This window comes from Nothoprocta perdicaria, unplaced genomic scaffold (genome assembly GCF_003342845.1).
Source record: "Nothoprocta perdicaria isolate Ctin4 unplaced genomic scaffold, notPer1 scaffold_21, whole genome shotgun sequence".
NCBI classification, from domain to species: Eukaryota; Metazoa; Chordata; class Aves; order Tinamiformes; family Tinamidae; genus Nothoprocta; species Nothoprocta perdicaria.
In genome coordinates, this window is record NW_020455316.1 from 4,668,192 (window position 1) to 4,740,280 (window position 72,089).

Below are 72,089 nucleotides of genomic sequence, written 5' to 3' on the forward strand. Positions count from 1 at the left end.
TCTGTCTTCATATGTGTATTCAGTGGAGATTTTTAAAAGCAGCAAGCTCATAAGACTGTATTTCAGAAGTAACCCCATGTTGTTCTGGAAGCAATTTACTGCTGATCAGACTCTCAGATACCTACAGTTAGGGAGGATGTATGCACAGTAATAGAGATTCTTAAAAATGAAGAATGGATGCCTTTGCGTAGTAGCACCTTTTTGAATCTGACATACCACAGCTTTTATTTCATATTTTGAAGATTTGAACATTCACTGAACTGTAACATACAGATTTTGAGCACAAGCCCTTTTATTTCCCTTCCAAATGATTCCAAATTGAAATACTATTATGTTTACTTAAAAATGGAATCATAATTATACCAACCAGTATTTCTGCCTCTCAGCCAGCCCTTCAGGTCATCCTCCTGGCTTTGCTAGCCTTATTGAATCTGGAAATGATCTCAGTGCCTCTAACATGTCTCTACTTTATTGAGACCTGAGTAATATTCAGCATAAGGATAGCTCTTTGGATAACCATTAAATGAAACAAGCACGTGAATATGACACATGGTGTTTCAGAAGAAATTCTAACTTGACTGAGGGCTAATTTCAGCCCTCAGGGCTAGAAGTAGGACTGCTAATTTGCTGTAGTCCCCATCCAATAGCTGGGTGTCTTCCTCCTCCACATTGCCATCAGCACAGGCAGAGAATTGCTGTTTTCTTTTCTATTGGAAAAAGAAGGGTCCAATTGATGGGTTTCTTTCTTTTTTCTCCTGTGCTTTGGTTATCAGATCTCTCTTCCGTGAGGAGGAAAGGAGTGGTCTCACTTACACAGGGGAAGCCTGTATTCCCAGGCGAGGGGATCTTGGCAAAACTAGGAAAGAACTGATAGCCCAGAACAGTCCAAAATAAACAGACATCTCATACGTAACTTTATTTTCCTAATTTTGAATTTAYGGTTTTTGAAAAGGCTTGAGATTAGGTATAACTAATTCACTCTACTTCTAAGTGGCATCATAATTATTTAGAAAGGCTGAATGAGAAATTCATTTCCACTCAGTGGTCTGAGAATTATTTCCCCTGGTTCTCCCTCAGGGCACTGTACTCTTTCACAGTCCCATTTGAAGAATAACACTTGCTAAAATTTTACCAACACGAAATAGTCTGCCGTTCGGGATATAGGTTTCCTGAATCTCCTTGAAGGAGATGGAAGGAAAAGGAGCGTGTCTCGGCAGTGTCATCTAGTGGCAAAACACAAGCGAGASCATCGAGAGCTTTGGCGAGGAGCTCATGGAAGTGGCCCTCCCGCACCGCCTATGTGCTCTGCTTGATGACAGACCCACAAATTCGGTATTTGTGCAACTGGGAGCTCAGGCTGCACCAACCAGCGCCGGTGGAGGAGACGGGAGTCCACCTCAGTACTGACAGCTGGAAGTAAAAAAATAAAAAATAAAAAAATAAAAAAAAAAATATTACATCAAACTTGGGATTGCTTTATAAAAAGTTATAAACTATTTGAGTCTATGGAACCCATCAAAAGTTATGCATGCTCTCGTGAAACCAGGATAAATCATACAAGGAATCATTTCCAACATGGCTGTTCTGCAACCATTTCATCTTATTTAATTTCAACAAAGTTTTAATAGCATGTGGAAATGCATTTTTTTTTAATAGTGCAAACATGCTCATCCTAAATAACCTTAAAAATAAAAAGTTTATTTTTCCTCTCAGGTAACTTCAACCTATCTAGCTATCACCTATGCCCACTTTAAAGAAGTCCTGCATATGCACATTTTATTTCAGACAGCATAATGTATCAGGAAATGTTTAGCTTTTTTAAATAAAATATTTCAGGATATTTCTCATGAATAGCTTTCAGTTTTAATTGTAGCAACTTCAGCACATCTGTCCTTGTTTCTGCTGAGGGTCCTAATAGGAAAACCCAAGTAGTAACATATCTGTGAACTACCATTCTACTGTGTGTAACTACATGCTATATTTTTATATGACCTGTCATGGATCAATGGATCCATGGATCAAAGTTATCTAGGATCAAACATGGATCAAAGTTATTAGGGTAAGCGTGTTTGCATCATGAAAAAAATTGCATTTCCACATGCTATTAAAACTTTGTTGAAATTAAATGAGATGAAATGGTTACAGAACAACCATGTTGGAAACTTTCATGCTGGAAATGTTTTTTTCCCCCCTACAATTTGGCAGAATTTTGTTTTAGAACGTGAAGACAGAAGCTCTATGCTACTCTACTTTTATACTTACACTTGTATTTTCACTTGTAATTTCCTCATACTCCTCACTCTCTAAAAAGTGAATCTCAAATTGCGAGGACCGAAATACTTGGCCTTTCTGGTACAAACATTCACCCAAGGGTCTCAGGRCGCTTTATACAGCCACAGCCACAATTCAGAGAGCAGGGAATGGTGAGAGAYGGGCTCGTGCAAGTGGCCATTTAGAGCAAGTCAGTTAAACTCCTGTTTCAAGCAGCCATGTGAGAGCTGCCCATTCTCACTGATTCTACATGTAGACGGATCTGTGACCTTACATACCCAAAGGGAGGAAGCGTTCCTGGGATATAGTCRTTTTCCCAAGCTGATAGTCAGTGCGTTGCTGGCTCTGCTGAAGCTACATCAGCAGAATAACCCTCAGCTCCTGGCCTGCACGCAACATCTTCTCCCATCATGATCATGGCATACCCAACCCTTAATGAGGTAAGCTAGATGAAAAGCTCAGAAAATGATGAAAACAGTGGCCCTGTAAAGTTTTCTTTACAGAAAGCATCTGCTAAGCGTGTGAGCTGCTCACCAAATAAAACTGCCTGAGTGTCAGCAGAGCTTTTGGGCTGTAGATGGCACTGCAAGGTAAGTGGAAAGGTGAGTCTACAAGCTGTGCAGGTCTTATCCTCTTAAACTTTGTAATCTCCCAAGGACTCTTTAGCCACTGGGAAGACTGAGTAAACCAAAGCCAGAGGAGTCCTGTCCAGAGGCGATGTCAAGGCCAAGGCCAAGCTCCCTATGCCAACCTACCATTTAGTGCTGTTCTGTCCAGTTTTATTTTTCTTTTCATCATCAGAATGTGACAAGAGAGGCAGCATCAGACGGTTCCTACCTCCCAGCCCCATTGTCCGGCCTCTCTCGCGCCTGTGGGATTGCCACAGGAAAAGAGCCATGTTTGTGTCAGCCAGGAGGGGGAGATCTCTGCTGGAGAGCTGGGGAACCTCTGGAGGCCACCTCTGGTGGGACTCCCCCTTTGGACATCTTGCTTGGAGAGCAGGGCAATGCCCTGAGGTCCTCTGCAGTCCTGCACCTTCCGCTCAGGCCGGGCTGTGAGGAGGGTACACGGGAAAGGCAGCACAGGCCACAGCTGGGTTTCCTGGCAGCACAGGCCACAGCTGGGTTTCCTTGCTGTGCCCGTATGTGTAAGTTCCTCCCAGTGAAACACTGTGTTTTTAACCAGAGTGTTCCACAAAGTACTTAAGGTCATGACTGGTAATGTCCATTTCATGTGTATTAGAGTTTCTGATTGCATTGAAAAAAAAAATAGGYACCAAAAGCAACTGTCTCTTGAACAGTTCCCACAAATAATTCCTTTTACTTTATAGGGCATGGAAGTAACATTTCTTTTTATGTGCATTGTGCCATTTTCCACAGGGCACCAAAAAGTTTTGCAAAACCTTTTTTTTTTTCCCCTTGCAAATATGGCACTTCTGTACAGCTGCAGGACGGTGCTTTCCTACCACRCACAGCTCATATCACTCACGGCAAACTCTCCTATCTGCCTATCTTGTCTTAACGTAAACCAGGAAAATCTACTTTGGATCAGAAGAGAGCATCATAAGTGCCCTTGAGGCCCAACTAGGCAAGATGGAAATCTTATGAATTCAAGAAGAGAGCTCAGCATGTGACATGTCATGGATATAAGGAAGCTCTGGCTTTTGTGGGAGGAAGAACCTGCTTTGCTGGAGCCACGGCTGTTGAGTGATGGGCGCCAGGTCAGCTCCTGGGCGCTCTCCGCATCTTCAGTGCCCGCTCTTCCCGCACAGGGGAATGCAGTAGACTTCCAGGATTCCCTGCACTTCCTTTCTGTAGCTCCTTTCCATGCTGTTTTATGATCACATTTCTTCCCCACTTTTTTTCTCAGTATGAATACATGAAATTTATTAGCCCTTTCTCTTTGGGTAAGAGGATAGACTTACACACACAAGACACACACAAATTCACTATAAATTTGGTGATGCTTTACTGGCACAAGAAGGCTACATTTGAGTATGTGGCTATTGGAGAAATAAATAGTAGGAAAGAGTCTTTTTTTTTTCATGGAAAAGCACAAGCCTTCTCTGTGAGAGCTGTTATACTAATCCTCCTCTGTTAGTTCTGTAATAAGAATTTCATGGTATTTTATATACCTTTGCTCTCTTCAAGTCCATTAAACAGAAAGATCATCTGGACTCWTGAGGAATTTATTCAATATCAGCAGAAGGTAAGCCTAGAGTTGATTAATTTTTTCTTCAGCAGAGAATATTACTCCTGCCAGTAAGAATTATTACTCAAGGCTCCAGAGGACACTGGTAATAATTAGGCCAGCTAAGGCACATAAATAAAAATGTGAAGGGAGAAATCCCTCACTAGACACTTTAGTTGAAAAGAATCACAGCATCACAGAGTGGTTGAGGTTGGAAAGGACCTGTAGAGATCATCTAGTCCAACCCCCCTGCTCGAGCAGGAACATCCAGAGCACGGGGCACAGGGTGGCATCCAGGMAGGTTTGAATATTTCCAAAGAAGGAAATATTGGTGATGTTATGTGATTGTCACCACAGCAATATAAAGTGCAGGGCCCATTTATTCTTTGCTGTGACTTACACCATCTCTTTTAATTGCAGCATTTTCTGATGCCTGGTGCAGAAGACAAGCCGCACAACTTTACCTCAGTATTTGTACAAAATATTCTGGATGGATAGATAGGATTCATCAATTAGAAGTCATCTGACTGGGTAATGTCCTCCCTACAACCTATTTTCATCTCTCCAATCTTAAATGAGCATGTTGAGCATAGTCCAGTTCCCAGCCCTCAGCAGTCAATGGAAGAGACACCTACTAATACAAAGCATATATTCTGGAAGCTAGTAAAGCCCCTTGGAATTGAACTTTCTTCTAAAACCCTTTTTTTTTTTTTTTTCCTTTAAAGTCTAAGACTGCTATAACAGGTAAAAATTGTGGTGAGAGATACATTTTCCCCTGTAAGCTAATTAGATACTTATTATTGGTAAATCGGACCTTTCCACTACTAACTGAAAGAAAGAGACAGCTCCTAATTGGTAGGTACTTAACTACATGATTCAAGCATTCACAAATCTGTCGGCAGTACCCAATTCTTCTCACTGAAGAAAGCCTTCTCACTGACTTATTAATAACTTTTCATCTTCATTGTTTTTAATTTCTTCTGAAAGRCTTAACGTAGTGTATTTTTTCCACTAGAACACTGTCATTTTCCTTAGGTTAAAAATATCCAGTAACTTAAAGAGAGGCTCAGCTTATCCCATTTGAGCTATTTTTGTGTTATGAGTTACCTTATCATCTCAAAATATCTTGGCAAATCAAACTCTATCATCCTGATTCTACTAATGACATTCACCAGTTAGCTGTTTTTGCAAGACTTTGCAGGGACTTTGATTTTTGACCTGTGAGATGGAGACATCAAAAAAAAATCTCAAGAATAAACAATAGATAAAGTAGTTAATATTTTTCCATCAATATATTTAAACTCCTGCAAAGAAGATTAAAAYTCTTACATATAAACTCATTGGTAAAAGGTTGTTGGTTATTCTGCTGAGTTTTTGGTTCACGCAGAAGGACTCCATCTCCATCCAGGAACTCCATCCATTCATCAAATAATGTTATTTTTCAAATTTTCCATTTTCAAATTACCATACCATTCTTTGTGACAGTCTTTTGTCACAAAGGCTGTGTCAAAGAGTAGGCACTAGTGTACAGTTCAGCTTAGCAATTTTCCCATGTATAATCTTCTACTGTTTTTTAGGGTCTTGATGTATTTTAAAACCTCTTGATCTTGCTACTCCACTATTCATCTTTCCAAAGGATGCATGTTTCAGCTATTTGCTGAAATTCATTACTATACAACAAATGCTTTTTTTTTTTTGTCTGACTTCAGCTGTATTTGGATCTCCTCATAACCCCATGTGGTCAGCATTTATGTGTCAGCAGGCCTGCTGGCAACATACTTGTAAAAAGGTCATTTCTGAGATGTGCCTATAGTTGAAGCAGAAAGCAGCTGCTGATCACTAGAAAAATAAAACACAAATAAATTCCACATTGCATGCAGTTACAGGGCTCAACAACTGTTAGCAAGCGGAACCTTTGCATCGTTCATGTTAACAGGGTCAGATGACACAGGTAAAATTGCCTGTGAGTCACCTATGTACAACTTCTACTCTTGATTTTTTCCCCCAGATTGGTCTGCTGCTGCAGAACACAGATAACTTCTTGAAGCCCTGAATGTTTTGTGGTTAAAAATTAACGAGGTTATTTTTAACTTTGCACCACTTTTAACTTGCACCACTCAAGGGAAGAATGTGGCTTTCACAGAAACGCAGAGAAAATGTGGACATTAATATTGCCTGTGTGCACTACTTTGGAAAAAACAGTATGTGATTGATATATATATATAAATATATTTTTACTCTGCTATTTTACATATACATATACTGTCGGTCTTTCTTCCTAGCCTGGCGCTCTGAGAASTTAAACCCTAATTATGCCCCAGCTTAACCTGTAATCAGTACCTCCCATTACATCATTCCAGTGATTAATGCAAAAGCTGAATCATGTGGAGCCCTCACAGAGTTTATTTGAGGAGCCTACCGAGGGAACCACGGACAGTTACTTTGCAAGGACAATTTTTCAAGTCTTCAAGCACGTATCATGCCACGGAGACTGCCTCCTGGGCTAGTGTCAAGGGCCTCGCTAAATCCAGGCCGAATCATATAAATTAGGTCACTGGCCCTGTCTTTGGTGTCATCGTGGAGGCCGGGCGAGGTGCTGACTTGTCTAGAAACCCCCTCTCCTTGCGCGCAGCTCGGCTCCTGCCAAAGCCATGGATTTTCCTGAGGTAACCACACTTCAGAGATACCTTTTGCCTTTTTTTTTTTTTTTTTTTTAATTATTCGCCTGCTTCATTTGATTAGGTCTTAAGATATGCCAGACACTACTTCTAGCTACATATTAAAAAGAATCTAAGGAAGCAGTTGGCCACAACCCTGTCCTTTCTTTCTTCAGTGAAGCCTGAGAGGAAGGGAGCATGGAAATACCTCAGCTGTCTCCCCCCGGGCACTATTTCTCCTTGGACAAAAATGGGACCTCACTGCCCATGGTGGTTGTGCGGTTTCTTGTGGTTGTGGGTTTTTGTCTTATTTTTTTCCTGTGGTTTGTGGTGTTTTTTTCCCCGCCCCGCCCGTTGCCGTTTGAAGCCTCGCGCACCGCCGGGGCAGCCATGACGTCACCGCTCCGCTCCCCCCCCCCGCCCGCCTGACTGGCCCTGTCAGTTAATCCGGGCTTCGCGCAGGGGGGCGGGGCAAGACGGCGGCCACAGCCAATAGGTCCGCGAGGTGCGGCAGCGCTCTGGCCAATCCGCTGCTCGCTTCTTCAGGGGTGCGGCGGTTGCTCTGTTTGCGCCCGGCTGTGTGCTGTCGCTCCGTTGCTGCCGTTTCTGCCGTTGCTGCCGTGTGAGGGTCCGCGCTCGTAGTCGCCGCCGCCGCCGCCGCMGCMGCAGCAGCCTGTCCCTGTCCCGGTGTCACTGAGGATGAACCGCCGCGCGGCCCAGCGCGCCTCCCGCCCTGCCCGTCTCAGCCCGTTCATCTAGCGACTGGTGAGGGCGGGCCGCGTCCTGCTGATGTGTCCGGGCGGGGAGGCTGGCGCAGGGAGCGGGGACGCGGCCGGGGCCGGCGGCCACGTAGTCCGGCCGGCGGCCACGTAGTCCGGGCGGGGACCCGCTGCGAGGCGGAAGCAGAGCGGCCCGGCCGCTCGCTTTGCTCGGACACCCGTGTCGCGGCCCAGGCTACGTGGAAAGGCGTAACGAGAGTCAAAACGGGCACCTTCCTGCCCCCCGGCCGCCCAGTTTACTTCGCTGCAGATTCCCAGGAGGTCGCTCATGTTGCCAGAGTTCTTGGCGGTGTTCGTGTGCAGCCGTTAGTTAGAARCCCGCAGCGGTGCTGGACTTGGGCAGCAGCGTAGGCAGCAGAGAGCTCAAATCCTGCAGTTGTTTTTAAGGGATGTTTCCATGCTCTTGTCTTAGGGACCAAYTGCTAGGTATTTATTTATTGGTTGATGCGGTTACTCTTCGCTAAATATTCTGAGGTCCACACCTCCTCTAGAGGCTTGATATATAGTTTTAAAAGCAGTAAAGTGCTAGAAAACAGATTATTTTTGTTTGTTTGTTTTGATTTGTGTTTTATTGATGCACAGATAAATTACAGACCTAGAGCAAGGYCCCGGTGGATTGTGTAAATGCGTGCTGTAGCACTTGCTATACTTTTGTTCATCCCTCTTTTTCTGTTTTAACTGGTAGTGTTAAATTATTAAYCAGCACTAATTCTGTTTGTTTCTAGCTGTGCAAAACACCATGTTTTGKTTTACAGTTTATTTACTGCTAGCATGGGTGCCTTGTTATATCTGACTGCTGTGAGAGAATTTAGTAGTTGAATTTATGTACTGGTAGTATTTGATTCTTAAAGAAAGAAGAAATAAAGGCAGAGGAGCTGAATCGCTGAACATCTCATCCAGATATGGGTTATATTGTCATTGTTATGACAGCAGAAGCCAGAAAGCATCTAGAGAACCTCTAAAGGTCATCTACGAGGGGGTACCCGGTGGTGATAAAARGGCTTGTGGCCCTGTAATCAAGGCAGTTGACATCCCTCAAGGTCCAGAGGTTGCAGCAGATGTGGTGGAACTCGGTATTTTTTAAAATTAAGTTGGATATTGTGAGACTCTTTACCTTTAGTCAAGCCACATCTATTTAAAACATGCCATGCTATTTGTCTAATCCTTTCTGAGAAACATTCTGACAATTCTGCAGTACTTGTGGGTAGCCTTGTTAGCATTCAACTACAATTTTAAATAAAGCCTGGCATATAACCTTAATCTTCTATGCAGAACAGATGACTACTTATACCACTGTCAGCAATAAYAGCATTATTCTTTAGTCCTTTTGTAACAGCCTTTGAAAATGTAGACTCTAGAAAACACTGCTGAGGGGAGAAAATAGATCCAGTTTAAGCCTGTATTGAGAGATTTTCTTTTGGTTACTCTTTCCAAGATTTTCTGCTTGTCTGCTTTTCTTAAAACTTGATGTTAAACTGCTGGTTGCTTGGTGTTTCCCCTATTCGGTATATTTGATCAGTATTTATATATGAAATATATTGTGCATTACAGTATATTTTTCAGGGGAATTGGCAATGTAGATTTATGCCCAGACTTCTGACAAACATGCAAATAAATTCATAATAGGTTAGACTATCTGTGAATATGTAGTCTTCCAAGTAGAAATTAGTAATGTGACTGTTCTTTAAAACTTTAGAATTAGCTGTGCTTGTAGCTGGAGGGTCCTTACACTGTTATTTATCTGGTGGTTCATCTATGTTTAATGGTTTCTTGGAATGTATTCTTGAGGATATATTGCTTCAAATTAATACTGTGTATATTAATTCCCAATTTCATTTCATTAGTCATTGTTGTCAGATTCTCAACTTTAGTATTAGTGCAAGTTGCCTTTAGGTAAGAATATAGTCAACAGGAAACCCTGGAAAATGGATAACAAATTATCTTGTCTTTGATTCTGTAAGCTTTAGACTTGTTTTCTGATAAGTAACCTGCACTGTGAATTTTTTCACAATGCAGTAACCTGAATTGTGAATTTTTTGTATACAAATATTTTTTGTGACTTCAGTGCTGTTACAGTTGCAGGTCTTGTGTGATGTTACGGAACAAATGTGAATGGACCTGCTTGATGAATATTGTTAAACATCACCGCACTAGTTAAAACAAGAAAGTGTTAACACTCCTCCTGTCTTACTCTGCCTACCCCTCCGTCCCCCGTACCCCTATAATGATKGCCTCATCTGCCTAAGTAGTAAAATGTTGCTGGTCGTAACTGTCTAAGTTCAAGTGTCTAGCCAAGAATGGATTTTTCCTTTCTAAAAGCCATAATGTGAGCACTATTTGAAAGAAGAAGAGGGAGGAAAAAAAAAAAGAGAGGTTGTCGACATTTTACTTTTTTTTTTTTTTTTAAGTGACAGCTATGCTAAATATCTAAGGAAATTCTACGGCATGTCTCAAGGCCACAGTAGTTATTAAAAATCTACAGACTTTGAAATTATGCAAAATAGAGGCTGATACTTAATTGTGTTGAAGGAGAAACAAATGCTAGATAACTTCACTGAAGTTAATTCCAGATGTTACTGGTATTTAGAAAAAGCAATACCACTAAAACTAATATTTCAGTGAATGACAAGAGGACAGGTTAAGACAGTTTTATGGCTGAAAAATATCCCCAAGAAATATTTTCTTAGTGAAGCTGCCTAAAATTGAATTTCAAAGCATTGCCAGTTATCTAACAATAGAATTACTTAATGCAGTTGCAAAACCAACTGTTTTTCTTTAAATAACACTGGGTTCCAAATATCTGAATCTCCACTACTACTTCTGATTCTGTTGCCTTATGGAGATCCTTGTCTCTTGAGTTCAATCTCTTTGGAAATCTGTGTTCTGAGCCTCACAAGAAGTGGTGCTGAATGTCACCTATCTTCGTTGGGCCTGACTTCTGAAAGACAGTAACTTAAAAACAGATTAATTGTAGGATGTCTTAAGGATGCTGCTACATCAGCATCTATTTGTTTTAGCTTAATTTTTATGTTACCAAAATAGAATTGGTGATACATGACTACTGGGATACTTTGAATCGAGCTTATGAGCGAGCATCTTGGATAAGAGAAAACAAGTAAGCAGAACCCTTGGAGTAAAATGATCACTAAGACACCAAAAGTCCTGTGTAAACAGCTTTAGAAACACAGATTTCTAGAACTACACATCAGCCAACTTTTTTTTTCTTTTTCTTCCCCTTGTTTCAATAGAAAATCCCAAGGTTACATCTTTTCTTTTATCTTCTCTCCTGTTGCAGAAAGTGAAGACTATCATGATCATCCTTAGTTTTTGAGAAATGACTTATTCTAATGTTTAGAATTTTAGTTATTTTCACACTAGGTGGGACAGCTTTGATTTTTAGATTTCTTTAAAAAAGGCAGAGATGCCAAATATTATGAGCCCCTTGAGGGGAAGAGCTGAGTAAGAGGGCTCTACCTCTCGCACAGCAGCGAGAGGCAGCAAGAGTCCACACACACTTTGCTGCTATGTAGGAGTTGCCTCCAGGTTGGTTGTGACCTTTTATCTTTTCTTGGGCTGTGAAGTAAATAGCTCATGCCTCTAGGAGGCTGTGATAAGGAAAATATTGAAATCTCCTTGTAGAAATAAAGACTGTGTATTTTTCTAATATCTCCATTTGCATGCTTTTTTTTCCATCTTCCCTGAATGTTTTCTTTAATGAAATTATCTGTGTGTGTGTATATAGATAGATACAGATATTTGGGAAGAGTTTGAATTCCAATAGATAAAAATGCTAAATAGGATTATTTCAATCTATCTATTTCTGTCAATAATTATAACATTAGAAGGAGATTGGTTTTGCAACACATATTAGTCAKTAGTAGTAAAAAACCCACAGAAGTATCTGTAAATAAAAGCAGACACACATAGTTGATGGTGACATATTCTAGATGTTCAAAGCTTAAAAAGTGCTGTTTCATGATTTTGTGCTTGTTTCATGATTTTGTTTATTCACCGGGGACCCAGTTTGCTCCAGAGCTGAGCATTTCGACAGTAGTCACAAAGACTTAACACAGTCACAAAGATTTAGTCACAAAGATTTAAAGATTTTTGTGACAAAAGTCACAAAGATTTAACACAGATTTATAGTTTTTATAGTCCTGAGGTCTTTCTCTTAAAAACCTGTTTTGTTTCTGAAAATAGTTAGCTCTGATTATTGGTCCTTTTGCAGATGGTAGATTTTAATAATATAACTGCTACTAGTGTGCCCATAGTCATGGAAGGACATAAGCTTGATCTAATGCCTTTTGTCACAACTTAAGGTATATATGAATTTGTCTACTATTGTAATTTTATAGGAGAGCTGAGCTACAATGACTTACAAAGAAATAATTTAAGAGCGTCAGATTCCAAATAATKGCAATAAATAAAATCACAGAAGAGTTAGTATGAAGTAGGCAGGATTTTATTTCTTTCTAATTGCGGACTTTTTACTGTTGGGGCATGTTTGGTGCAAGAGCAGGAGTTCAAGTGCTTTAAGTATTTTTTTTAATTATTTTGTGGTTTTGTTCTATTTTGTTCACTCTATCTTGTGATTTTGTTCTGTTTATTTTCACTGTTTTCTGTAGTACCAAATAGGCATGTCTTAACAAAAGATGATATTTAAGATGGTCTTATGGAATAATTTTCCCACRTGGGCTAAAATATGAAACCTGGTAGTACAGACATTGGTAACACTGATTATGATCTGTTAAGGGCTTTCTAGAGTGTAGAGTTGAAGGGAAGAACATAGCTTCCATATCATGATGGAGATCTAACACAAAATTTATGCCTTTTCCACATAGTAATTTTGTTGCCTACTGGAGTATATAATAGTACTTTTGATGTTTTTCCTATATATTCTCAAATATTATAAAGAATTATTACTATTTAGAAAAATAATGCATTGGAGATTTTGGGCTGCTAATATCAATTACTTGAGTTACTTCATTTCTTTAGGCTACTTTTTTAATTTATTTTTTGTGTTGTTTTGTTGGTTTGATTTTAATTTTCCAGCAGTGTTTCTTTCCTTTTTTAGGAGAGCGGGTAACCTCACGCTTTTTTTTAACCTCTTCTCCCTTCAAGTGACTTTTTTTGATCCAGTTCACCAGGTAGCCTCAAAGATTGATGTCAAAGTAAGGGAGGGAGATGACTTTACAGAGCGGTATGGAAAATAGTCATGACTGTTTAAACAAGCTGAATGCCTGAGTATGACATCAGATGGGCAGAGACAAAGTCAGTTAACTCTTACTGCATTGCTCCTCTGTACGTGCAGGTTTAGGCTGATATATGTTAATTTGGCAGAGTTGCTGTACAAAAGACTGTTTGTTGATCAATCTGTTCTGTTTTGTTCTCTTTCAGGTCTCCCTTGCAATTATGGAGTTTTAGAAGAATAAGATAGTGTGGAGGGGGAATCTCCCTCTCCACACTTGAGGTAGTTTGCTTTTGGAATTTTCTATGGACAAGAGTATTTCTTATATGTAATGGTGAAATAAGACTTCTGAAAATATATATTTATAAATATTTATTTTGATCAAGTGCCAAACATAACAGTACAAAGATTTCTAATGGCAGCTCAATAAAACTGTATATAAATTTTTTGGAATTACAAATTTCTGAAGGCACTGTATCATGTACTGAATTGGAGTGCCTTGATACAGTCAATGATYGTTCCCCTGAAGAAGAGCAGCTTCAGAAGGGAAGATGAGTTCTCTCATGCCAGACTGCACTCTGAAATGCCGTTCTCTGCAGCATGCCTTGGATGTTATTTCTGTAGTTACCAGAGGAAGTGAAAGCCAGATTAAAGCTTTTCTCTCATCTTACTGCTACAATGCTGCAACTATAAAGGATGCCTTTGGTAGAAATGTTCTGCATCTTGCTTCATCTTGTGGCAAAAAAGGTGTGGTTGACTGGCTGGCTGAAACCAAAGGAGTTGATCTTGTGGCTAAAGACAAAGAATCTGGATGGACAGCTTTGCACCGGAGTATATTTTATGGATACATTGACTGTGTTCTGTCATTACTAAAGGTGAGTGTCCAGCTCTCATCTTCCTGATGAACAATTTGCAGTATTTTAGTTTTCCTCAGTATCTGCAATTTTAGAATTTTATTGATTAGTTCAAAATTTTATTTAACTTGTCTCAAAAGTTCCTGAGGATTACAGTAATACTATGTTTAGATCAAAATTCACTAATATACTAAAAGCTTGTTGTTGTATTCATCAAAAGTCTCTTTGCACACAGAAAACAACACTAAGTAACTAAGCCCTGATAAATTGTGGGATTCTTCAAAAGACTGATTTGTGTAGACAGCAGTAGAGCAGGATCCTAAAGTACAGTATGAACTTGACATCAATTTGACGATATGGTAAAAATAGGCTCTTCAATAATTACACCGAATAGCTGCACCAACTAGTGTTGTTAGAAAACTTTAGATATATATATATATATATATATAGCTATATATATATATATAGTTAATGATGAATCTTATGTTTGAGCGATAAGCTCTTCAAGATGTGCAACTTTTCTTATTTCCAAATGCATTCTTGTATTAACCTGCGTTTTTGGTCAACCCCTCTCATGCCTTTCTGACAATTGCTATTTATTCCTTACCTTTTAACACTTTGTATTGCTCTTCTCTCTGTTCATCCCACCCTGTAACAGGAAGAGCTACATGTGATTGAAGCATCTGAAGTCTTTATAAATGCATGAGAAAATGAAATATTTGCAGTTCGGGGTTACTTAAAGGCAAACCTGAGGAGAATAACTGAGGCTTTTGAAATCCAACCCTTTTGTTTTAAAGCCTGCTGGGACTAGGCATATATAGGCATTGAATTCTGCTCTCAACCAGTGTGTTAAGCAAAAAAGCTTAACGCCCCCCAAAAAAGTATCCAATAGTTCTTAATTCCTGAAAGTTTAAGTGTTAAATTTATTGTTCACATTCTGCACTCTCTCACAAGAAAGGAGCTTTTTTTCTTAAAATTGCCCCAAAGTAGGTATTTGTTTCTTGTAGATTGTGTGGGTCTCCTCTCTAGAACTTGAMGCTTCTGTTTTGGTTACAATTCAGATTATTAATAAAGTTGTTATAGTACTGTTTTGTTTTTCTTATGTAGTGAATTAGCCCCAAACCTTAGTTAGTAGCTTTCCTTTAAAATTTGAACAATGTATGGTCTTATTCTCTTGGTTGATGTATTTCCAAGGGAGTTACAGATTAAATTCCTAGAGAAATGACTGAATGTCCTTCTCTCATTTCTGAGTGGAGTGTGCTCTTAATTCTAGTATTTCATGCCTTGATCTCTCTCTGACATGAACTTCTCACATGAAACTGTGGATTTCTTTTGTATTAGCTGCGAACTGTGGTACATAAGTACAGTCCTGTTGCCTATCTAATTCTACTTAGGGACATCTGCAGTTCTTTCCTTCAGGGATCTTACTGATATCTGGCTTTCTTAAAACCTGTGCTGTTAGCAGCGCTTTCTTTTGTGCTGAGGACACTGTATACAGAGGAGAGGTCTGTTCCTGTAGGAGCTCTGTAGCAATGCTAGTGAGTCGCACTTGAAGCTTCAGAAGCAGAGTGCTGGTGTCTTGTGTGGCAGCTAGTGTTCTTGTGCCTTTTCTCAGTAACTGTGAACCACCGTTCCCTGCTTGTCTTCAAAGGAACAGTAGGTCTCTCTGATCTTCTCACTTTTTTAGCTTGTAAAAAAATAATTCTGTAAGCTTGCTAGTATGAGAAAATTGATTTTTGAAAGCTGGTAAATGCCTTTTGAATAAGTACTTGCCCCTTCTAGGTGTCAGTGCCTTGACTTCAAATRTTTTCTGTGTCTTTTCCTGGTTACACCTTATTACACAAGTGTTCCTACAATAATATCACAGTTCATAGATCAACATAACATATAGCTGAACAGAACTGCCCTGCTTTTTCAGATATACTTATAATCAACTGGAAATAATCAGAACATTTTTTTCTTAATTAATACTAACATTCAACTAAAGATTTGTTTATCTGACTTGCTGCAAGCTCTGGATTTCGGTGTAACTTTTATGRTTCCCTCTTTTCCCCTTCTCTCCTTTTTCAGCATGGTGTTAGTCTGTATCTTCAGGATAAAGAAGGCTTATCAGCTTTGGATCTTGTGATGAAAGACAGGCCAGCATATGTGGTGTTCAAGAAAACTGGTAGGAAATCAAATACGTTGTATTTTAGGAGGTCTGTTTCAGCAGMATATAAATATGTGTACCTGTTTAGACAAATGTTATGTTTCTAAATAGGATTTTATTGTGMGAAAACAGAAGTTGTGGGGTCACTAATATAAGACTACAGAAACAGCATCTTAGCAACAGATGCAGAATGTCTTTGCATAAAGAAAAGGAAGACGTGACAACAGATTATGATAGAGGGAAATCGAATATCTATCATATGAAGAAAGACTAAGTGAGCTGAGCCGCCCTTTAGCCTGGAGAAGACTGAGGGGGGATCTTATCAATATGTACAAATATCTGAGGCGAGAATGTAGAGAGGATGGGGCCAAACTCATCTTGGTGTTGGCCAATGGTAGGACAAGGGGCAATGGGTGTAAGTTGCAACACAGGAAATTCCATCTGCCTATGAGGAAGAACTTCTTCCCTGTGAGGGTGACAGAGCCSTGGAACAGGCTGCCCAGGGAGGCTGTGAGGTCTCCTTCTCTGGAGGCCTTTCGAAACCTGTCTAGATGCCACTCTGTGCCCCATGCTCTGGGTGTCCCTGCTGGAGCAGGGAGGTTGGACTAGAGGACCCTTCCAACCTCAACCCTTATGTGAAATAAAAATGCCAAGTGATGGTCTGTTTATTTGATTTCAAATTATTGGAGGAATTTCAGTCTCTTTGGTAGAGCAGCTTATACTGCTTCTTTGGTTTTTGTAAAAGATTTTCAAGTTGCAGATGCTGTCTCTAAAATGCCTATCTGTAAAGTTCCTTTTTAGGTAAAACAGCTTTTGTCCTCAAATTTTAAAGATGAAATTAAAAGTTAACTTTCAAATTCTGTATGCATGAGACTGTTAAAATTGGCAATCTGCAGGTGTATATGTATGTGTGTATTTTTTTTTCGACTGCAGATCCCACAGAAGTCTACACTTGGGGAAACAATATTAATTTTACTTTGGGTCATGGTGGTCAACAGAGTAAACATCATCCTGAATTGGTGGACCTTTTCCCTCGCAATGGCGTGTATATCAAACAGGTATTCTGAAAGAAGTACATGGGCTCTCTTTTCAATGAACCTAGGAGGTTTCATGTCAAACTTTAGAAAATTCCTTYGGAAAATGTAACTTTGAGTCCGATTACTCCTAATTCTGCCTTGTAAGGAGTTCCTGTTTTTATGGTAAATCTAATTAGAGGGCTGAGAAGCGTTAGACTGTTAGGTTACCTTTACTCCCTCCCATGAAAACACKGTTTTCTGATGTGGGAGGTTGATAGCTGGTTAAGTATTTCCCACATAAATCAGACCTGAATATCACTAAATAATTCAGAAGCATGATACCTCTGTAAGTGATTTGAATTTCTAACCTTCTCTCGAACTCATAGTGAATCGACTGGAACAGTTGATGTGTTGTATACAAAAGCCTTTTTTTTTTTACAGATGTTAGTGCTTGCTGTAGCAATGGCTTTTCTCTAATAATTTATTGTGGCTTTAAAAATACTTTCAATTAATCTCAACCTTAATACAATTTGAATGCAAATGATTTGTGCCACAGTCTTGTTTGCCTCAGCTCTTCTGAGTGTTCTTGCTCTTAACACTGAATCTTTTGGACTCTTATTTTGGACTCTTATCAGGGCCATATCAGATTGTATTTTAATAAATACAAACTGCAAATATTTTCAAGTATGTTAATAAAACATAATGAATTTAAAGTTGAATGTTGGTGTTCTTTGCAGGTTGATTTTGTATCACCTGTGCTTTAATGCTAGTATCCTGCTCACATAGTCACGAACAGCTAAGGAAATCATTACTTTGGAGACTGCTGGTAGTTTTGTTTAAATCTTAGCTTTTAAAAAAGATACRGGCTAAGATCTAACTTCTGTTACGTTCTATAACCATACCCCAAAGTCAGGGGAATTCTTGTCTAAATGGTTTATTTTCTAGACCATGGTCTACAATCTGGACTAGTCTAGTAATTACATCAGGGCAAGACATGCAGTAGATGTATCTGACTTTCAGGTTACTTCTCTTTTCCCTTAAGAAGGTAGGGGAGGTTGTGATGATACTTTGTAGTGGGAAAGTCTCTTGGTAGCTAATTTGTATTAGCTTTAGGGCAGGCTTTTTGTTACAGTTAAGAGGATTAACAGCGTAGGCCACTATGTAAATTGGCAATCATACCCTTTTGCTTTGTTTTACTTTTGTGTAGTTGRCATCCTTTTCCATTTGCTCATATTAATGAGCTTTTATGATTATCATTCAGAAGRGTTGCTCACCCTTTGGTCAGTTATCTTCTTTCAGGAATGCTGTTTAAGTTGTTTAAATCTTAGAATGACAATTCTGTATTGCAGCATTTTTTACTGTTTCATGTTTACAATTCTGTATTGTAATATGTATCAAYTTTCTTAAAGCTGAACTTCATAAAATATTAGTGGCCTATAATTAAAGATTATTCAAGAAAACTAATTATTTTTATGCTTCCTTCCCTACTTGTTTTACCTCAGGTCGTACTCTGCAAATTCCATTCCGTGTTCCTTTCTCAGAAAGGACAGATTTATACATGTGGACATGGACAAGGAGGACGTTTGGGTCATGGTGATGAACAAACATGCTTGGTATCGTATCACTACTATTTTTTATTTCAAACATGAGGTTTAAAAGCTGAATTAGAGTTTTGTGTTTGAGTACTTTCAATGATTTTCAGATCAATTTGGTGATTTAAGCAACAAAAACATCTCCAGTACTACTGCTGTGGAAGAGAAAGGCAGCATGTACATTTAAATATACCTTCAGTTAGCTGGTTGCAAAGTCAAACTTAGGTGTTAAGGCTCTTTTGATCTGAAGGCTAGCTGATATCAGGTGAAAAAAAGTAACTCCTGCTTAGCTACTGTCCTAGATAAGTTTGATGCAGCCAAATGAGTGTTGGGGCTGATGCAAAGGAAACAGTAGTATTGTGGGCCAGAAGTGAAATGGAAGTGATGGTAGTTTCTGTTGGTGTAACGTTAGTTACATATATGGCCTTTGATTATTGTCATTTTTCCCCCCCCTTCATGTTTAGGTTCCAAGACTTGTGGAAGGTTTGACTGGTCATCAGTGTACCCAGATAGCAGCAGCTAAAGATCATACTGTTGTCTTAACAGAAGATGGATGTGTCTACACATTTGGTCTAAATACTTTCCACCAATTGGGTATTCTTCCTCCTCCTGCTAATTGCAGTGTTCCCAGACAGGTAAAAAAATAAAATAAAATTAAAATAAAAAAGTTAAGTGTTGCTGTTTTCTGTAACAAAGGGAAATGTGGTGCTAGCCCTAAAAACTTTTAAACTTTTTTTTCAGAACAGTAGAGTAGAACATGAATTCAGATAAAATCTTGATTCTGTGTTACTGTACATGCCARTCTCAATGCTTGCCTGTGCCCCATTTAGATTTTTTGTAAACTGAACTGTACTAAACTTTATACTGCTAAATATGACAAGATGCAGTTGCCAAAAACTTCCTTCCTTTTTTCTGAGATGTTCCTGAAACCAAGAGTAAGAAATAAAGTTATTATTTGAGATTCATGTTTGTAACCTATTTGGGATCTCTGGACAAGGGATCTAAGATTTGGGTGGTTTCATCTTTGCTGGAAGTGCTTATGGTCCTGTAGTTGTAATGCTTTGGGAAAAATAGCAACAGGGAAGAGAAACAAACAAAGAGAATCAGCAATGCATCAGGGCATGGTCATCAGAATCTTGACTACATTTATTTGGTCAAACTGTAAAACTGTATAGAGGATTTTTTTTTTTTTTTGACGATAAGAATGATTTTGCCTTTTATTGAAAGAAAGATTCATCTGAAATAGAATAACACTATGCATTAAACCAGTAGAGTATTAGAAAGGTAGGAAACAATTGGCCAAGAGAACTATGGAGATCAAGTATTTTGGTCTCTGCATAATGATAGTTGTGTATCCACAGTGTTTGCTCTGATTTGGATCATCAAGACTGCTTTGGAAAAATCAAGTTAAATTTGAAAAGCAGTAATGTTAGCATTCTGCAATGTCTGTGGAGGAGTGAGATTTATAAGCTAAAACTTTGTAAATAAAACTTTTGCAGGACCTGAATCCTATATGGCTGTCACTTATTCTTGTGCTGTGCCATTCTGTTCAGCATCTTGCATATGAAGACRGCCTAAAGATTGACTTCTAGGCTTGACGTGATAGGCAACAACACTCTTGCAAGAGTGTCCCACTTGACAGACTTCTGAAATCCTGACTCTTTATCCTCATTGACACCAATACTGCATCCTTAGTGACTTTAGGAGTTAACTGTTGTCAGAAGTTTGTACATGTGAAATTCACCTGTTGCTGCTTGATATTAAGATGTGCTTTGGATTTGTACTTAGGTTCAGGCAAAAAACCTGAAAGGTAGAATGGTGATTGGAGTGGCTGCAGGCAGATTCCATACAGTGCTATGGACTAAGGAAGCAGTGTATACCATGGGTCTGAATGGCGGCCAACTAGGTAAGGTAGAAGTGTTCTAAAAATAAACCCCAGCCATTAAAAGCTGTTACTCATAATGAAGCTGTTACTGCTTCTTTCAGTGGAAGCCTTGTTTAAACTTTCTCTTATTTTTTCCCCAGTCTGAGGACATCATCCTGCCACCCTTTTTCTCTAAGAATATTTTTCGTTGCTGCCAGTCACTTTCATGTTTGGGGATGATAGGACATAGTCAGACCTAGCTGTTACTTGAATTTCTTTTATAACTCTTGCTTTCCGTGTATCTTGCATGGCCCTGTTCCTGAAGACTTTCAGGAGATGGTATTACTGTGCTGTGAGTTTCCCCAGGGCGTGCTTGTCCTCCAACAATCAGCCTCCTATCCTTAATAAATCATAAAATAGTATTCAGTTCTGCTGCTTATGACCTTCCTTTCCCATATGCTGTAAACCTGCTGCTGTTAACTTTGCCATGCTAACTTTTTCAAGTGAAATACTTCCCAATATAAAGAGTGTGTGTGTAATTTTTTTTTTTCCCAACACTGCCATAACCAGAGTTGTCACTTAATTCAGGATTACTTGGAAGTCTAGGAAGAACCTAATAAAATATATTGCCAACAAGTGAACTATTGAATGAATGAGTTATCTTAATTGCCCTGGACTCTTCAATAAAACAGAGTAGTGTAACATTGATTTGGATCTGCAGTTCTGTATCTSTGCAGGCAACAGCTAGCTATTTCTGGTTAGACAGCTGTTGTTAGCTATTAGATCTGATCATCAGATTCTGACACTTTTTTCTTCCTGGGTAAGATTGCTAGGGTATGTGCTAAAACCTGTTAGAGAAGAATCTTACTAATCCATATTTTGGGAGAATTTTCTTAATATATGCACTCACCATGTAACTTTCTTYGTGGTTGCATGTGTTAAGATTATTCTGGCACCCACACAGTTCAGCACAGTACCATATAGAAATAGCAACTTGAATCACGAGCGGTACAGTTGAGTCAGCCTGGCACTGTGATAGACCAGGCTAACAAGCCTTGCCTTTCTCAGAGGTTTGGGTATAGCACTGTTACTGTCATAACAGCTAGTTTTGCTGCTCACTTCTGCATTTTTGTACCTAGCTTCACTTTGGTGCAGATGAAGTGCACACAGAAAGCGTGCTTATGTTGTGTGAACTTTTGAAGATTCTTTGTGTCAGGATTCCTCCTGCAGCAGAGCATTAATGGTCTGATTTACTTTGTTTTCCCAGGCTTCAAAATTACAACTCCTGCCCTGTCTGTTTCTTTCACTCCCTGCCTTCGTGCTTACCTGCACTACTCTAAGTACTCTAACTTGTAGGTCAGACCTGTTTGGTATCTTCCAGTGACTGGAATAATTTGTAGTTTATGCATTGTGGGACATGAAGGGTAGTGTCTTGAGCTTTAATGTGATCAAATATGTATCTTGCAAAATACCTTTCTTTGGAATCACTCTAAATGGAAGGACAGTACGACTACATAGCTTGACAATATTAAATAGCTTGCTCAGTAAAATGTGACTGACTTTTGCCTGTGTGCATGTTAAAGCTTTGAAGTTTCTGTTATTTCAGTTTGTGGTAAACCAGGCTAATTATTTTTGAAGACCGATTATCTAACTCCCTCTAGAAGTGACTTTCAAAGTACTATTGCAAAGCCTTTAATGAAACTGTGGAATGTCAAATAATGTTCTTGGGGTGGGTTGTATTTTCTAGGTTATCTGCTCGATCCTAATGGAGAAAGATGTGTAACTGCACCTCGCCAAGTTTCTGCTCTACACCATAAAGATGTTTCAGTGTCCTTGGTCTCGGCAAGCGATGGTGCTACAGTCTGTGTTACTGAGAGAGGAGATATTTATTTACTCGCAGACTATCAGTGCAAAAAGTTGGCTTCAAAGTACGTGTTACTCTTCTAATCTGTGAGGAAGTAAGATGGGGAAAAATTTCACTGGAGTCTTATTCTTGCAAAGTGTTATAAAGATTTTTGTGTTGAAAGTGGAGATGATGAAATGATTCCTCCACATTTCTGTGCTTGTGGTAATTTTTCATATGGGCTGTACTGTTGTGCCTGCTGCCTTTTCAAAGTGGGGAGGGATGTTTAGGCTAAGGTGTTGCTGAGGTGCACTAAAGATGTTTACAAAAAAGATAATAAGAGGAAATGCAGAAAACGGTATTTTTATTCATTTATTAACGTGACTTCATATAAATACATCTTTGTAGAAGCACTGAAGCTTTGTGTTTCTCTGTTATGATTCTGAATTGGTACGTTGCTCTCTATTTCTGGGAGACAGACAACTGTCTGGGAGCAACTGACTGGATACATTGCTGTCTATTTCTGGGAGACTGTCAGACAACTAGGAGGTTGTCTGAACAGTATATGAAAAACATAATGGAAATCTTGATGAAGAAATTGGGTGTTCTGCCTCATAAGCTTATGGAATGATTTGATCTCATTCTCTCTTAGTTGCTTTGCACTAAGAGGTTAGGAGAGGTTGTTAAATGTTTCCTCAGCTCCCAACTGACTTTTCAGCTTTGGTTCAATTTTTAGCAGAATTTGTTAACGAATGCTGGCTTAATGGTTGTTTTAGATTTGTTTTTCTGCGTGATTAGTTGAAAGTTGGGGAATGTCAACCACCATTTTTGGCATTGTTACACTAATACATGGAAAACAAAGCAATTTGCATGGTATGGATTTGGAAAACTCCCAAGTCCAAAAATATTGGCTAAGATATGATCAGGACTTAGTAGTGTAAGATGGTGCTTTAATGCAGGCATTTAAAATGTATCCTGAAACGTGCACAAGCATAACATCTGTAGTCTTGAAGATCGATTGATGATTYGGTGTTTTCACTGCAGGATTTTGTGAGAAACTTGGATATGATGTGATTCATTTAGTGCAAAGCTAAAAAAAATCATGTTAATTATATTAATTATATCAATTTGGGGGTGGTAGTAATTGTTCAGTKTCAACTACCTCAGCTATAGTTTTGATGCCTCTTGAAATGAAAGAAGCAATATATACTGAAGAAATACTAATTATTCTGTGTTCTTTCAGACAGCTGAACCTTAAAAAAGTTCTTGTTAATGGAGGATATTTGGAGTACAAGGTAGATACCCAGAATCTTAAGGAAAAYGGAGGTCAGAAGATCTGCATTTTAGCACTGGATGAAGCTGGAAGAGTAAGTTATGTCCCTAAAACCACAATTACGTAGCAAGTTGCATATGGGTATGGRTGATGGGAGTCACTTGGGCTCTCCTGGCAAGCCTTTGTTTTAAATAAGAAATCTATATGAAACAGACCTTGGGGAAAACACATGCYGATATAACAGAGTAACTGCGTTCTCTTGTTTTGCTTTAAACACAAATTAACAGAATAAAATGAATAAAATCTTACACAGCAATGCCCAGCCAATTTGTATAGAGTTGTTAAGATAGGTTCTTCTGCTGTCCCCTTAGAAGGGATCACCACCATGTACAGTATTTTTTGTTGGTTTTTGTTTCTCTAATCAGCACCCCCCCCAGTGGCTTTTTTGGCGGGGTTGCAAACTCCCTTACCACTGCACACGTGTGTCTATGTAGCTTACAGGATGCGTACTTCAGGATTTTATGGTGCCATCCCTGGTCCTTACGCAGCCTGTTTCAAAGCAGCAGCCTGAGAGCTGAGCCTTCAGAGCCACCTAAGCCTTCAGTGCCATCTAGTGGTGCTCATMCGAAGGCCTGGCTACTGCCATGCCGTCTGCTTTAGTCGTGCACCAAAGAAGAGGGCAGTGTGGGTGTTCCCCTTCCTTGCATTTGATTTATTAGCACCGTGCCTTTGGGGTACTGATTTAGCTGCAAGACACTGCTCAGTTTTCCCACACTGGTAGAGCTGCGTCCACCAGTAGCATTTGAATGCTGGTAAACGCTGGGCTCTTTAGTGCTGTAGGCATTATAAAATACTGAGAAAGGTGGGATCTTCATGCTGTTATTTCCTGGATCCATACCTCCTCCTTTGAAGGCCTTCTCTTTAAGGCTCAAGAGAAGGGAAAGGAAATTATTTACTTGGATTCCTTTCCTTCTTCCTCATGTAGATGTTGTCAGACCTGTGACAGCTCCTTAAGTGGGAGGGAAAGAAAACCCAACTTTAGCACCACTGATGCAGCATCCAGGCTTTCCTTTGCTTAGGGTTGTGGCTTCACACCCACCTCTTCTTGATGTATTTCCTGTCCCTGACTGGGGTCTGGCTGTGCATGCAGTTCTCTAGGCTGCTTTTTCTCAGGTTGAATGTATTTAAATTTATTTTTGGTCATAATCTCCACTAAAAGCACAGCACTTGGGTATGGAGAAACCCAAGACTTTTGTCAAATGATGTAACTGCTTGGTATGCTAGCTTTGAGTGTAGATGATTGTGGTGCAGATGACTTAATATTCATAAAAGCTTCTTAAGTGCAGTCAGGAGCAGATGAATCTCGATGTTATAACCATTTCCTGGAGCCCCTTGTGAGATCTTTGTTATAGATGTTCGTAACACTTCAGAATAAACTTCTGAAGATGTGCAGTTTCTCCTCAGAGGCTCCTTAGATGGCATGTTCCTTTGTAGTGTATGACTGCTTTTGCATAAGAATTTTCTCTTTCTCTGCTATTACAGGTGTTTTGTTGGAAGTCATCCAACAATCCCATGAAGCAGTGTCGCTGGGTGTATGGCCGCCAGGTCTTCATGTCTGATGTTGCTTTAAATAAGAACGAAATCATGTTTGTCACGCAGGATGGTGAAGCCTTTACAGGGAGGTTTCTAGAAGACAGGAAGAAAAGCTCTGAAAAGAAAGGTTAGTTATGACTCTAGTTGTTAAGTACTTCAATGTAAAAGCATAGTTGAATCTTAAGTATTTTGCTGCCTGATGTTTAAATAAACTTTTTGGCTTTATATTATATTTCTACTTAACTCACTATCTGGTTTACATCTTTAGTTTTATAACTCTATTTTGCATTCTATCACAGCAAACTCTCTTCTCTTTCTCAAAATAGTTGCATACCAATTGATGCTCCTTTTTTTTTTTTTTTTTTTTAAATTTTTCATGTCATATAGTACTTATTACAGAAGCATCAAATGCATCTCCTTTCACCTGTCTTTGTCCGGGTGCTGAGATGTGACTGCAGGCACCCAGAGTGTTTTTTTAGTTATTATTACTATTATTATTATTTATTGCTATTATTATCTTCAGGGGAACTATTGTATATTGGTAAACTCCTTTATTCCAGAAGAGACTGCAGTACTCGTTAGGTGGAATTATTTCGTTCTATACGAAGAGGCAGCAAGACACTTCCACAAGAATCTTTAGATTAAAACTATCCTATGTGTCACTAAGCTCTTAAAACATCTTCTGCATTTCAGCTAAGAGCTGAAATCTTCAGATTGATCCAGCTTTATTCAGTGACTTTGCTGATGGGCTTGAAGAAATCATAAATGTCATCTTATTGCCTTTAACCTTTGTGTGTTTTTATATATATTTTTTAGCAGAACTTGGATCAAGCCTTCAGAATTCCTCATGTGAAGTGTCTTGTCAATATGATACAAACAGTGTGTATGAACGAATTCGCCTTCAGAAGCTGGCGTTTGTCCACCGAGCTGTAAGCATTGCCACAGATCCTAATGGGTGCAATTTTGCTGTTTTGCAGTCGGATCCTAAAACAAGGTTGGCTTAAAATATCAACAGCTATAATCTTCATGTGTGTGTTGTTTGTTTTGTTCCCTTCCCCACCCCCGGCCCCGTTCTAAGATGAAAGTGAATGGCAGTCTTTGGGGAAAAAAATGAATAAAGATAAAAGTAATAAATAGAATACTGAATCACATTCCTTGCACACTCTTATTAGTTTCCAGTGTATATGATACATGACTGCCAATTAGCCTTTTTCTTATTGCTTTGAATTATAGCATGAAGTATAGTAAACACTTCTGTGTCTCCTTGTTTAAAAATGACTTGAAGATAAGGTAGTTTTGATGATTTATCTTTACTGTCTTCCTTATAAAGAAAAAAAAATGCTATATATAATATTATGATCTTCCTTATGTGTTTTGAATTGCCTCCATAGCATATTGTTAGTAAATATGTAAGGACTCGGACATGAAGCTTTTGATTAGTCCAGCAAAGCAAGAAAAACTTAAAACACCTCCCCCTTTTCTTCAGAGATGCTGAATCATGTAAAGCTGTATGTAGTTTGTATTTAAAAAAAAAAAAAAAAATAATATTTTTAATTTTGTTCTAGTCTCTATGAAATTCCAAGTGTGTCGTCATCAAATTTTGGAGAAGATTTTGGCAAACTTCTAGATGAAGCAGATGAAATGGACAGCATCCATGATGTGGCTTTTCAGATTGGCACAAGAATTTACCCTGTGCACAAATACATCTTGGCTGCGCGCTCTGACTTCTTCAAGAAGCTGTTTATTTCCAGTGATAATCCACTCGATGTTCCAGATGTCTACCGTAAAGATGAAGATGCTGTTGGATGTGATCTCTATGTAATAGAGAAGGTTCATCCAGAGCTGTTTGCATATCTTCTGCAGTTCATATACACTGATACTTGTGATCTTCTGACTCATGGTCACAAACCAAAAATCATGCATAAAGAAAAATCGGAAGAATATCAAGATGTGTTAATTTCTAACCTGAGCAAAATGAATTTTGATGAAGATAATGGGAAGTCTGCATTTGAGATCTACAGAAATAATCAAGTGCAAGTTATAAATGAAAAACAGAAGAGCAAAACTAAAAAAGGCAAAGTTGCTGGTGAAGAAGTTAACCTCATAAAAATGTTGCAAAGTGCTGCAAAAAAGTTTGGACTTGGCAATTTAAGTGGAAGGTATGTGAGGGGAAGTACATTCATATTCTGGAACATGTCTATGGTATGATTTACTTGACTTGATTCAACTTCAGTTGGCATGAAATTAGGAGGTTAGTTAGGGTCAATTAGTCTGCCTTTTGGTTTTAAGGATGAAAGTTGCACTAGTGTCGTGCATTGTCCGCCTTTCAGCACAAGATCAGCTTGTTCTGACGTCTTTTTCCCTGAAAACATGTATGACATTTTGAATAATGTCAGAAGCAGAATTCCCTGGTGTGATTCAGTAGGTAAGGCAATTCTTTCCGACTGGCTTCTGTGTCCTGACAAGGGGCTGTTTGCCCTTTATTCTGTTTTGGTATCTCTTGAAGGTTATTTAGAACATCTAGCCTAGCATCTTTGGACTGTGAACTCTTATGGGTTTGACATCCAGTGCAAGTGACCTGACTTTCCAGACTGACTACCTTAAAACATTGATATCAGTTTTGCTAGAGACAGTGGATTTTACCAAGTGTTGGATAGATGGAGTCTTATGCTGCGGCCCATACTCTTCTATTATTTTTGTAGATGGTGAGCACATTTAGCATATAACAGTAAAAAGTGAAGTCAAGTACTTGTTCAACTGATGCTCTTTTAATGTTATATGAGGAAAGTACTGGAAATGAAATCAAATGTGTCTCAACTATATGTATATATTTTTCCTGTATTTGTCTCCTTTCAGAAAAGGAAATTAGCTTTCAGGGCAGTTTTCTTGTGTACGCTACATAAAGATGTGAAGCTGCTACTAAAACTGGATGCTCATGTAAAATTTTCCTTTGAAAATAAACTATTTTCTAATCTACTAGCAACACCCTTGGATGTTGTGCTAGAACACGTCTTCTTTACACCATTCCCTTTGCCCCTGGTCAGATACCTAAGTAATAAATCACAGAACGGTTGAGGTTGGAAGGGACCTCTAAAGATCATCTAGTCGAACCCCTCTGCTCCAGCAGGGACACCCAGAGCACAGGGCAGCATCCAGGCAGGTTTGGAAGATCTCCAGAGAAGGAGACTCCACAGCCTCCCTGGGCAGCCTGTGCCGCGGCTCTGTCACCCTCACAGGGAAGAAGTTCTTCCTCACATGGAGCTGGAACTTTCTCTCTTTCAATTTGTGCCTACTACCCTTTGTTCTATTGCTGCCCACAACCGAGAAAAGTTTGGCCCCATCCTCTTTACATTCTCCCCTCAGGTATCTGTATATGTTACAGATCTTAATCTTCCCTTATAAATGTAATTCTTGTTTTTTTGACCTTGAGATGATGGGCTTAAGGCTTAACTACAGCAGTATAACTTGAAGAGAAGTAAGATTATTTTTACACTTTAGCTATATCGGACCCATTTTGTGCCTTGCAATGAGGACTTTCAAGAAATGACCAAATCAATCTAGTTTTCTGTGATGTGCAGTTTTGATTCTTTTTTTTCATAATTTATAATATGAGCCTATTGAAAGGCTGTTACTGTTTCTTTTAATAGTTGGAACTATATATTAATTGTATTTATTACTGCTCTTTTGCAGGTTGGATGGAGTCAAATTAGAAAATGGAAAGATAAACGTTGTCAACAGGAAAAATGGGAACAAACCAAAGTTGAATCAGAAGAAATGGTAAACTTGCACAATTGGATTGTGTGTGTTGTTTCTTCTTTCCCTTCCTGCCCCCCACCTCCCCATTTCTCTCTTCTGTCGTCTCTTAGACTGAGCTTTAACTTCTAGTTTATATGCCTCTAACTCTTGTTCGGAAGCTAAAGCTGTTTATAGGCTGATATATGAATTGGTAATCTGGAGCAGGTTATATATATTCTTTTGCTTCTTTCTGTTATATGTTAACATATTCTGTGGTTGAATTGTGTTGAGGAATAGTAAGGATGGAAAATCTTGAGTAGTACAACTAAAGTACAGTCTGACTTTTGCAAGAATATTTTTCACTGTTAGTAAAACTGAAGTGGATTAGAGATAAACAAATGTATCATTTTTCAACTGAGGAAAGTCTCTGAAATATCTTTCAGCAGAAAAAAATTCACTACACTTTAATCCTGTTGCTCACTTCAATTCCATTGTTCTGATAACATTATTTATAGGATGGTACTAGAAGCTGAATAATACATACAATAAAAGGTATGTTAAACTACCTTTTTGTAGAATTTGGCTTACCTTACTCATAAAATATACTACCGAATCTTATGGTAGCTATTGATCAATAATAAACTTAATGCAGACCACTTGAAATTAGCTAAATAATTTGATTATGGCTGGCTTTAGTCAGAGTATTTTGAAACAGTGACAGTATTTAAAATGAAATTACTCTGCCTTTTGAGCAGCTTTGCTTCAAGTGAAGAAGATCCATCTTCTGAAACTGTTGTGCCTGTTCTATTAGGCTCATTTCAGCTGACATTATTAAAATTGAGTGTATTCTATTCGAAAAGCCTCAACTTGCTTAAAGTATGCAAGCGTTTATTGTAGTTTATATTTTATATGTATATACTTCCGAATAGTCATAGTTCTGATCCCATTAAATGTCTTCTAGTTCATACCTCTGCGATGTGACCCTGAAATCCTTAGATGGAAAGGAATTCCCGTGTCATAAATGTGTACTTTGTGCAAGACTTGGTATGTGTATATACATATACATTTTTTTCTTTCTGTGAATGAAATTTTACTGCATCTCAAGCTGAAACTACTTTCTTTTCAGATTATTTTCACAGCATGCTTAGCAGCTCATGGATTGAGGTAAGCTTGCTAATAAAGATGTGTAATGTTAAGTTTTAATGCATCAAATGAGTGAAAATGTCATTCCAGAGCAGCATGTTCTAAATAAGTGGGAAAGTAAGAGACTAGATGTTTGGGTTCCATTTTCAAGGCAAAGAAATCATCTTTGGTTTATCTGAACTATTGAGATTCTGTGTTATATGATAATGTGTATTAAAAATTTTTTTTTTACTTTGTTTTAAATGTGTATATTGAGTTCAAGAGTGTATAAAAGGTATCAATCTACTCTTGAAGGAGGCCGATACCTGTAGATGAATTTTCATGTCCCTTCCGTAAGTGATTGTACAATGTAAATGATGTTCATGCAGTCTGGAATAATTTGGGAAAGTACTGAGTGGAAGATAGTGCAGAATAAAGAATTGGTGTATAGAATCCCTACTTGAGATCTGCTGCTAAAGAAATGGAGAATGTCAAGGATAGTCTGACCTTTTTTGATTGCTCTCTAGCTTCTTCTTCCAAAGGTGCACATTTCTTGCTCTGTTTGCTAGTGGTTTGTCAACGGCCTGATTGTCACTGGGCATCCTAATGTCCTTAAATCACTCTTGTTTTAAGAATCAGGATGTGTTGCTAATTCTGAATGGAAGAGAGGAAATGTGCAAATGGACCTGCAGTGACTGAAGCAACCTGCAGGGATTTCCAACTTTCTTTAGCATTTGGCAAGATGTAAATGTAAGAGCTCAGCAAAATATTGGCAGCTCTTTTGTCAAATGATAAAGCTTTACCTCTCCGGATGCGTTTTTCTCACTTGCCCCTGAGGAAACATTTTTGGAAACATTTTGAGGTGACTGATGGAGGAAAAAAAAAAAGTCAATTGTCTATTTTATCAGTGAATTCTGTATTAGCTTTGTGAAGATCATGAGTTAAATCTGTTATTTCGTAAGTAAAACTAAATCATTCTAAATTTGTAAGTAATGCATTTTATAGATCACCTGTTTTCAACCTTGTATCAAAAAAAGGAGAAAAATCTAAATTCCTTCAGAATTTTAAAACTTGATATAGGAAATACATTGGTATCAGTCACATCTCCTAAAGCAAAAGAAATATTTTAATATCAAGCTTTGCTGCAAGTCACCTGAAAAGATGGAAGCTAAGTTTAGTGAAGTTGCATAAATTAATGTCAGATACACAGTTTAATGGCTAATGTTGACTCTTACCCTGAAAAGAATGGAGTTCAGTACTTATACAGGGGCTTTATGTAGCTCTATGTTATCCTTAACAAAAAAAAAAATCTTTTTGTTTTTTAGGCCTCCTGTTGTTCAGCTCTGGAGATGCCAATCCATTCTGATATACTACAGATAATTGTAGATTACATGTACACAGATGAAGCTGTTGCAATAAAAGGTACCAGTAACATATTTTGAACAACTGTAGGTTCTGCAAGTTTCATATTTTTTTAAAATACAAACTGTATGTTTGCTTTGTTTGATGTGGAAGATCCCCATTCACGTGACTCTTGCTTTAAATTTTGGGGTAACAGCTGTTTATCCTAAGCCTTRTCTTACTCTTTTGTTAGCTTGACAAACTTCAGTATTCCTTTTCCCCCACTCCTGTCACCTCAAAAGGCAYCCTTTTGCCCTTGTCAGTACTGTTGCTTGCTCTTAGGAAATCCTGTCAAAATTGCAGAGCTGGTACATTTATCTTCTACTAAATCTCACTGAAAGCTTCATCTGTTGTAGCTGTCCCAGTGTCTTCCTCCACTTGGCTCCATTATGATTTGCCCAGTGTTTATGGGATGCTGTTGTCTTCTAGATTCTCAAAATGTGGAGTTTGTATGCAATGTTCTTGTGGTGGCAGACCAGCTTCTTATATCCAGACTCAAAGAAATCTGTGAAGTGGCCATTGCAGAAAAACGTGAGTTCTCCCATTATGTGATAATGGTTTAAAGATATACACACTTATGTTGTAAATGTTAGTGCTCGTGTGTTTGTTTTTTTTCTTTCCTGCTRTGTATTTCACTAGAGAATTAGTTGCTCATATTCATTTCCTCTGGTTTCCTTTTGCTGTTCATTGTGCAACTGTAATGAACTGCCTATTTAGTGTGGATGATATTCTAGGTTAGTGCAATTTTCCTTTCCTGATGGTTTTTTTCTCTTCCATCTCACTGTCTTGGAAGCAGACGGAAGCGGGGCTTGAGGCAAARCTAACTTTTACTTTTGCCAGTATCTGTCTTTTTTTCAATAAATTTTAAATCCTTGCTTTTAAAATATCATAGGATTTTTCACCTCTTCTCCCCAACCGCCCTCAGTTGTGATATATTGAAACTGTCTATTTGTAGGTAGGACATTTCTATCTCTGAAGCAGCTATTGCATTCAGGCTGCTGCCAAGTTTTACGTGGCGCTTGCTGTAGGTTATAACTTTCTGAGTGYTAGCATTTTCTGTAGGGTAAGAAAAGAGTATGTTTTTTCCTGGTATACTTTAATAACCTGGTGATACTCAGTACGAGCCTTTAAACTKCTAAGTGAGACTACAGCATGCTGTCTAGTTTAATTAATTGTGCCTGCTGTTTGCAGTGACACTGAAGAATGCCGCGGAGCTGCTGGAGTTCTCAGCAATGTATAATGCTGAGCAGCTCAAGCTGTCCTGCTTGCAGTTCATAGGACTCAACATGGCTGCTTTGCTTGAGGCCAGGTAAGGAGGGATGCAGATGCATGTTGTGCACAAGCTGTTAAATTCATGTCTTGCAAAAAACAAAATGGTTGGGGAACTTACAGGGGCAAGTAAGTGTTGAAATACAACTAAATGCTGCTAACTTGAAAGGAAGCTCGCTTATACGAAAAAGGGAGCAATTAACTGGTTTCATTCTGAACATTTTATCAGTGATATAGTACAAGACTGTGTTGCAGCCTGAATTAAGGGGAGAAATTTTTCTTGAGTTTTGTGGCATTTGAGATTAGTCCTAAGTTTGTTCAAAATAAGTAGGCCTATTTTAGCTAGTGCATTTTCTAAAGAGGATGAGCCTGACTTTTGATCATCTCTTTTTTGACCTTGCTATAGGCAGTTAAAACAAAAAAGACTCTAGTGCTTGCTTAACCGATGTTCGGCTAGGCTTCTAGGAAAGTGGAGATTTTTGATAAAGAAAAGGAAAAGCCCAGATAAGGCCTCAAGTTGCTGCTGGAGTATCTATCATCTTCTCGGGGCGATCTTCCCTCATCTTTTCTGGCAAAGACTTAAAACAAGGAAAAAAAAAAAATCAGCTCTTGATGTTCCACTCTGTTTATCCTAGGCTTTTTGTCATATTTTTGGTTTACTTATAGAGGTTCTTAAAGATGTTTCTGGTTTAGTAAGATGTTAAAGATGACAACACTTCTAGAYTGTCATATCACTGCTCTGCTTTTATCACACATACTGGAATTTGTGCTTAGTTGATCATAGTATCATTATTGTTGGAAAAGACCTTGAGGATCATCCAGTCCAACCGTGAACCCCTCACCGCCCTGCCTGCTAAACCCTGTCCCCAAGTGCCTCATCGACACATGTCTTGAACACTGCCAGGGACGGTGACTCCACCTTTTTCCTGGGCAGCCTGTTCCAAGGCTCCACTACTCTTTCTGTGTAGAAATTCTGTGTAATATCTAACCTGAACCTTCTCTGGTTGCAATTTCTGTGTATAGTTTATTCTGGAGAAGAGATTGACCCCTTATCATTACACTTTGTTCTACTTTTGACCTGTCTCAAGCCTATTAGATTAAAACTTAGTCCTTTCACCTTTATGCAAAGAGAGCCTTTCACAAAAGCTAGACCTCTTTAGTAAAGCTTGGTCATTACAGTATTTATTTGTCATAAATATAAAAAAATGAATCTGTGGCCACCATGGATAAATTTTATTTGGAATGTATCTAGGAATCSTTTGATTAATGTTTGTCGAGAGAAATTTGGTTTTGTTTATTTATAAGTATGGTAAACTAAATTTGCATTACTTTCTTAGAACTCTGGATGTCCTAAGTGATGAAGTTGTAAAGGACCTTTCAGTTTATTACAGGAAAATGGTAAGTTGTACAGTGAGTGTAAGATGACTAAGTTTAAAATAAGAAGAGATACATACATGCAGTGCCTGTTGTTAGACTGAATGCAGGGCAAATTAAGGCCCTGCAATTAATTTTGCAAGGTAAATTAAGGTTTGCTGTTCCTGTTATTGTCATGGACTTGGTATCTCCTTTCGTATGTTAGCCACTGGCACAATAGTATTGTGTCCTTTAAATATTTTACTTACAGATTTTAAAGGTACTAATATTCTCTATTTTTTTTTTGGTTAAAAAAGGTTTATTGAAAGTGGCATTTGTTATTAGCTAGCAGAAAGCAGACACAAGCAAATGAGACTTTGTCTAGTGAAAATGCAGTGTGGACAAATAGGAAAAAATAGATAGGAAAACGGTTTGAAAGTTGAAGCCTTGGGTGTAAGAGGAGAACCAAGGTGCATCATAATCCAGTGTGCAGGAGTAAAAGACTTTGCATAACTCCAAAGCCTTGTTCTGTCAGGAGTCACTGGCATTTGAAAACTATGTGCATTGAGTCTGTCATTTAAAGTTTTGATTTTCTTAAAGATGTTACTTATGTTTATAAACACTTTGTTATTCATTACTGGGTTTTTAGGAGATAAATTACTGTGATTTTTTGGTCATTGTGCAAGAGATTATATATCTGCTAACATACAACTTAAGAGAAATACAGTAACAGTTTTTATGATTACAGATTCCAGCTATGGTCAGGAGAGTAATTACTCCATATCCAGATGGACCCGACATAAGTTCTTTGGACCCTGAAGATGGAGAGAACTTTGTCTTTTTAAAGGATGAAATGAACACAGAACAAAATTCTCAGTAAGATTTATTGTTTAATTCCCTCGTTCCCTTTTAATTCCTTTTGTTATATCTTTAACTAGGAGACCTGTGTATGGTGTTCAGGCACTTTGGGTATTGCCTGACTACTGGTTTCAAAGTTGAAGCATGAAAAAACAAAAGGGATGGAGGTTTTGGACTACTTTCTGCCCTCTTTAATATTACAGAATGTTGCAGACGTGCAATGGGATGCTTTCAATCAATAAGAAAATGTATGAGCAAAGGTGGCAAAAGGAGTATTCACAGTAATGTCTGAGCCTAATGCGTRTGAGAGAGCACCTGCATACGTGGAGATCAGCTGCACAGTTCTTTGAGCTTTTCTGAATTGAGAAAGACCAAGTGAAGTGAAAATAGAGAGTTTAATGTACTGCAGATCTGTTTGGAGAATGTCGATAATTTACACYTCTGAGTCTAACAGATTTTTCCTGTAAAATAGTTCTGAAAAAGGAATTCTCAATGTACCGCTTTGAAGCAGKTAGTGGCTCACTGGAGAATAACAAAACAAGCTACCTGTATTTTAGGAATATTAGGAAACATGATCAAACCAACTGTAATTTACAGATAATTTGGTTAATTTGACCTTGGTCAGTTTATAGATGTATGATATTCTGCTTTTCAAGACCTTTTTGTATAGACATGGATGTGACAAAATATTTAAAGTCTTGCCAGGCTAATATGATACGTCTCTTCTCTAACTGCTTTCTAACAATAAATATGCTTTTTCGTTTTTTTAACTAGAAAACTTGGCTGTGACGTTATCACAAATATGGAAAATTAAATTGATAGAATGAGTTGGCAGCATATTCTTGACAGAGGTAGCAAAAYAGAATGTCAGTGTAATGTCCTCTGGAACATTGTATGCTGTTCTGACTACTTGCATCAAGAAAGTTCATACTAACTAAACTGATCCAGAGAAGGGCTAGTGGGTAAGGGAACTGAGATGCTATTTTGAATAAAGCTGCAAGCCTAATCTACCCTGTGGATAGGGGAGTATAAGGATTTAAAAAAAAAAAAAAAAATGTTACAATATTGATGTAAGAGTTGGCTTGCAGTGTACCTAGAATAAACTTATTGAACAGATTTCTTTTTTTCAGTAGAGAATGGTATAATTCTCCATTATAAAGCTCTTCGCAAGCTCTAGTGGTTTTGCCAAGATCAAAGACACCTTTTATTTGATTTCACTTTCCTAATAAGTATAGGAAAAAGTAACATTTTGGTAGTATGACTTTTACTTGCTCTGAAGTCTTTATAGCTTCAGTATTTGTCTTGGGGAAAGAGCAGCAATTTTGCTTTCTGTCAGTTGCTCCGAAAAGTAGCTGGTTTAACCTGACCTAGGTAGCAGTGCCAGCTCAGGCAGTCGCTTTATCATGTGCTGTCTCAGCATTCGTGCCGTGGAGCACATCCAGGTGGAGAAGAATTGTTGTCTTCCTCCTAGATTACTTTTCTAAGAGTTTACTACAGAGTTGTGCCAATGTAGTGGTAATATCAGACCAAGACCAAGSAGCTACTGGGAGTAGCTACTGGGAGTAGGTCTTGCTGTTTGAAGTTTAATTGCAGCAGCTGTCTGAAAAACTTGAGGTTGATGCTGATAATTCTGAGTCTTTATTTCCTGAGTGCTGTAATTTATCTTTTGTTAATAGGGAAGCCCTTTTCAAAAGAGCAAAAAACAAGGCCAAGAAGAAGCCACGGAAACGATCTGACAGCTCTGGAGGGTATAACCTGTCAGATATCATTCAGAGTCCAGCCTCTACAGGTCAGTGCAAAAGAGGTTCCATTCAGATATAAAAATACAGCATCAAGTTTAATAGGTAAAACCAATAAATTTCTGTAGTTTAATAAGCAAATCTTGCAATGTTCTTTTCTTTCTGATAATTGAATCCGTGAAATGATTGACTCAGTTGAATTCTATAAAGTTCTGTTTTGTTCAAAAAGAAGGTTGTCATCCTAAGATTGTGCCCAAAGCTCATATTCTTTAAAAAAACATGTTTTCTATCAAAAGTTGTCCTCTGTGTTTCTAATGTATTTTTATAATTTTTTTCCTAGAATATGAAAAATAAGTCACTTTTTATTTGAAATACAGTAAAACATCTATTTTCAACAGAWTAGTTTCTCTTTTAAGTTCTCTAAGGTAAAGAGGGGAAGATAGGAGTAGTGTTAGTCTGCCAAAATACTTTAAATTGTAAAGATTGCTTATAGTTGTACTAGACTGGTTACATCTTTTGACTATTCTATATTTAGAATATTTTTTCTTCGCATTTTTTAGGTCTGCTTTCATCATATGATTATCATTTGCTCTTATTTCTTAGGCTCAGTAAAGCTGGATAAAACAAATTCTGTGGAGTCGCTTCCAGAACTCTTAACGTCCGACTCTGAAGGCAGCTATGCAGGCTTGAGTAGCCCAAGAGACTTGCAGTCCCCTGACTTCACAAAAGGATTTCATGCAGAGAGGCCTGAGGTTGGCATCCTTTCTTCCTAGTAACTTACATTCTTCCTTCTTCACTGATTGATACTGTTTGTATTTATCTAATCCATAAAAAGAAAGATTTGCAGTTGGGAGTGTGTTTTGAGAAGAAGTTGCCCTTAAAAGGGAATAGAGGTCTTGTTTTAARTACATGTTGTTTATCTGATAGAATAAATAAAAATAAGTAATTCCTATTAAGTCATCTGATGGTGGTTTACTCCTGTAGTATTTTAATTTTTATATGTTATAAKGCTTAAAATCTGAGTGCAGAATATCAAATTTGTGAAGTCTTTACTCATTTCTTCACTTAAAATATAAAGCAGATCTGAACTTCAGAAGAAAAAAACAATCTCTAGAAAAAAAACTAATGTTTTGGGGCTATTGTAGTTGAACAGTTCTACGTACATACTTGTTATAGCTTTGAAAATGCACATCTTGGAGTCAGTTTTCATTTACCAAGAAGCAGATTTGCACTTGGGTAGTACAGAACAACAACAACAAAAAAGTATAAATAAATAATGCAGACTAAGCATTAGTGGATTAACTAAGTTACTGTCTATTTCTAATGTATTCTTCAAAATGTTTCACATGTCACTCAAATTGCTTGCAACATCCTTCAAGTAAAAAAAAAAAAAAAAAGAAAAAGAAAAAATGTAAGAATACTTGTGCAACAGGTATTGTGGTTTTTATTTTTTTAGATGAAGGACAAACCAGGTAATCAGGGTATTAAAGCCTCAAARCCGATCAAAGATGGGAAGTCGTGCRAGGGATCACCAGCAGTGGCACAGTCTGTTCCACAGTCCATTCCCAGCACCAAAACCAGCTCAGCAAGCTCTCCCAATTGGGTTGCTACTAGTTTCAGGTGGAGTAATAGTTATAGTAATCATTATTTTACTTGCAAAGTGTTCTTTATTTGGTACTGTATGCCTATAATTGTCTGTTCAGAGTAAAATGCTAACTGCTATTCAAGCTGGTTGTGTATCAGGTACTATGAACTTTGCCAAACTAAAAATGTCAGCAGACTACAGCAGTCTAAGAAAACTGATGGATTTTCTTAATTTTGTTTGGAAAATAAAATGATAGATACATAAATGTATGGTTAACCCTATATAAAATATTTTCAGCATTCTGAAAATTAGKCAAAAACATTGTTTTAGAGAATAGTGTAGCTGAAGCCATTAGAAGTACCATTGTATTTTGGCATTTTAAGCTATATCTTTTGGCTTAAATGGTCTCTTTAAAAAAGCAACACCTCAGCTTTAACTGATACAGTAATAAATGAATTGTTGATTCTTACTTTTGGCAGTATCTGCATGCATAAGATTAAGCATACTGTACTAGCCTTGCCTGGTGTTCTGTCTCTGACAGTTACCTATACAGAATCCAGAAAGGAGACGTTAAGGATAGAGCAATAATCTACTTGAGTTTTCCCAGCCCTTGCTGGTTTGTGGCTAATGGGCTTTGTGAATACAGGTTAGCAGTTGTAAAACGTAAATCTTATCTCTGAACTATCTCATTTGGCCAAAGGGGATTTTTCAGGCTCTGGTACTACTGACATGTCAAGGAAAAGCTGCAGCAGTGTCATGTAAACTATTTTAAGGGTTAATATTCCAGAGTTAATGCTCCAGTGTTGAGCAGAAGTGAATACTGAGTTCGGGGTCAGCTCCCCTGTGTTAATATAACAGTCAGCCTATGACAGCTGGTTTTGTGAAGGCAGAGGCAGGCAGATAAATGAACAGCCAGTGCTGTTTATGAAGCAGGTTTCAATGTCTGTTTGTGCTGAAGTCTGACTCTAACACTGCCTAATTCGCAAGTGTCTTCAAAAGTTTACAAATACCTAGATGTAATTCGCTTACATTTCTGTGAAAGCTTAAAACTAGGTCTTTTACAGATAAGAAACAGTTTCCCAAACTGTGAAAACATTTAGTTGCAAAACTACTAATTTTGCAAAGGATCTTCTTGGCATATAAAATAATGTTAATCRTATTTTTCAAAGAAAGATCTAATTAAGCCTCTGAAACAGCTCTGATTGATGCCTCTAATTCTTTGCATGGGCAGTTAACTACTAAATAAGTATCCTGAACTGACTCTTTAAAGTAATCACATATTTTTTCATTCCAAAATGCCTCGAAAGTATTTTTGCAGTGTGATCTTAAATATGTATATATTTATAGAATGCTTCTGACAAAACTTTTATTTGAGGTTTGCCATAATTGAGGAAATGGACATAAATTATACATCTGGTTACCAATCATATGTATGATTTGGAGGGTTTCAGTGAAGGTTGTAACTGTGGAATGTAAGTAAAAATGAGTGCCTTGTAAGGTAACTTTTTATTTTTCATTTAGCCCCGCCAGCCCTCCTGCGATGGATTTAAGAACCATCATGGAAATTGAAGAAAATATGCAGAAATGCGGAACCATGCCAAAGACAAATTCAGGGTTGGTAAAAACCAACATCTATAAAAGTAAAATGTGATAGACCAGGCTATTATGAATTTACTTAGTGGTTCAGACAATTCAGAGTCTAAAAGAAGCAAGAGAAAAGTTGACTTTTTGTTTTAGAAGTGTTTTGTTTACTTTGTTAAGATGTTTCTCTGTGAGCATTYAGAACTTACCCCTTTTTCTCTGCTTTGCCAACTGCCTATCTTCATCATTAAGAATATGTTAGAAATGACTGCTTAAACGGATATGTCTACTTGGTTGAATTTGCTTATTTCCAACCAAAAAGATTTAACTCTTAGGAAACTGCTTGTGGACCAGCACTGTAACTGACGCTCAAGTGCTGCTCTTGCTCACATCCTCTGACCTCCCCAGCACCCAGATGTTGACATGCTTGTCAATCTGTTCTCAGTTAGGGCACCCCTAGTTCGGAGAAGTACCTCAAATACAGCACAAGAGGTGTGTGTCTTCGGGGGCAGAGTGTTAAACCTAGCATTTCTTAAATGGAGAGGCATGGAAGAGAACTGTGGAGGTGACACACATGACATTGTATAATGTGACACTGCTAGAAAGGAGAGCCAGGATATAACCCTGGAGCCCTCCAGTAAGCTAAATTTTTGAATAATTTAAAGGACGTTTGTTCTTCTTACACCTTCTGTCTTTGTAATACCAATTCACAGCAGAATGGCTTCTCATGGAATCAGACTTTCCCAGAAGCAAAGGAAAATGATTGCCCTGGCAGCAAAAGATAATGGATCAGTAACTAGCAGCGGGGAGACTGCTCCAGTCATGACCACACCACCCACACCTACAAAAGTTGCAAAACTAGGGAATGCATGGTATGTTGTGATTCACTTCTGTGTTTTGGGCGGATTTTCACGTTGAGAAAATGAGTCAGAAATTTTTCTTATATAACCTTGGTTACACTCATTGCAGAAGACTGTGTTGAGTTACTTGTATCTCTGTTTGGTACTTTAAATGTGTGAAGGGGTGATGGAAATATAGTGGTTATAGTTTAACACTTCAAAACTTTGCTACAAYGAGTTAGAGGATCATCCTTTTTGGCCCTTGACTGTATGTGTGGTATTTGTGGACAGTATCAAAGTGAAGTTTAGGAAGATGGTAGAACATGATCTATTACTGACAAAGTTTCAGAACTTTTGAAAAAAAACTTTATGAATGCTGTTTTCCTCTGTGAAAACAGCTGGAGGAGGAAAACCAAAATGACTTTTGGAGCAGAGCAGTTATGGACCAAAAAGTAGATAACAAAGTTTGGATACAAACAGGATACTAGCTAGAGGGAGTAATGGATGCTACTACCAAGAATTATTGTGGTAAGTATGTGGGAGATGTGTTTAAATTGGCTTTTAATGCCAATTATATGCAATTTAAATATCAAAGTTGATATCGCTGTATCTGATAGAATAATAGATTTATCATGTGCTCAAAGAACTAGCTTTACAGCAGTGAATGTTACATCAGTGAATGCTGTCCTGATCTGTGCTGCTTTTCACAAATACAGTRTGTGCTTTAGCTTGACTTGAGGTGAACACAGGGCAGTTCTTTGTCTTTTCCCATTCAAGAACTCTCTTTGGTAACAGCTTGTTTGTCTATTGGTATACAAATTGGTATTTTGGTATTTTACTTTTAATTGGTATTGGTATTTTACTTTAAGACACAAGTCTTAAGGCACAAGTACAAGTTTTTGACAATGGCTACATACTGTACATTCAGCTTTATGGTTAAAAAAGGATTTTACTATTTTATAGGGCMTTTCAGAGATCACCTAAGTCTGCTCCAGAGTGATAAATATTGCAGTGGATGAATGTGTGGTGAATTCAAACTAGTGTGGTAGGATACAGCCTTTAAGCACTGATAAAAAAAAAAAAAAAAAATAGTGATAGCAAGGGCTTCCCCAAGAGTTGATGAGAGCAGGGTTAAGAAATCTGCTCTCTAGACTTTTGGTTTGATTATAGCTAAAAGAATTGGTGATATGTTTCCAGTGTCCAGTTTCTAAGCTTAATCTATGCTGCTATTACAGCAGATACTTATAAAAATAACTGCCTAAGAAGACCTCGTTTTAAAAATACATCCAATGTATTTCAGGTGAATCTAAGGAAAGAGTAATTTTTTTGTTCTCTACAGGTAGGGCTTAACATGCATTTTCTCAATTTGCTTTCATCCATGTACACTTAATACCAAAATTCAGGAACTTACTGCCTCTTGCTTCCCCTTTTTCCCTTGCCTTCTTTTCCCTCCACCCTCCAGCCCTGACAAATGTTATCCTTAAGTCACCTTGCGCAAAGTGGACTATTTTTCTTTTTTTAAACAGACTGGTAGACTCTCGGTTCTTAACTACAAAGGAGCTCATTCTGTCAGCTGAACTGTAACTGGTATGTCTAGAATGGGAGAAACCTGTTTCTTCCCATTGTAGGATTTGTCTGACTGAATTCTCATGAGCGGATGAATTTCAGAATGCTCAGCATGGATCACCGGGAATGCTCCCCAGAGCACGGTGCTTCCTTTGTGTGGGGTTCACCAGCTAATGCAGGTCAAGGAGCAAATTGATTATTTAGCTTAGTGGCCTTATAGCACCTCCAGTAACTACAGATTTGGTTTAAAAATTTGCACAGAGACCCTGCCAGCTGAATCAAGATGGTGACCAACCTGAGGAATACTGAGTTGTATTATTCCTTATTAAATAAAAACATTCCAGCCACTGTTTTCAATCTTATTGCTAATGTCACAATTATGCCTAAACAACAGGTAACCGAACACCTGCAGTGACCCTCAACTCCCTTACCAACAGTCACATGGGCCCATTCACACACTAATTAACCTGTGAAACTGCTTTTTCACACATCACAGAGTGTGTTGCAAGCCCAGCAATCCTTACGGTGCTGCCCAGCCCAGGGCAGGGTGAAAGGGTGTCCCTTGGCTGRTGCCAAGGGCAGCTGTGGTGGGCAGTGCTGGGGCACGTGCTGGCTGCTTGGCTGCCTCCGCTTGCTCTGGAGGCTCCAGGGACTCTTCCCCAGAGCGGGCGGTGCTGGAGCCAGTGCTCGTCATTGCTGGGCCGGGCACTTGGTGCCTGGGTGGTTTCAACCAGTCGTTGAAAACATCAGTTCTCTCTGTTGGTATATTAACCTTCTTAAAGCTGCACTTTTTTATGTTTGTCTCCCTCAGACCTTGGGAATTGAGGGAAGACCAGGATAGGATTCCTCTCTAGGAGGATGTAGCTGTGAGTTTTCTAATCTCCGTATACAACTTTTAAATATAAGCCTGAATTAGGCTTTGCAGGATGTTGTGTAGCTATTTTTCAATTTAAAATAAATGGCTCTTTAGAGCAAGTATCTGCCCTAAGTTGACTTAAGCACATGAAATACAGCAGCTCTGCCAAAGGGCATTAAAAATACACAGCATAAATACCTTAGTTTGGTATCTGAATAGGCTGACAATTCATACTATTCACCTACCCTCCCTACTAGTTGAGTATARTTCAATTTTAAGCTATTGATTGCTTACAAAAGCAATTGGAAATTGGAGCCTTAATGCTCCAATTAAATAGATTTTTAGAAGTATCAGGGCACTACTGTGCTATATGAACAACCTTAAGGGAAAGGGCAGTCTATACTTTTGGGGGATAGAATCCAGTTTAATGTTCATGTGGTCACACGTGCTTCTAAATGTTCYTTTGCAGAGTTTCTCTGGCTGCTAATCTGGAAAATGGCCATGGCCCAAGAGTTAAGGCAAAGAATAACTGAGGAGTATGTGAATATTTCAAATTAACATCTAGTTGTTGGCTAAGAGCATTTGCTAAATGAACCTTAAGCTGTCTTAGGCAAGCCATATATTGTTTGCCTCGGCTAGTCGTCCAGACTGACTTTGTAAATAAAGTAGAATGATAAGTATTCCTCTGCTCTAATACTGTATCTGCAGAGTGCTAGTCTGGAGACTCAAAATGGACTGCTAGAGTGCTTCTGGCAATGGTTTGAGCTTTCCATGCATGCAGTATATTGAAAACTATAGAACTTGTGTTGCCGTGAAATAAGATACTCGTCTTGGATATGCAGCAGGAGCACTTGCCAGAAGGGTGTGGGACCTTCCGGCTCTTTTTTGGTTGACAAAAAGACAAAATATATCCTAGAACAGACTWTATCCTTTCTGCCAAAGGAAACCTACAGTTTTGGGAGGTTTGGGAGGGCTGAAGCTACACTACATCCTTTTTTTCCTCCTCTTTCCACCATTCGTAAAATTCACACTGGGAATACTGTAAAAGTGTACTGTAAGAGCAAGAAAAGAGACGGTTAYGAACCTGTTTGTTTTCCAAACCTGTTCTGATCTTTCATGTTATTCAGGAGAGCCTTTCAAGACCAAAGAAATAAGGCAGTTAGTTTCTCTCTTGAGAATTAACAGTGTATATACAAAAATGTATGTTTTAGTGCTCAGGCCTTTAGTTTCTTAGTGTTTAGGTGGAAATGCAAGCTAGTGCTACAAGAGATAAGATGCGCTTAAACTTTGAGTGGAAGAATCCTACTGGTGAAAAACACTTTAGGCTGTCGGCACCGTGTTGGGCAGGCTCGCAAGCTGCCAAGGACGGAGGTGTTTTGTGGTGTGTTGCACCAGGCTGTGATTACAGCAGGAGAATCCATGGCAGTGGGTGGGAGCCTCTGACAGTGGATCCCAAGGGAACCATCTGCCAACAGGGGACAGTAAAAGCTTGGTGAAGTTCTGGCCAAGCACTTGCCAGATGGCGGTGGGAATAGCAGATGTGCAGAACGACTCCCCAGCCTCTGAGACTGGCACACTCCTCTTCTGTTTTTCACTCCTTTCGAGCTGCTCATGCAGTATATGAGAAACTCATGGCCTGGTGGTCTGGCATAAGGCTTTGTGTGGAGTATTTGGATGGTTTTCTTGCAGCATTTTAAAGCTCTCCTGCAAAGCAAAATTTGAATTTCGTAATGTTTGCTTGTCCTAATTTGTTTAGTAAATAAGGGTAGTTTAGAAGTCTTCAGTTCAGATGCTCTCTTCCTTGTCATAGTTGTATAGACAGTAAGCATGGCACAGGCGAATTGCTTTACATCAGTAGGGTTTACATTGATACGTTATTTCTTTGTGTAACTATTGAGCAGATCTGTTTTTCTTAAATGTATTTTGTGTGTTTGATATTTTGTAAATAGCTCTTTGAAATGAGTGGGACTGCTGTGGTTAGTAACGTTAATTAGGTACAAATGTCTGAAGAACTAAATCAAATATCTTGATGGGAGAGTGGAGAAACTGGTAATTTTCTTTTTTTAATTTATTATCCTTTTTAGGAAAAATGTTTGGATCAAAATGTTTGAGGGTAGCTATTGTTCTAAATTGCTCTGTTTTTTGTACTTGGTGTTTTATTTTTGAATGATAATGTACAGCCTCTAGTTCAGTAGCAGTGCAAGTTATACAAGTAAAAGAAAAGGAAGCTTGTTGGACAGTTTTACAAATCTCCCTGTGGAGTAAGGGAATTACAGAGCCTTCAGCTGGTTGGAGTAATTCAGTATCCTCAGGAAAGAGACTCGGGTATCCTTGCCTTGCATGATGGCATGCTGGAATATATTCAGCCAAAGAATTAGAGCATTGCCCAATTTATCTGGCCACTTTTCAAGGATTAATACTTTCAGGGAAGATGCATCTTGTCTGAGACAGGACATCTGTGAAAATAAAATGCTTTTTTAAAAGGATAGACCTGGAGCAAGATGGATGGAGAACTTTTTTCTGTGTAATGAAATGCTGTGCTATTTATTCTTCTAGTCTTATATGTATTTATTTTATAGAGAAGAGTGGAAGCAGTATAACATATGGACAGGATGGGAATAATATTAAAACTTAAGGTGACCAGGAGTTGCTGTACTTGCTATTGGGAAGTAAAGTGTGCCTTCAAGAGTGTTTCATCCTGTGCATCCTAGGCTGCCATTTCTTCAGCTTCTGGAAGAGAGGTCCCATTTCACAGCCATGCCTGCCGATTCTAACGTGAGGTTAATATGCATCTTTAACCTCAGAGAGCTGAAGTTACCTGGTGCTTACTCATTTGACCCAAAGTGATGTCTTTTAGTAGATGGGGACTAGCAGKGGACAAAAACTACCATAGACTGTATTTTTTAAGTCAAAAGATCCTTACCAATATCTGAAATGTGGACTAGAATGAAATTTTAGAAAAAAAAAAATGCAAGTATAAAATGAATGGCCTTCTGTTTTGTTTGTTTTCTATAAGGGCATCTTCATTACCTTCTTMTTTGCCAAAGTCATTCCGTGATCTTGTAACGGAAGAAGAAAAATGTGCGAGTAATTCACTAGGTACTGGTGTCAAAAGAGCTGGATATAAAGGACCTGAGGATCCACCAAACCACAACCCTGCAAGGTGAGAGCTTTTCTTAATTGTGTATAGTATTTTTAGTGAATTTTAAAGACTCACAATAATGTGTGAAAAAAACAAAAACAAAACAAAAAAAAAATTCTCACTAATACGCGGTCCCAGGCTCCCTGATGGCAACCAGGGCGAGTCCCTGCCAAGGGTTGCCACACCAGCCCTTGGGGACAAAGTGGGCTGGCAAGGTCAAATGTGGGAGTCCAGGCAGGTTTGGGGTCCACAAGRCTGGGCCTAGGTATGGCTGCAGTGTGGCTTGAGCAAGACTTAAGATTGAGGGCTGAGCTTTAATGCAGCTTCTGATCAAAGAGAAGGGACTGCCCCCCGCTCCCCCCCCCCCCCCCCCCCCCCCCCCCATGGGTTTCTCACAGCCCTTTCTGACTGCCTGGCCCTTGGCAGCAGCCTGACCCCGGGCTACTCAGCTGGGCTGCCAGAGCTGGGCTCAAGTGCTGGCTGCCAAGCCCTGGGAGGCTGGGAAGGGTTTGCAGGCCCTGCTGGGAAGCACGGGGCCTGACACCAATTACCTCCCAGTCTTCTGTGAGAACMCCTGCTCCTGCCCCCTCTGAAAATAGTAAAGAAGAGACAGTTCTGCTGGGCCTCCCTTCTGGTTGCTCACTTTATGTAGAAACTGGACAGTGTTTCTGCAAAACCTGCTTTTCTTTCGGTGTAGTCTGTGCAATCTGGCCAGTCGGAAATCTCTCGAAGTTGATCCTTTGAGCTGCGTCCAGGCYGCCTAAGCTAGCTGACTGAAAATGAGGTGTTAAGGCAGCAGGAGCCTAGGTGACTACGTTGACTATAGTCAGTGGGGGGAAGAAGGACACTTCCAAGCTATTTCTCGTCCCAGAAGGTGCCTGTTTTTGTCTCTTGGTTGAAGGAGGCAGTCATCTAGGCTCTTTACATTTCAAAGTTAGGAGCTCAACTTTTGAGTTGAGTTAATTTTATTCTTTGTTCAGTTCCTATCACAGTAAGCGCTGATGTTGCTTGCAGCATTCATGGTCTGTTTTGGTGAAGACTAATTATTCACAGCYTTCACTCTGCTTTTTATGAGAAGGAAACTGAGTAGCTGCAGAGCGTAAGGGATCCTGATCTTCTGATGTCAGATTTACTGATGGGCCACTGAGGATAATTGCGTGGCTTGTGTTCCTGTTTTCCCTTCTTTGTCTGCCGCAATTAAACTGACACTTTTCATAAAGCATAATATTTCAGTAGTTTCTGGATGTGATTTGTGTGTGTCGTTGCAGAAATACTCTTCCATACATTATCACCTTCCAKCTGTTTGCAGCCCTGAAAGTTTCCGTTGATTACCAGGGTCGTGAATACACAGATGAGATCTGGACTCAGCTCAAGGCGAATTAGCTGAGAAGCTGGGCTGAGAGATGTGACTGCCCTGCTTGCAGGGTCAGCCCGGCTTGGGGAGCCAGGCTCTGCAGCTGTGCATGTGGAGCTCCTAGTCCAGGCTAGTCCTGCGCRCCTGGCATGGCTTCACTTCGTTGTGGCGGCCTGGGTTGTCTTCACTATGTTACTCCAGGGAGCACTGAGGAGTCTTAGTGGAAACATATCTGTGGCTTCAYATGGGAATGGCCTAGTTCTGGCATGGCCCATACTGAGCTAATTAATAGTTCATGACTCAAAACAGTACAACAAAATCCAAAGGTTCTGCAGGAGACCAGGCTTTGTGCTTTCTTTCAAAGGAATCATTAGGTCAGGGAGGTACTAGACCTGAACTGGCTTCAAATGAGCAATTCCTGCCGGATCACTGGGGAGCCGAGTGCTGAGGCACCGCGGTGGCTGTGCAGGAGTCAGGGCAAGTTCAGCCAACGGAGTTAATCAGACTGGTTCAGTACTGAGCCAGTTTGTTTCCATGCAGAGCCACTTGTGTCTCTACATCAGTCTTTAATTTTCAAGGCTTCCAAGCTCTATATTTTTGAGGCTTTTTCCATTTTTCTGAATATCCCAGCTTCCCTTTTCCTGCTGTTCCATTTCTCTTGAATTTTTTGACGCTAGCTGAGGAATGAATCTAGCGTGTTGCAATATCTGCAGTTGATTTAGTATCTGGGCTAAGTGTGTTACTAGCAAGAAACACAGATGTAAATATGCACRAAGAACTTCCAAATAACTGAATTGCTTACTGCATTTAGAAGCTACACTTAAATTGAAAGAGGTGACTTGTTAAGTTTATCCTGACTGGTCACTAGAGTGTGCTGTGACACTGGAACTGTTAATTATGCTTTTAGAAAACACTCTTACATGAGAAAAAACTTTCCTGTCCTGGCAGAGGTTGGTGAAGCACTTTGAAATGGTTTGTGTGGTTGTGCTGTGAACTCCTTGGACTTGGAGTGGGAAGGATGCAGTAGATGTCAAGTGGGGCAGGCAGGGAGGGGTTACAGTCAAATGGGCTTGTAGGCATTATTAGAGCAGGTGGAAGATGACACCAGAATAAGGTCATTTAGTAAGTTGGCTCTTTCTTTCTTTCCTATTTTTATTATCCTATTATCTTTTTTATTTTCTTGTCCCCTGTTGTCAAGATCCAGGAATAATTTAGATAAGAAGGGACCTTTGGTGGTGCTCTAGTTCAGCCTCCCGCTTGAAGCAGATGCAACTAGATTAGAGCCTTACCCAGTCAAGTTGTAGGTATTTCCAAGGAAGGAGATAGCCCAGCCTATCTGTGAACCTGTTCCAGGGCTTGTTCCTTGTTCTGTCTCTATGCACATCCAGGAAGATTCTTGCTTCTTGTTTTCCGTACCCTCCCCTTAGTGAGCTGAAGGCAGCAGYAAGGCTTTTTGCCACCTTTTCTTAGATTGGAGTAAACTTTAGGTTATTCTCCTTTAAATCCAAGAGCCTAAAACTGAAAACTCTGAAAGTGAATTTTGTCCATTGTGGTATGTGTTGGTAGAAGTAATTGTTTAAAGTGGAAACAAGTTGCCCAATATATTTTTTTGAGTCAAATCTGTTTTTTTGAGTTTTTCCCAAGCAACTTGCATCTGATTTGCTGTCATGATCAGTGCACCCAGGATTCTTCTCTTTCTCTTCCAGCTGAGAAGCTCGAGTTATGGTTGTTATTAGCTTCACTTCACACCACCTTATTTTATACTTTTGAACTCCCCTTACTTTAGCTTTATTCCACAGTCATACTGCTAATTATCCTGTGCTGAATTAGTATCACCTATAATGTGTTTTCTGATTTCAATATTGTTTTTGCGTGCACCATCATTAACTTGAAGATAATTTTAACAATAATTGCCACCCTTTTTCTAGTTCATTTCACACTAACTTTATTATGTGTTAAATTATTCTTTAAGCTAAAGATTACATAGTGCTTGACAAGCTATCTTATCTAAAGCTAAAACAAAGAAACAAACAAAACTATTAGTTTCTTAAACACCTATGGGTGGAGGGAAAGCGTTGTATATCAGTGAAGACAAACTATCAGAACTAGAGTTGTATGAGTATGCAACTCATGAGTACGTTAGTCTAGTAACTAGAGTGTGGTAGTGCAGACTTGACCATCTCCTCATGGAGCTGGAGCTGTTGCTTTGGGTGAGCATTTTTGCAATGCTGTGGAGTGATGGGTATCCAGAAGTCTCCATTTTGGAGAAGACCTGCTTCCAGTCTGGGCACTGTCCCACTGGGTGTCCTGACAGTGTTTGATATGATTAGCATTACAGCAAATAGAAGAAAAAGATCATTTTTAGTCATATGAACTGTGCTTTTTCAGTAAAAACAGGAACAATATACCCTTGTAGAAGGTAAATCTGCTGGGTCTGATCCAAGGTCCACTATTATTCCCTGGCACCTGTTGGTGCAGATATGTATACTTATTCATCTGTATCTTTTCTTAAGTAGCTACGGAACAAAAATGAAACAAATGCTGAGTTGTTGGCTGTTTGGTGGTCAAAAGCATGTTTTATTGCAAAAAGCTGGGCATAGTTCGTTTGGATGTCATTTTTTGATGATGGATGGGCCTTTTCATATTTTTTGAAATCTTGCCCTCATTGCTTAGCAGTGGGAATGATGGTTCTTGTTGTCCTTGGAGTTGTGTCTGGGGGGAGAAAAATCCAGGCACACAACTAGCAGTTACTGGAATTCTCTTATTAGATAGCCTGCTGTAATTCTTTTTTCCTCATATCCAGAGCTTTGTGGCCACTTAAAGGATTACCAGAAAGTTTAAGAAATGAAGACTTATTTATTTAAATACCAAAACCATTAGTGCAAATGTGATTTATTTATTTTTACAGTTCTATATAAGTAATTCAGAAAATTCTGTTAGCATTTCATCATATGACCTAACATTCCTTTAGGACTCTAGAAATAGAGTATTGCCAAAGTAAGGGATTGCATAAGAATAGTCTTCCTATTGGCTGGGTTTTTTTCCTAACAAATCTTAAGTAGACCAAATGTGTCTTCCTGGTCTAGACAGGCTAGCACTTTGCAACAGAATGAAATGTCTTGCTGTTGAGAACTTTTTGCTGGTATTTTTGAGGATTTTTTTTTCCTTGCATTATTCCTAATTTTACACTGTTCTTATGAATGTGGGAATCCCTTTGAGGATGCATACAGACAGTTTCAGATTAAAGAGCTGACTTGCGCTTTGTTAGTACTATTGTTAGAGCAGCAAATGAATAACCCTCAACTAAAACATTTGCTTGAAATCCTGGATATGTTTTTTTATCTTGAAGACATATTCTTTTCATGTTAATTGCAAAGAATTTTATAGTTGTGTCCTATCTTGCGTAGATCAGTTTGCTATTATAGGTGTAAAAAACTTTCTTAAAAACCAAAACTTTGTTCAAATGCTCAGATATTAGAAAAAAAAAAAGTTAATGCTGAGCATGAAAGTACTTCTTGTCAGAAATCAGCATCAGTGTGTATCCTCCACCCCTAATATCTCAGAGAAATTCAGCCTCAAAAACTGTGCCTACTGCCTGGRAGAAGCCCCTCCATAAATTTGTAAAGGGCTACTGCGAGTTTTTAATTCATAGCGTGTTCTAGCAGAACACTTAATAACGTTCACTTTCCTTCCTTCTTACTTTTGTTTTTTCAGATGTATAACCAGAAGTAGCTCAAGCCTGGAAAACCATGTCCTGGATTCTCCACAGCTGGAGAGTCATAAGTAAGTTTGACACTGGTTTACACACTGGATCTTAATTTGTGTCTTGTGCTGACCTCCTTCTTGGTGTTACCTCATAATGTAATTTACTTTTTTGCAGTCCTTGGTTAGCAACATCCCCRACCAGCTCTCCAGGAATAGCACCTGTCATGTTTGCAGCTATTGTAGAGGAAGAGCTCCAGCAAGAAGCTGCTCTGATTAGGAGCAGGGAAAAGCCTTTGGCTTTGATCCAGGTAAAGTGCGTGGCTGCTGCAGCTGAAATGCAGTGCAAGAAGTTTCCAGGGGCTGTTTCAGAGATCACTTCTTAGAATCAGTTTTGTGTTGATATACTTAATATCATTTGCATAATGGTGTGAAACAATAATAGTATATTGCTCTTTGGTAAGGTAAAGGTCTGTATTAAAATCAGATTGATTGTTAAGTTTATGATTAATATGTTGAATGGAATCATAAAATAGTTGATGTAGAAGGGACCTCTGGTGATCATCTGGCCTCAACTCTCTTGCTCAGAGCAGGATCAACAATAACAGTTTTTTCCAGCCCTGTATTTAGTTGGGCTTTGAATATCTTCAAASGTGGAGACTCCACTACCTTTCTGGACAACCTGCTCTAGTGTTTGACCAACCTCATACTAAAGTCTTTTTTTTTTTTTTTTTATGGAATTGACTTTATTTCAGTTTGTGCTCTTTGCCTCTTGTCCTGACCTATGAAAAGCCACCGGTCCCGTTTTCTTTATTTTCTCTCATCAAGCATTTATGCATGCTTAGGAGATCCCCCTCAAGACTTCTCTGCAGTCTAAAAATCCAAGCTCTTTCAGCGTCTTCTAGTCTGTCAGATAATCCAAGCTTTTAATAATCTTCATTGGGCTCGTTACTGCTTTGCATTCAGCTTGTGGTCCAGCCGGACTACAGGACTTCAGTCTTCTGTGCCAAGTCGCTCTCCATCTGGTCAGCACCCAGCCTGTCTGAGTGCCTGGAGTTATTCCTCCCCATGGGCWGCACTTGGCACTTTGAGCTCTGAGGTTCCTCTCAACGCATTTCTCCTGCCTCTTGAGGTTCCTGTGAATGGCAGTGCAACCCTCAGGTGCATCAGCCACTCCTTCTAGTTTTGTATCGCTGTCAAACACTGATGACTGGCCTTCTGTTGGTATTTGTGCTGCTGCTTGAGCTTAGTGAGTCAGCTAATTATCAGTCCACCTCACTAGTCTACTTTCCTAGCCCATACTTCATAGCTTCTCCATGGAGTTGTAGTGGGAGGCACTGTTGAAAGTCATATAAAGGCATATTGAGGTTCCGTTTAGATGTTAGGAAAAAAATCTAATGGAAAGAGTAGTCAAGCATTGGATCAGACTGCCCAAGGAAGTCACGTTCCTGGTAGTGTTCAAGAAACATGTAGATGAGGCGCTTGGGGACAAGTCTAAGGAGCTATGGTGTTGAAGGACTTACAGTTGGACTCKATCTCAAAGATCTTTTCCAACCATAATGAGTCTATGATAAAAGCAAGTTAACCTCCACCACTCTTCCCTCATCCACCAAGCCAGTCATCTTGTTGTGGAAAGTCAGTAGGCTGGTTAAGCACTCCTTTTTTCACTTCRCAAATCCTAGTCACCTTTCCTGTCTTTCATATATTTGGAAAAGCTTCTMATTTCCTGCATATTCCTTCTTGCACTTCTGGAGACAGGGTGCAAGGGAGACATTTGCCTTCTTTCAGTCCTCAGGAACTTTCCTGGATCACTGACTGTTCAAAGATCACTGATGGTGGCCTTGCAGTGGTGTTGGCCAGCTCCTTCAGCATGCGTGGCTGCATCCTGTCACGTCCTGTGGACTTGTGTGTGTTCAGCTTGTTTGTGTGTCATTGAACCTGATCCTTCTCCACCAAGSATGAGTCATGCTTGCTCCAGACTTTCCCAGTGGTTCCTGCCTGGGATTTCTGATGGCCAGAGGCAAAGAAGACATTAAGTACCTCAGCCTTTTCCATGTCCTTTGTCACTCAGTAGTAGGCCCACATTTTCTGTAGTGTAGTAGGTTGTTTTTGTTTTGTTTTTCTTTTCTCKACTTATGTACCTGGTGTGTCCATGAAATCAGCCAACTTTCCTGGAGACCCCTTTCCCCTGCATGGCTGTCTCCCATCATATTCTTCAAAGCAGATCACCAGACAAGCCACACTGTTTTCTTTAAATCTTTAAATCCAGAGTTGTGATTTTGTATTCCCAAGTCTGTCTCTGAACTTCACATTCCCAAGCAGTGTTTCCGTGTTTGTGAGCATCAGAGCAGCTCCTCTTATCAGTTCCTTGTTCACCTGTGTTAGGCAGTTATCATCAGCACACTCTAAAAAGGTCTGGAATTGCTTGTGCTCTATGGCATTGCCCTTCTACCAGATTCTGGGATGGRTCCAGTCCCCCGTGAGATCCAGGGCCTGAGAGCATGAGGTTGCTTCCAGTTGTCTGCAGGAGGCCTCGTTTACTTCTTTTTGATCAGGGTGCAGCAGATAAATTCAGGGCAACCAAAGCCATTTCATAATGGTGTTATTGGTGCAAGTGTGGATGTGGCACTGAAGTATGTTGTTTTTTTCTTTCCTTTTTCCAGATTGAGGAGTGTGCTATTCAAGATTTACTAATCCACTATGAAGCTTTTGACAACCCTGATGAATTTGTGACTGTTGAAAGGGCTTCACAGGGACCTATAGCAACACCCATGTGGAACAAGCACTAATTGTCACTGTTCACAGTCCATACTATATGTGCACTTCTGAAGGTTTATTTCTTGGTACGGGTAGAACTGGACTGGAAGAGCAGGAATTTGTAAATTTAACATCAGCATTAGAAACTGCACATGATCTTTAGACATTTGGTAGAGAATGAAAATAATTTGTCCATTGTGTCCATTATCTGAAGTATATATTGTGTGTATGTTTGGGGAAAATTTCTTTTACAAGCCCTATTATTATTAATGTTACATGAAGTTGTAGATTGGAAATGCATTTGCTTATCTTAAAATTAGAGTTTTGCTTAGTTAAATTCACAGGTAGTTGAAAAGCAAATGCTTATTTTGTGGTTTAATGTGAAATTGAATGTGCAGAGTTATGCATCTTAAAGAGTTATGTTTTTCAGAGCTTACTGCCAAATCAGGAATATCCCCAAAAGTTTGCTCTTCACGCAAAAATGTAGTCTGATAACGCAGTTTTCCTTAAGTTCTGTGTGTAAGTACTGGTTCGCTGACTGTTGTGACCAGACTGTCATGCTCTGCAGTGAACCTCCACGCTGTGCCCAGGTGCCCTGCTGTTGCCTGCTCTCAGTTCAGTTGTGCATGGGTTTTTTTCACCATTATGAGACTGGCCTTCTGTTGTGAGGTAAAGCACACAGTTGAATAGGATGTGGTGGCACGTAGCTCATCTATAGGCTTATTCTGATTAATAGGGTACGGTTTTAGAATCACTAAGGTGATTCAAGTCATTAAAGTACAAATGACTTAAAGTGCTGAGGAATTATAAAATCTGTATGTTCATTGTTAAAGCTACAGGGGTGAATGCTTCATTGTGGCATTTGCAAACACTTAACCCACAACGATCATCATCGGTGGCTTTTGGTATTGTGTGTTCCAGAGTTATCCGTGCCTGGTTTCCTTCAACAAATTCATATTAAAAAAAAAAAAAAAAAAAAATGGGGAGCCTTATCTCCATTGTTCTGTCTAGTTTCTCTGTTTGTGTAGGTGTGTTTGAACTTGAACTTTTTCAGTAGTGTTGGTACTTACAAACTGAAAAAACTGGAATTGAGAGAGAGCTACAGAAGATGAATATATGGAATTGATCACTGTGCGATAAGAGATCTGAACTTTGGAAAAAGCTGTGTGGTTATGTCTAATGGTTTCAGGTTTGAGCTACACCCACCTCCCTCTCCCCAGTTGTAAACAAATGCAATAAACTAAAAACTTGATTTGCACAAAATTGGTCTATTTTTATATGCTCTCTACATATTATTAACACTTCAGGTAAGAGTAATTAAAATATTTCTTTGTCGTATGAAACATGGACTGCAGATATTGTAAAGCTACACGTACAAATGAGGATTGTTTATGTAGATTTTAAATTCTGCTGGTGATTCATTCAATATATTGATGAGACTATTTGCATTAGGTGCTTTACTTGATCCAGTTCAGGCCCTTGAATTAAAGGAAAGATTGTGTACAGTGAGAAATAGCTTTAAAAGCAGTGGGCTTTTTCATCTTACCTCATTCTCAAATATAAAATTGTTTTAATATTGCTAAGGTGCATTTAAAATGTCATTCACCTGTCATAAGAGTTCTCATGTTTCTACACTGCAGAGGAGCTTGACTGCTTTTGAGCTGTGGATTTATTGCAGTAGTATTTGTTTCTGTTCATTTCTGTAGCTGCATTGGTTATACCTAAAATACATATTTAAAAAAAAAAAGTAATTATCAAAATGCCTTCATCTGGAATTTGAAAACAGTTCAGACTTGTTTTGAAGCATCTTAAACTTAAACATCTTAAATTTAAGGCTAAAATATGTCATAAAGCTGTCCAAAATTAGAGACTATATTTTTAACCTTAAAGCTTGAAAGGTAGCAGAGTTTAGAAATAAATCTCTAACTCACTTGATATACTCTGGAGGCAAACATAAATATCTAAATAAAACCCACAAAAAGGACAGCTGCATCAACAGATATTACTGTATGGCTATAAAAATAGTAGAATAGTTAAACCTAAGGCACAGTAGAACTGCACTGTCACTGAGGTGGGAAGGCATCTCTGGAGGTCTAGTCTAAACTCTACTCAAGGTTTGTGTGTGTGGTGGTATTCCTTTTTTTCTTATTTTTTTTTTCTTCTCCCCTCTTTCACATTAATTAATGAAAGTCAGTTGAACGAATTTTTGCCAAGGCTTCTAATAAATTTGACAAGCTGAGATTCTGCTACATGGAAGTCAACTGTAGAGAAGTTTTCAAGGTGCTGCTTAAAGCAGGTTTCTTGTAACTTGAGTAAGAAAAGCACTGCTAATTTTCCATTTCGATGGAAGTGTGTGTGTGTGTGTGTGTGTGTGTGTGTGTGTGTGTGTGTGTGTGTGTGTGTGTGTGTGTGTCTAGCTCAAGTGGAGGCTGACGTCTGGAACTAGGCTTCTGTGGGCGCCCTGGGTGCTCGGGCTCCTGCTGTAGCCCTCGTGGTCGCTGCAGTCACGACCCCCGTGTGAAGCCTCCCCGGGCTCTGCTGCCTGCCTTGCCGGCTGGCTCTGCACCCGAGACTGAACATTGACTTGAATATTGATGTCTTGCTCATGAATATTGATGAGGACAGATGAGACGTTCTTGGATAATTCACAGGAAAGCCCTCAAATCATCTTGGGGTGGCTCTTTTATGAGGAAGCTTTTGGGATGCAGAACAAAACTTGCAGTCAAAACGAGATGCCTCTGCACAACCAGGAGTCTAATATAACAGGAATTTAAAGTGGGAAAATAATCATCTTGCTCAACTGCGGTCGGGGATTTTAATGGTATGTTTGGTCCAGAAAGGTCATGTGGTCTAACTTAAGTAATAGTYCGGAATAGATGATTGTACTTTCCCTCCTTGGTCTGATCTAAATGAGCTCTTTGTTGATCTATAGTATGAATTTGCAATACATAATTTTTAATATGTTACAGATCCATTCTTCCAAATCTTGCAGATTTTGGGGGGTAACAGAATAGAATTGTTAAATCTCGTTACTTTTTTGTTATTTCATTTTCATAAGGGATATTACATATGGAACAAAAGAAAAGCCAACAAAAAAGTAAGCTTATGTAAGAGCAGTTTTAAGCAGATCCACAGCATCTGTTCTGAAGTAATAATGTATAGCTAGGGGCAAGCCAAGGGTCAACTACGTCCTTTCTCGGTCCAAAATTTCTTCTAATAAAAGAATCATCCTTTGCAAAAACACTTTCAAAAAAGCAAGCAGGAAAAAATGATCCAGAAGCTTATTTTATGGTTGTCAATATTTAACGATTTCTCGTCATGTTTTTCCCCTTCTATTCTTTGGAAGTTTATCCTAGGCAGATAAGAGGAACGTGACACTTGAGGCTCAATTTTCACCACACATTTTCTAAATAATTCCTGGTGGGGGTAGGCTGTTCATCTGGGCATGCACCTTTGGATTGAAGTAACTAAGATGGAAGGTGAGTCTGTCCTTCCTCCTCTRGTCACTTCACCACCTGCTAATTCTGCAGGAGCCTCATATCCATTCTTCAGCCAGGAAAGCCTGACTGCAAGAAAAATAACTGTATGYTCTATATGTTATGCCTCTCCATGGGAGAAAACCTGGTGAAATGCCAGGTGCCCTTTGCCTTCAGCACAGCAGCTACATCTGCTCTGCACGTCTGTCTGGATCGCAGTGTGCTCGGCAAAGAGACGGGGAGAGCTGCGGTGGGAATGCAGGCTATTTGCTCCCGCTCTGTAGTGATCCATCAGCTGCTGCTCTCGCCTTGTGGCTGCTCTTCTAGGGCTAATTTCTGGCTAATCGAATGCTAGAGGTGAGTTCTGAGAGGGACATTAGCTCTCGTGCTAAATGTCATTGATCACAGCACAGCACTTCGTTATGAGAGCTGTGGTCTTGCCATGTGGTGACGGGGCCTGGAACAATAGTTCGTACATCAGAAGAAATGGAAAAAACAGTAAAGAATAGGCTATTTTAAGCACAAAGGTATTTTGTCTTTTCATTAAGCACATATACAGATTTTTTTTTCTTACCCCACACTTTATTAGATATGTTCTTACTGCATGGCCAGGGGAAATGTATACAAAATCCTAGTCCTTTGCCTAGACTGTGTATTTTGAGATGTTTGAGAGACACTGTCCACACTCRTGCATACTGCAAAGTTGAAATTGAGCAGTAGAGCTATGACCACCAGRGCATTTTCTGATCATTTCATTGTAACAATATTGTATGAATGTCTGATAGCACTGGTGCTGAAGGAGGAGAGTGTGCCTGTGTGCACAGCCAGAGCTCTTCGTTTAATTTGTTTGCAGTTGTAGAGTTACATTGCTCCACTGGAGCAAGTGGAGTTACCATGTTCTGTCTCATCTGCGTGTAGTTTTTGTCAATCTTTTCATTTGACAGTGCACTAAAACAGCATTTTTTTTTTGTTTAATATACATATAGTGGTGGTACCTTGCATTTGAATTTTGCAAATAACAAACCTCACTATATTTGCGAGGAAGGAATGCTAATTTAAGGCAAGAGATGGATAGAGTAGCAGGTGCTACCTACTTGGACAAATGATGGGCTGACTGGTGAGCTGCAAAGATGGGCAATTGGAGTGTGTCATTGTAGCAGTTTGTTGACTGCAAAAAAATTCTTGTCCTAGAAGAGGTCTGACCTGTAATTCTCGGTGTTTGAAGTAATGAACCAGAATGAGCCCCTAAAATTTGTGAGGTTGGGGAGGACAGTATCAGGAAAAATGGCAAAGCTATACAAATAAGTTAATAAATCATGAGCTTAACTTGTCTGCAGGGAGAATTGGCATTGAGATACTTTTCCAAGCAAGTGATGGATCAAAACCCAGCTGTGCCCCGTGCTCTGGGTGTCCCTGCTGGAGCAGGGGGGTTGGCCTAGATGATCTCTAGAGGTGCCCTCCAACATCAACCAGTCTGTGACTCTGGGATTAGCTCTGTATGGGCTTGGGGTGTCTTGCTGGGCTTGGGCAGCAGCCCGTGCTGGAGCGTGCAGGCCCTGAGTCCCCCTCTGCCCAGTGGCTTCCTGTAGGAGGCTCTGGCAGCAATTCTGAAAACTCATTGTCGATTGCAAGCTGTGATTTTCTGTCTTAGGTTCATTCTTACCTTGCAACTTCCGACCAGTTATTTCCCAGAAACAATAATACCAGGATTTACTCAATCCCTTTCTCCTTGTTCCCCTGGTTCCATATGGAGCCAGCAGTAGCTGAAGCTGTAGTGCTGGTAAGTCTCTCATGCGAAGAGGGATAAAGATTTATATAATTCGGTGCAGTTCTTATAGAAAGAAAACATATAGAGAGAAAACCTACTAGATCAGTGACACTGAAAGTAGGTACTGGGTCTCCAGCATGCCCAGTGCAAACCTTTAAGTGTGTGTTGGTGGGTGGTTTTTTTTTTTTTCTTTTTTTTTTTTCTTTCTTATGCTGGTATGCTTGTGTGCCAGTGCTGTGGTCCTCAGGGAAGACATTTTTTGGTTGTTATATTTTGGGAAATAGGATAAACTGTCCATTATCTTATAAGGCTTTTTAAACTTTGACTTAGGTTGAGCATGAAAAGGGAATTATAAGTTGCCACATGCACATCCTGACAAGCTGAGTCACAGAATGTTTGTTAACATTCTACACGTTTTGTGCTAAAGAGGATGGAAAACTTTTTGATGGGCTGCTGAGGAAAATATACTTTGGAAAAAAAAACTTCCTGGTAAGAAGGATGTAGTGGAGATGAGTTCTGAAAACAAAGTGTTTGTATTTGCTATTTCTAGGCAAGTAAAACACAGGAACTTATTGTCCCCAGGTACTCAACTAGGGGAGACAAGTGCCTCTGAAAAGAGAAATTTAGTGCATTGGAAATTAATGCTGACAGTATTGGATATATTTAAACTTTGTGTAAGGTGTTCGGTTTTTGTCTGAGTGCTCCTGAAGAACCATATGGCACCCAGTTCCTATACAGTTCTCTAAAATCTACCTCATTTAGGCTACTGCTTCATCAGCCTTTTGCACCAGTGACTCATGATCAGAGGCCATCAAACCATGATATAGGGGCTGTAGCTTGTCCAGTTTTCCATTATGAACATACCACAATTTGTCTGTCTTCTAAGCATTTGGGAAATGAGAGTGTGAGCATGCAGAGGAAGAGGGAGAGAAGGAGAGATCCTCTGGCTAGGGTTAATGTATCAAGAATCTCCAGTCAAAGGAAAAAATGGGTTGGCTGAAGTGTGAGGGTAGAACCAAATTGCCACTTGCACTGTTACAAGTTCACTCATCTTCAGTGAGGAAGAGTGGAGCAAGTATAAACCACTGACAACACTACTTACTGTTTCATTTTTGTTAGTTCTGACACTTGGGAAGAGGCAAGAACTCTTCCATGTTTTCCATCAGCAAACATTAGTAATCACATGTAGGAACGAGAAGGATGAGGTGTTTGGCAAACCCATTGCAGTTGAAAGGCTTATTGCAGAATAAAAGTTAACTATATTTATTGGCAGCTAGCTAATCAATGCGTGTTCTGGAATAAGGAAGCTGTTGCACAGTTTTTAATATCTCCTTAATTAACTCATTAAAAGTGATATCACTAAGTTCAGGACTGGATGATGTTTTTGGTCTCTCAACTAGTATACTGATTCCCAAGGGGCTCAAGAACTGGCCTTTTGACTCTTGTCTAGATATTTCAAATGTTCTTAATAATATCTCTTTTAAACTTTACTGCCAAAAGTGTAATGATGACTAATTTGTGTTACTGGATGTTTATTCCTTTTAGTCTCTTAGCCAATTCACTAAGAGGGGAGTTCACACTTAAGTTCTGTGAAGTGCAAGATGGAGCTGGAAAAGGAATTCATATGACATTGGGCCACATATATAGAGTATTTCTCCTGGGGGGGTTACCAGATTCAAATTAGATAGTTTTGCAGTCCTGTTTTCCCAAAAGTTCCCTATATGTTCTGAAACTATCCACAAAGTATGGCTTCTGTTTTATGTTCTGTGGTGATGCTGCTGTGATGTTCAGCCACACTACAGTTGTGTCTACAAAAGTGTCAGGCTTGAGACTTTGCAGCATTCCTGTTATTTTATGCTGACTGGAGCTCTGCAAGTGCATCCACTTTACATAAGTCTTAGTTAAACAAGGAACTGAAAGGGGAAAGTTATATCCTATTTTTAATGCCTTTTCTTGGCTCCTTGGCATGGAGGTTACTGTAACCCCCAGGTAATGCTGTGTGCAGGCATAAGCAGTTAAGAATAAAAGGGTGGGTTGAACAAGCTGAATATCAAAAGCTGATTCTGTGCTTGGGTGTACCTTCACTCACTAACAGACATGATATAAAATGCTTCCAAATGATCATAGTCAATTACAGACAAAACTGACCTGGTCTCTTATGACTAAGAATATTTCAAGCAGACAAATTATCCCACAGACTCTTCTCATTTCCTCTTGTTCTGGATGTGAGACAAGTGAGAGAGCCAAGAGAGGGCAGTGTGCAAGTCCTGTTTCTTGTTGAACTTGCTCAATCCTCACCAAATAAAGCTTCCAAAGAGTTGTATTTTCCATTTTCCTTTTGTAAGATCATAGGTTGTCTAACTTCTCCCTCTGTCACTTTTGTTTTGAGAAAGTAAATGTAAATACAAATAACATCAATAGATTAGTTGACTGTACTGTATATTTGGAGACACCAAATTCTGCCTATGTTTAAAGAAGTACAACTGCTTCTTCATGCTAAACGCTTAGTCCTGCATTAAACAGAAACTAGAAATGACCTCTTCCTCATCTGCAGTGATTTGTCCTAAGGGAAAAGATCGATCCTGGCAAAGTCTCTTTTATAGTTCTAGGAGACTTTGACTTGTTGGTCATTGCAGCTTATTACCTTGTCAAGCATCTATCTTCTTACTCATCAGTTCTGCTGTTGTTTCTGTCTCCAGAAATGCTGAACCTAACCTACTTCACAGTCTGCACTTGCTTTCATACCACCCCTCAAAAGAATTTACTGGTAATCCTAGTGCAGGAGAATTTCTCAGCTCAAAAATGTACCTTTTCTTCTGTTCGACTTTACATATATATATTAAAAAAGTAGACTGATATGATGGTAAAGGGATATGCACATATTTCCACAAATCCATTACAAATCAGCTGGCTCTGCTTGCATTGCTCTTCTAATGAAATGTTGTGCTTCCCTTTCTGTAAAGACTTTGAGTGCATGAATAATCTAACACAATTTTGAATATTGTTTTATATTATGCAGAGATCAATCCGTGTAGGTTCCCAGTAAAATGGCATTCTTACTTTTGTTCCATGACAAGCTGCAGATATTAGGTTTTATCATTATTTATTTGTCACTCAGCTTGACTTTTTTTCATAAATATCATAATTAGCTACTTCAGTGTCCTTGACTGAATTTGGCAGTTCACACTTTTCAGGAATAGACTTCTCTCCCACAATGGCTCTGTTATTTTGTTTTTTTGCTGTTGTTTTCCTCTTCTGAAAGTTTTCACATAAAGATTTCCCTTTCAGCTTGATTTTCTCCTTTTTTTTTTTTTTTAAATTGTCTGCTTTTTGGTGAATTTGAAGTTTATTTCTGTATTGTTTCTTGCCTCCATTTTCTCAGTGTATTGTCCCTGTCTCTAATTTGTGATTTCTATTTGGATGTAAGCTTATTGATTAGGCTTGCTTGAGTCAGTCATGTTTGGTAGAATTCATATGAACCTTCTGTGCTTTCACTTTAGCTATTGCATTTTTCATTTGTGTTATTAATGCCATCTGGTAAGCTTTGAAAAGCACCAAGGCCTTAAGGTTTAAATTTTCAGTACTTCTAAAGGTGGAAATCCCTACTATGATATCGCTACTTTTTATGGCAATTGACTAAGTGGAAATGAGGACAAAGCCAAAAGAGTATAACCAGTTAGCTCTCCATCAGGCTATGAACAAGGAGGGTTCCCTTGGTCTGGAAACAACTGGGAGAAAAGCATTCAGTTCAGTCAAGAAATGTTCAGCCAACTCAGCCTTGTTTGAAGAGCTGTTGCTGTGTTTTCCTCCTTATTTCCCACTCCCTCCTTATTTCCCCTTCCTTATTTCCCTCCTTATACCCTAAAAGTTCCCCCCGGAGTTCGTAGGTGACTATTGGTAAAAGGTACAGGCCTAGTTTGTACAGATGCCTTTTGTAGCCCTGTCCACAGCAAAGATCCAGACAGTCTAGTAGCTTGGACGTGGCTAGCTCTGCAAGCTCTGTACAGAGTTTAGACCTTGTGTCTAATGGAAAGCATTTGATGCTTTCAATTAATGAAAACCTAGCCTAATTTGGTTATTGTGGATGAATAGGGTCTGAATACATCTTGCGTCTACTTCTGATTTAGCCTGACCATGAATATTCGCTCTGGAATCTAAACACTTCACAGATTCATGCAAACTGGTTTCTTGCTATGTTCCTCCTTTCCTGATGTATTTTTTTTCTGTCTCTTTCCTACCTGTTCTCTCTTCTCTTACATTTTCTTGTTCTCTCATCTTTGCATGAAGTGCTTTTTCTTTGTTTTGTTCTCAGAAATGTGTTTTAGAGGCAGAAAATGTTCTGTAGCACCCAGAGGTCCCTCACTGCCTTCTCCTTGCTGCTTTTCTGCTTGCCATATCTCGTATATATCTTCACAGGTATGTTTAACGTTTTCATGTTCATTTGATATAACTGAGATGTCTTTACTAAGTCTGAGCCATTAACTCGGAACAATGAGGACTGCAGCAATTTCTGTAGCATCTGCAGAGACTGATGGTAGCTGCTGTGGAAAACAGCATTATCCTCTGTGGAGCATCTAAGGATGTTATTTCATAAAACGTACACCCACCCCAGGAATACCAGGGCACAGGGGAGCAGCTGGAATCCGGGGTGTGCTGCAACTGTTCCGCTTCTCAGCCACTCTCTAAGTGACGAGGCTGGGAGGAGCTGCCTCTCAATTTACCACCCAGAGCATGTGAGGAGGCCTGAATGGGGGAGGAAGGCTCCCTCCTGGCTTTGATTGCCAGCTGGCACTGCAGCATTTCCTCATTACGTTTATGCCAGCTCAGTCCCAGCTGTAATCGCAAGGCAAGTAGCAATCTCTCTGCATCTGCTGAGGACTCTGCTCGTCAGAAACATGGAAGGCCCCAGGAAAGAATGGATTTGTTTGRTCTGTAGACCATACACCATGATTGACCTAGCATCCTCATCCCTAAATCTGGGCAAGAGCTGCTGAGTTTGTGGGCAAAGCCCAGTTTTAGTGTGGTGTGCCATGTGTTGATTTAAACCAGATCCAATTCAATCTAAAAAGCACAGATTAAGAATATAACCCGGGTATAAGGGCTGGGTTTGAGGTTCTAATCGTCTGCTTCAGGACCTGTTAGTTGCTTCTTGCAAATAAGATGACTAGGCCAGAAGCAAAGTAGTCATCCTTTTACTCTCTTTTGTGGACTCCTACCAAGGTGTAGTTCCTGAAAACATCCAAATGCAACAGTGGCACTTACAAAGACATACTCATTGCTGCAGTTTTAATTGCCAGTTTCACTACTGAGAAACAAAACAGATATAACACAATTAACAAACCTCTTCCACGACCTCTCGTCCCCTCTTCCTAGTCTTTACTCTCCTTGTTTTTGCCACGCACAATGCTTGTCCCTATGAGGTGGCAGCTTTGAGGCAGCAGCTGTCACAGGTGGAGGTTGTATGAAACAGCATTTTTCTACTCTTTTCTTCTTATTCTTTTCTTCTGCTGTTGCTCAATTCTTACCCTTAGGTTGCTTGCTTTCTCTGCCCCAGCATGGATTCCTCTGCAGGCCACAGTCTCTTTGGTGGTGTCCCTGCTTTGGGCATTGCTCGTGTGCTCTTTTTGTGCTCTTTTTGCATCTCCTCTGGTCTCTAATTTCGTGCATGGCCCCCTGTGTGTCGTCCTGTGTGTCCTGCCCCTAACTGCCCTTTCTTGGACATCTGGAYACAGGTACCATGTGGTTCTCCTGCTCAAACTGCTTCTACGACTGGAAAGCCCCAGCACAAAAATCAAGTCTCCAGGCCCCACGAACATGCTGGGCCTGGGTGCTGCTTTCATCTTCCACCAGTTACTGCTGCAGGCAAAATACCTCGAGGAGAATTTCACTTAATTTACCTTACTGGCTGCTTCAATTACTGCATCTGTTACTGAGAGGTGCCGAAGATGAGTGGCTAACAAATGCTGAGGGCCCCAACTCTGTCCTTTATGCCCAGAACAGTCAAACTGTGTGTGTTTATTATTACTGGGTGTTTATTAGTACTGTTGTTATTATTGTACTGTTGTCATTATTATTATTATTATTATTAACCAAAGCTTATTTGAGTGACTTATGTATTACACTCTTGTGAGAGATTTGTGTTCAAGCAAACCATGCAGTGAAGCACTCCCTGCTCTCCACGCTGTCCTGTGCAAATACAAAATAAAGCAGCATTGCCCGGTTTCGGTCAGATTAATTTTTGTGAAGCTCATGCCGACTGAGCCGTCAGGCTCTCTGCATGAAGTCACGGCAGGGTTTCTGCTGCTTTAAGAGAAAAGCCATGAGAAGAGCTGTGTAATTTATGGGAGAGAATTTAGCCTCCCCTGCGGAACGGTTTAATTAAAGGGGTAAATAAGCATTGAGAAAGTTTTCTATGATTTACTGTGACATGGAAGGTAAGGATGGCTCAGACGTGTATAATCAGCCATTATCTCAGTTAACTATGCATCCAAATGCAAGCATTTAAAGATAATCACCATTTTGTAATTAGAGATGTTAATATGTTCCTGTGTTTTTTGCCTAACGTGCAGCTCTTGGATTACTTTCAATTTTCTAAGTGTCTGTTATATAGTTTAAGAAAATACCTTATTTCCACACCAGATTTTCTACTGTGTGGGGAAGTGAGTGCCTTGCAACTAGGAGACTACATGTAATGGAATGATCAAATTACTTTCTTGCAGTTCAACAGCACTATTCATAACAAAAGTGGAAAAAATAATTTTTTCATACACATAAAAATTGGTAGAGCCTGCAGAAATATGTGCAAGTGGTAGACAAATATGGATAAGGCCTGCTAATCTCCTTTTCAGGTATATTATAGTGCTCAGCACTCCCTCGTGTCATGTGGAACCAGAGTTTCCTACATATTCCTTTTTCCAGAGCCAAAAATATCTCAGACCTCTTTCATAATCTGTGTCTGTCACCTCTGCCTCTGCCCTGCACATCAGGTCCCATATGAGAATCTCTCCCATTTGAGATCAAAGACAAGATTTCAACTGAGTTGCACTTAAAGTAGCTTTAAGCAACCCTGCTCTAGGGGCAGAAAATTCCTTATATATTAATTCTGAATATTAAGTTATCCCTGGATGAAACCAATGCAGTATGTAGCAGTCAGGACAGGAAAGGTTTCAGCAGGTCTAACTTCTGCCACCTTGAAAGGAAAAACCTTGACATTGCAGTAGCTATAATTTGTACTGTGTTGCATACCATTTGTTTAACAAAGGGCAGGTTTACAGGGATATGTGGCCAGAAACCTTTCTGGAAAATGGACAAAATGTGCTTGCCATCAACACTGAGGGCACCACTACTGCCTTAGGGATTTTAGAGAGCTCTTCCTAGAGTCCAAAATGGAGCTGAAAGGGAAGACCTTTGCCACGGTTGCACACTTATGACTCTGCATCCATCTCTGAGTAAAGAAAGACTTTTTTGTAATTGGACCTTGTTTCTCTTGCCTTTCTTGAGAATTCATTTTCTTGATGTGCTTCAGCAAAGTACTTGAGAACATGAACAGGGTTTTAGCCAAAGAAGCATGGATTGGTGCATGTCAAAGATTTTTACCCTTAGTCTGGAAACTAGTAGTTTCAGACTCATCTAGATGCTTTTCTTACCACTTGGCCATCTTGTTGTTTCCRAACTTTGTTGAAACAGCAGCTTGAAAGGTTTTCCTGTGAACACAAGTGTTGCTTCTTAAGACGTGCCCTGACTTTCTGAGCTTCCTGTGATTTCAGTCTGAAAAGAGGGATGTTATGTGAATATAAGGTATGTGAAGCATCTGAGACTGATCTTGGAGCATGCTCAATATCACACTGTTTGTTTGTTTGTTTTTGTTTTTTTTTCCTAAGCAGTTTGGATCCCTGTGTAGGATCCTGTAGGATCAGCCGTGAAGCTTTGTGTCGGGAACAGGACCTGGGGGAATCTGGGGATACTGGATAGCCAGTTTCCCCTCAGGAGAGCCATTTCTCACCAGCTACTTTGTCTTCCTTCAAGCAGGAATCTCCTGTCTTCTTCACAGTAAAGTCGAATTCTGATACCTCATGCAGATGGCACAGAGAACTGTATTTTTTGTTGTGTTAAAACAACCTTCTTTTCTGCCAGTAGCATTRAATAAAACCATGGAGGGAATTTCATGCTGTACAGTCAATAGTGACCTTATTGTTTTGATATCTAGTCACGATCCGCAGCAGCGCTCACGTTAAACTGCATTATTCCCTCATATCCGTGGTGACTGATTCGGTGTGACAAGTTGACAGTCAACGGTTGGCTCCCTACCAGACAGCTTCATCACGCGGCGACGTTAATGACAGCCTTGTGAGGTGACGTGTGGGAGAGCAGGCTTGTGCACAACCTGTGTGGCTGCAGGCGACCCCAAAGATCATCGTTTTTGTCAGGTTATTTAGGCAGTGGTGGGTTTCGGATGCAGAGGAGGTTGAGCAGGGCCGTGCTGTGAGGTATGTGCAATGGCTTTAGGGCTGTGAGTCGTGTTGTGAATCATTCGCTCAAGTGCAGAACCGTCTTGTGGCAAACTGACGTTAATGAAGATACACTGGGAGATGCGAAGACAGCCTTAAAACACCTTCCAATGGTAATTTTGCGAAATAGTCAACAAAGGACGTGATGACAATGAGGGTCTAAAATTCTCTTTTAGAGTAAACAGGTTTATTGGACTCTTTCTGACATCTGATTTTTTTTAATGAGTAAATTATATTTGTTTACTATTATATTTTAAAGGTGATCCCCTTTTGGTCTGGATACTCCTTTGTTTTTGGAACATGCTTGGTAAGTCCTTAGAGCAAAATAGAGTTCACTTTCAAAAGCCCATCTTGCTCTTTGAAGAGAGGCTACAGTTCAACTGTGTCAGCTAACTAACCTATTCYTTCTTATTCAAGCATTCTTCTCATCATAGTGTTTTAATTCATGATAGTTTGGGTATTTTATATAGCATCTTTTAAAACAATTACCTACTTCTGACTTTAGTTATTAAGAATAATAAATAACTAGGGCTATATAGGAATAAATGTAATAAATAGGGAATTCCTTAAGCTACTTTTCAAGTGACGAGACCTGCAGTCGACCACCTAGTATTCTTACCAATGTCCCAGGCAATAAAGGCTGTCTGCTCCGTAGGTGAGTGTGTCCGTCTGTCTAAGGATTTACAAGCACTGTCAAGCAGGGTTGCAGGGTGATATCACATCAAAGGTGAGAAGCCCAGTTTTGCAGACTYGATAGCTTTGAAACTGATCCTTTTTGGTCTTTAGAACTCCTTGGCAAATCAAGTTTTTAAGGCAAGAAAAACACATTAAAGAATGTACACGCCCTTTCTAGATTGTCTCTTGCCCCCCACCCACTCCAAGTCCACATTCAGCACAAAATGCTCTGCAAATTTGCACATGCAGCACCCAGGACCTCCCTAGTTATGCTTAGAGAACTTTATCCCTTGTGCCAAATAGCTCCAGCAAAGTGCAGGACGTTGTTAGTCCCATGATTTCCGAGTCAGTAGGCTGAGTGTAACTGAGAGCCTAACATAGGCCGCAGCTTTTGGAGAGCTGTTTTTTTCTCAGGGGTGCTCAAGAGATTATCGTTTCAGAGGTGCTTGTAGATGTTTGTTTAAGAAGAATTACTTGTCCCTGCTGTTGCGTCAGTAGGCAGCTAAATATATATTTTTAAAACGTAAGTCAAACAATTCAGAGGCTAGAAATTGAGGTCATGGTTGATGTCTTGTTTAAAAGGTTTCATTTGACCTCTGGAAGATCATGCACCTTGTTATTTTAATCATCAGTTTTTATTGTGGTGCAAATGTTCCGCTTGCTCTAACTTTTTCAGTACCACTGGTAGCAACGGGCCTTGGTGAAGTCTGTGGTATCAGGCATTTATGTTAATATGATGCACTTCCTACTGAGGTGTACTTATATATATATATATATATATATATATATGTATCTTTTTTTTTCCTAATGAATTATAATAATGATGTATTAAAAAGCCAGGAATCATATCTGGCCAATTTGCTTTGCCTTTTAATCAGGAATGATAATATTCATATGGAGGAGGGAAGGGGGGAATTAAAAAAATCCCAATCCTGTGAGTTGGCTAGTTGCTAGTGCTAGAGACTTCCTATAGTTTTTACTTGTTTCTTAAGTTTCTGAACTTGAAGGAGGAATAACATATAACATTTTGTGCCTTTCTCTGTGAAACCTCAGGAAATGAGCAAAATATGCTTAGTATTTTATTACTTGTTGGAATAAAATATCTAAAACTACAGTATAGGATATTGCTATTTGAAGAGAAATATGTTTCTATTTAAAAGCAGTGCAGCCATTCATTTGTAGGGAAGATGCTAATGGCCTAGAATTCTCATTACAGAAAATCTGCCTCTAGCTAAAATGCTGAACTTTTCCACTGAAAATGTAGCTTTCAATGACAAAAGAACAATTCTGCTAAGTATAAAACAAACAATACCTAACTGAAGCACCTTTTTCCCTCCTGAAATAACTGAGAAACCATTACAGTTTTGTTATTTAGAAAAGAAATGTATCCTTCAACCCACAACCTGTGGTGCGAAGCTATTTAAAAAAAAAAAGTTGCAGAGAGTGAAAACAAAAAACAGCTCCGCAGTATAGAAGTAGATATGCTCGTAACAAAAAAATATCTCTATAACTGTAGGAACAAGCTCCTTTAGAGCTTTAAAAAGTAATCTGGCAAGTGAGCAGGCTTCTTAAGGTGGCTTGTGACTATCTTGAAGCTCATATGAACTGCAACTGATTCTTGGGAAGGACTTATAAGAGTGGAATTGTTCTGATCTGAAGAAGTTTGAGAGAAACARCCATCCCTTGATTAGGGTTAGTCAATGAGAAAAAGCTTTTCAACACATACCCAGGCTTTAAGGAGGTTCAAATTGAGATCACTGAGAAATCTGACTGCTATCCATAAACCCAAACACAATGGAGTGAAATGTGTCTATATTTATATTTGCCAGTGTTGTATGGTTTAAAAAAGGTTCAAATAATGTTTTTCCTGGTCTAAGAAGCGGCTATATTGCCCACTACTAGAAGGTTCATGCAAGTCYAGGAAACAGGATCTGGCCCTCGTTTTGTTAGAAAAACATATTTTATTGCTTTCTGAGTAAATTCTATTGGAAAAAAAAGTTCTAAAAAAGAAGGATAAATAATAGTTTATGGAACTCCAGCACCTCTCATGGGAAATCTATTTCTCTTCATTAGCTTATGAAAACAGAAATCTCAAAATAAGTTGCAGTTATTTATGTGTGAACCGTTCAGTTATTCTCAGTCGAGATGCCAGCTGTTGCTCTTAACCMTCAGCTTATCTCTGTTGATGTATGTTGATATACTGTGATGCTTTGGCGACTGCAGCATTGAGATCAGTTTGAAGTGACCTCTACTGGGTGACAAATAGGAATCATCAGATTAAAGAGGGAGTAAAWTCAGAGAAGAGAGTCTAGATGAGCAATTTGCTTGAGGCTGCAAATGCTGTTTGGTGCTCCCTGAGATCCTCAGCTCCCACTGGGGAGAAATGGAAGGCGAGAGGACAACTCAGCCTGCCGTGGGATCAAATTTCTGCATGATTTATTGTGTGTGTTGTGTTGTGTCTAGAACTTGTATCCCTTGGTAGTAGAATCACTGCTTATAGTACATCATTCTGAATTTATTATTGTGTATATCTTCTAGTGRTACTAGAGTGTAAGACACAGCGTGCTGGTGCAAGGACCCGCATTCCGCTATGGAAGGAAACATAGAACAACATAGAGGTGATAGAGCCATGGGGTGGATATCTAGATGGGACCATGCTAGATATCTATATGGGACCTGAGGTAGGAAATACCTTGTCCACCAGGAAAGATGTTTTATACTCCAAAGCTGGAAATGGCRGAAAGTTACAAACTTCAGAAGACAGAGCTATACATTTTATATTGGTTAACTAGCATAAATCAGATGGTTATTACTGTTCTAGCTCAATAATCTTCTAGAGTCAGCGAGTGAATCTGGTAGTGGAAGAATACTCTGTATTAGGAAATATTAAAGAAATTATCACTTATCCAATGTCCCACTGCTTGGAAGTTATACCACTTCTAAGCTTCTGCTAGTATCATTTTGAGTGGATTTGTTGTTCAGGGTAGGTGGTGAAGATGACTGCGGTGGACAAATAGAAAACTCTGTACTTTTTGAATACTTTTTGAATCCTGTACAAGGATATATACATAGTTATGGATTAACAGGTATATGATTGGAACTGCTCATGTTTTGTATGGATATATATATTTTATGAACAAGGAACATCAGCTCTGTGAAGCTGAATTTTACTTGGCTGCTTAACCAGTGTCTGGAAAGTGGGTTAAGCCAAATATCTTTAGGAATGTTCCTAAACACAAATTATGGACTGCAAGGATTGTGGGAACTTGTCACGTCTGATCATTAGGCTGTGAATAAGCCAGGTATACTCCAATAGATAGTCACCATTCTCCAAGTAAACTACCCAGGAAATGCATCATAATTTTGCTTATGATAATCTAAGCTCCAAATTTGAAGACTGCCTCACCTAGCAGATAGGAATTTTGGATTCATTAAATCTTGGAAGTGGGTTCGTAATACAAGTCACTATACAGGAAATAAGAAAAAAGAAATGAAAATTATCATTAAGGAATGGTGTACAGAAGGTTATTGGATT

At 39.2% G+C, this 72,089-nt stretch overlaps 1 protein-coding gene across 4 annotated transcripts; it reads left to right on the plus strand.

Annotated features, from left to right (window-relative positions):
• Positions 1-7,819: 7,819 nt before the first annotated feature.
• IBTK (inhibitor of Bruton tyrosine kinase) lies at positions 7,820-55,257 on the plus strand. Of its 4 annotated transcripts, none has more exons than XM_026038417.1 (29): positions 7,820-7,883; positions 13,295-13,960; positions 16,010-16,106; positions 17,022-17,146; positions 18,607-18,717; positions 19,161-19,331; positions 20,485-20,602; positions 22,308-22,488; positions 23,647-23,770; positions 25,219-25,396; positions 26,086-26,263; positions 26,835-27,428; positions 28,960-29,046; positions 29,966-30,048; positions 30,131-30,168; positions 31,452-31,548; positions 31,957-32,058; positions 32,719-32,836; positions 34,134-34,194; positions 34,898-35,025; positions 36,684-36,796; positions 37,350-37,498; positions 38,203-38,366; positions 39,853-39,945; positions 40,626-40,784; positions 46,190-46,336; positions 51,384-51,452; positions 51,550-51,682; positions 54,035-55,257. In XM_026038417.1, the coding sequence occupies exons 2-29, from the start codon at positions 13,637-13,639 to the stop codon at positions 54,158-54,160; spliced, it is 4,068 nt and encodes a 1,355-aa protein (XP_025894202.1). In that variant the 5' UTR covers positions 7,820-7,883; positions 13,295-13,636; the 3' UTR covers positions 54,161-55,257. The 4 variants fall into 4 exon arrangements, with proteins under 4 accessions (XP_025894202.1, XP_025894204.1, XP_025894203.1 ...); XM_026038419.1 differs by having other exon boundaries at positions 40,629-40,784; XM_026038418.1 differs by having other exon boundaries at positions 26,089-26,263.
• The last annotated feature ends 16,832 nt before the right edge of the window (positions 55,258-72,089 follow it).